The 68,216-nt window shown below is 35.5% G+C and overlaps 3 non-coding genes and 3 pseudogenes across 3 annotated transcripts; all 6 read right to left on the bottom strand.

Moving 5' to 3' along the window:
• Window positions 1-7,632: 7,632 nt before the first annotated feature.
• On the bottom strand, window positions 7,633-14,266 carry LOC117793091 (annotated as a pseudogene).
• Window positions 14,267-14,653: 387 nt separating this feature from the next.
• On the bottom strand, window positions 14,654-14,832 carry LOC117793079. The gene has a single exon (XR_004618221.1). It is a non-coding gene; the product is annotated as a 5.8S ribosomal RNA (ribosomal RNA).
• A 605-nt stretch (window positions 14,833-15,437) lies between these two features.
• On the bottom strand, window positions 15,438-17,403 carry LOC117793090 (annotated as a pseudogene).
• Window positions 17,404-23,848: 6,445 nt separating this feature from the next.
• Window positions 23,849-33,214, bottom strand: LOC117793092 (annotated as a pseudogene).
• A 387-nt stretch (window positions 33,215-33,601) lies between these two features.
• Window positions 33,602-33,780, bottom strand: LOC117793067. Its single transcript, XR_004618210.1, has one exon. It is a non-coding gene; the product is annotated as a 5.8S ribosomal RNA (ribosomal RNA).
• A 27,725-nt stretch (window positions 33,781-61,505) lies between these two features.
• Window positions 61,506-63,483, bottom strand: LOC117793089. Its single transcript, XR_004618231.1, has one exon. It is a non-coding gene; the product is annotated as a small subunit ribosomal RNA (ribosomal RNA).
• Window positions 63,484-68,216: the final 4,733 nt, after the last annotated feature.

The following is a 68,216-nucleotide window of genomic DNA, read 5'->3' as shown; positions in this document are numbered from 1 at the left end:
AAAGCACACGTCCAAAGGTCCGTGTTTTAATTGCATGTATTAGTTTGAATTACTACAGTTGTCCAAGTAACTGTTAACGATCTAAGGAACCATAACTGATATAATGAGCCTTTGCGGTTTCACTTTTATTTCGTGTGTACTTAGACATGCATGGCTTAATCTTTGAGACAAGCAAGAACTACTGGCAGGATCAACCAGAATAATGTGTTATTTCTATGTGTAAATATTTTACACATATAACATTTTTAAATATGTAATAGACATGACAACTCATTAATATTTTTGAATAAATATGACATGCATATAGAGAACGAATATGGCTAAATTTAAATAGCAATCATGTTCGTTAGTTATAAAAAAAACTTACACATTTTTTTTAATATATATATATACAAAATATATACATATTAATTTGTTCAAAATATCTTTATATTTACACTTACTTAATATAAATTCATCACACGTACATTATTTAAATTCAAAAATAAATTGAATAAAAATTTATTTAATTTTGATTACAAATTGATAATTTATCTACATTTTGTATATATGTGTTAATAAATATTATATTAAATAAAAACCTTTATCCACAATATATTTACATTGTGTTAAAGTTTAATTATTTTAATTTCCAATATACTATACATGTACTGCCCTTGCATTGAGAATCGAAAACATATGTAATTCAATTTTCCAACCAGGTAACACTAAAACCACCAACCATATATATATAAAACCTGTTGGTGGTTCTATTTTTAATGAAAGTTTATGCTTAAATTAACGATAATGTGAAACCTATTTAGTATATATTGAAGAACAATATACCTTGGCCAATTCCACTATTATCTAAAACAATTGCATATTATTACCGCAGCCAAGCGTTCAAAGACAACAAATAACGAATAACTTTCATTTTCATTGACAATATTTATTATTATATGCGTCGAACACATATAATAGATGAACACACCCTGCTCACCATGTAAAGGTTTTTGCCACGCAAAAATTCAATTAGTTTTTAAATGCTACCTCTTATTATAATCAAGTGCATGCATCAATATATTTATGCACCATTAAACTTCATTATTTTTGCAATTAATACATTATAAATACCCAATGTCGGCAAGACAACACCCAACACTCCACTTTGTCATATAAAATTTGACTCTTTTCTTTGTATGTCATATGAAATTTATGTAAGTTATATGAGGATGTTGAATTCTTGTCATATGAATTTTACTTGTCATATGAAATTTGTCTCTTTTTTGTTGTAGTCATATGAAAATATTTATGTTTGAATTGTTCAAAATATATGAAATTGTTATGTCTCAGAAATTTGCCTTTTTTTTGTATTTATAAGAAATTTTTATGTTATATGAGATTTATTTAATTTTTTGTCATATTATATGGTTATGACAAATAAATGTTGAATTTTACATGTCATAAGAAATTTAACTTTTTTTTTGTAGTCATATGAAATTTTTTATATTATTTGGGAGTTGACTTTGTTTTGTCATAAAATATATTGTGACTTAAGAAAGTTGAATTTTGTCATATGATATTTTTTATGTCATGAGAATGGACTTTATTTTGTAGTCATATGAAATTTTTATGTTTGAATTTTTTCTTCTAGTCATATGGAATTTTTATGTCATGTGAATTTGCCTTTTTTTGTATTTATATGAAATTTTTATGTTATATGAGATTTGTTTAATCTTTTGTCATAATATATGGTTATGATAAATAAATGTTGAATTCTACATGTCCTAAGAAATTTAACTTTTTTTTTGTATCATATGAAATTTTTTTTGTTTGAATTTTTGCGTGTCATATGAAATCTTTTATGTCATGTGAAAATTGATTTTTTTTTTGTTTTTTAATTTGAATTTTTATTTAAATGAGATGTGTTTAATTATTGTCATATAATATGGTTATGACAAATAATAGTTAAATTTTACTTGTCATATAAAATTTGATTCCTTTTCTTTGTAGTCATATGAAATTTATGTGTTATATGAGAGTTGAATTTTTTCTTGTCATATGAATTTTAATTTGTCATATGAAATTTGTCTCTTTGTTGTAGTCATATGAAATATTTATATGTTTGAATTGTTCGTGTCATATGAAATTTTATGTCTTGTGAATTTTACTTTTTTTTGTATTTATAAGAAATTTTTATGTTATATGAGATTTGTTTAATCTCTTGTCATATTATATGGTTATGACAAATAAATGTTGAATTTTACATGTCATAAGAAATTTAACTTTTTTTGTAGTCATATGAAATTTTATATTATTTGGGAGTTGACTTTGTTTTGTCATAAACATGCTGTGATTTTAAGAAAGTTGAATTTTTCTTGTCATATGATATTTTTTATGTCATGAGAAATTTGACTTTATTTTGTAGTCATATGAAATTTTATGTTTGAATTTTCTAGTCATATGAAATTTTTATGTCATGTGAAATTGCCTTTTTTTTTGTATTTATATGAAATTTTTTATGTTATATGAGATTTGTTTAATTCTTGTCATATTATATGGTTATGACAATAAATGTTGAATTTTACATGTCCTAAGAAATTTAACTTTTTTTTTGTAGTCATATGAAATTTTTGTTTGAATTTTGCGTCATATGAAATTTTTATGTCATGTGAAAATTGATTTTTTTTTTGTATTTTTAATTTGAATTTTATTTAAATGAGATGTGTTTAATTATTGTCATATAATATGGTTATGACAAATAATAGTTAAATATTTGTCATATAAAATTTGACTCTTTTCTTTGTAGTCATATGAAATTTATGTGTTATATGAGAGTTGAATTTTTCTTGTCATATGAAATTTTATGTCATATGAAATTTGATCTTTTGTAGTCATATGAAATTTTTATGTTTGAATTTTCGTGTCATATGAAATTCTTATGTCTTGTGAAATTTCTTTTTTTTTGTATTTTATAAGAAATTTTTATGTTATATGAGATTTGTTTAATTTTGTCATATTATATGGTTATGACAAATAAATGTTGAATTTTACATGTCATAAGAAATTTAACTTTTTTGTGTAGTCATATGAAATTTTATATTATTTGGGAGTTGACTTTGTTTTGTCATAAAATATGGCTGTGATTAAGAAAGTTGAATTTTTCTTGTCATATGATATTTTTATGTCATGAGAAATTTGATTTTATTTTGTAGTCATATGAAATTTTTTATGTTTGAATTTTTTCTAGTCATATGAAATTTTATGTCATGTGAAATTCCTTTTTTGTATTTATATGAAATTTTTATGTTATATGAGATTTGTTTAATTCTTGTCATATTATATGGTTATGACAAATAAATGTTGAATTTTACATGTCCTAAGAAATTTAACTTTTGTGTAGTCATATGAAATTTTTTTGTTTGAATTTTTTGCGTCATATGAAATTTTTATGTCATGTGAAAATTGATTTTTTTTTTGTATTTTAATTTGAATTTTTATTTAAATGATGTGTTTAATTATTGTCATATATTATGGTTATGATAAAATAATATTAAATATTACTTGTCATATAAAATTTGACTTTTCTTTGTAGTCATATGAAATTTATGTGTTATATGATAGTTGAATTTTTCTTGTCATATGAAATTTTTTATGTCATATGAAATTTGACTTTTTGTAGTCATATGAAATTTTTATGTTTGAATTTTCTTTTCTCATATGAAATTTTTTTATGTCTTGTGAAATTTGCCTTTTTTTTTTGTATTTATAAGAAATTTTTATGTTATATGAGATTTGTTTAATTCTTGTCATATTATATGGTTATGACAAATAAATGTTGAATTTACATGTCATAAGAAATTTAACTTTTTTTGTAGTCATATGAAATTTTTATATTATTTGGGAGTTGACTTTGTTTTATTTAAAATATGGCTGTGACTTAAGAGTTGATTTTTTCTTGTTATATTTTTTATTTTAAATGTCATATGAAAATATGAATTTTTAATTTATATTTGATTTATTTTTGTATATATGAAATTTTTATTTATGAGTTGATTTTTAATTATATATAATATGGTTATGACAAATGAAAGTTGAATTTTCTTGTCATATGAAATTTTATGTCATTGAAATTGACTTTTCTTGTAGTCATATGAAATTTTTATGTGTTATTGAGAATTGATATTTCTTTTGTCATATAATTGGTTATAAATAATGAAGTTGAATTTTTACTTGTCATATGAAATTTGTCTCTTTTGTTGTAGTCATATGAAATATTTATGTTTGAATTGTTCAGTCATATGAAATTTTTATGTCTTGTGAATTTTTTTTTTTGTATTTATAAGAAATTTGTATGTTATATGAGATTTGTTTAATCTTTGTCATATTATATGGTTATGACAAATAAATGTTGAATTTTACATGTCATAAGAAATTTAACTTTATTTTGTAGTCATATGAAATTTTTATATTATTTGGGAGTTGACTTTGTTTTGTCATAAAATATGGCTGTGACTTAAGAAAGTTGAATTTTTCTTGTCATATGATATTTTATGTCATGAGAAATTTGACTTTTATTTTGTAGTCATATGAAATTTTATGTTTGAATTTTCTAGTCATATGAAATTTTATGTCATGTGAAATTTGCCTTTTTTTTGTATTTATATGAAATTTTTATGTTATATGAGATTTGTTTAATTCTTGTCATATTATATGGTTATGACAAATAAATGTTGAATTTTACATGTCCTAAGAAATTTAACTTTTTTTTGTAGTCATATGAAATTTTTTTTGTTTGAATTTTTTTGCGTCATATGAAATTTTTATGTCATGAAAATTGATTTTTTTTTTTTGTATTTTAATTTGAATTTTATTTAAATGAGATGTGTTTAATTATTGTCATATAATATGGTTATGACAAATAATAGTTAAATATTACTTGTCATATAAAATTTGACTCTTTTCTTTGTAGTCATATGAAATTTATGTGTTATATGAGTTGAGTCATATGAATTTTTATGTCATATGAAATTTGACTTTTTTTTTGTAGTCATATGAAATTTTATATGTTTGAATTTTCGTGTCATATGAAATTCTTATGTCTTGTGAAATTTGCCTTTTTGTATTTATAAGAAATTTTTATGTTATATGAGATTTGTTTAATTCTTGTCATATTATATGGTTATGACAAATAAATGTTGAATTTTACATGTCATAAGAAATTTAACTTTTTTTGTAGTCATATGAAATTTTATATTATTTGGGAGTTGACTTTGTTTTGTCATAAAATATGGCTGTGACTTAAGAAAGTTGAATTTTCTTGTCATATGATATTTTTATGTCATGAGAAATTTGACTTTTATTTTGTAGTCATATGAAATTTTATGTTTGAATTTTCTAGTCATATGAAATTTCTTATGTCATGTGAAATTTGCCTTTTTTTTGTATTTATATGAAATTTTTATGTTATATGAGATTTGTTTAATTCTTGTCATATTATATGGTTATGACAAATAAATGTTGAATTTTACATGTCCTAAGAAATTGAACTTTTTTTGTAGTCATATGAAATTTTTTTGTTTGAATTTTGCGTCATATGAAATTTTTATGTCATGTGAAAATTGATTTTTTTTCTTTGTATTTTAATTTGAATTTTTATTTAAATGAGATGTGTTTAATTATTGTCATATAATATGGTTATGACAAATAATAGTTAAATATTACTTGTCATATAAAATTTGACTCTTTTCTTTGTAGTCATATGAAATTTATGTGTTATATGAGAGTTGAATTTTTCTTGTCATATGAAATTTTTATGTCATATGAAATTTGACTTTTTTTTGTAGTCATATGAAATTTATATGTTTGAATTTTTCGTGTCATATGAAATTCTTATGTCATGTGAATATGAAATTTTTATGTCATGTGAAATTTGACTTTATTTTGTAGTCATATGAAATTGTTGTGTTATATGAGATTTGTTTAATTTTTGTCGTATAATATGGCTATGACAAATAATAGTTAAATTTTACTAGTCATATGAAATTTATGTGTTATATGAGAGTTGACTTTTTATTTGTCATATAATATGGTTTTGACTAAATAAAAGTTGAATTTTTCTTGTCATGAGAAATTTGACTTTTTTTTTGTAGTCATATGAAATTTTATATGTTTGAATTTTTCGTGTCATATAAAATTCTTATGTCATGTGAATATGAAATTTTTATGTCATGTGAAATTTGACTTTATTTTGTAGTCATATGAAATTGTTGTGTTAATATGGTTGTGACATAATAAAGTTAAATTTTACTTGTCGTATGAAATTTATGTGTTATATGAGAGTTGACTTTTTTTTTTTTGTCATATAGTATGGTTATGACATAGGAAAGTTGAATTTTTCTAGTCACTTTTACTTTTTTTTTTAAGTGAAAGTTAAATTTATTTTGAAATTCCTTTGTCATACTTTAAATACCGACGTTTATCAAAATATGTTCATATTTTCATGAACAAATTATAATCACAAGCTATAATATTATAATATAATAGAGAGGCTTACGGGGCACAGTAAGAGAATCTCGTTAAATCTTTTCAAATGCGTCACTATTTTGATGACAAGACAGTTGGCTACCAATATAAACATATTTTAATATACATCAGAAAATAATATATTATCTTATTGTTTCAATCACACCAAAATTATTTCTTCAACATATTTTCATGCACAAATTTATAATCACAAGCTATAATATTATGTAGAAACTTAGGGACACAGTAAGAATCTCAATAAATCTTTTCAAATGCGTCACTATTATGATGACGAGACAATTGGCTACCGATATATACATATTTTGAATATACCCGTTTATCAAAATTTCTTTAATATACTCCAGAAATGAATTTCTTTTTTTTTTATTAAGTGTTAAGACAAAATTATTTCTCCAACACATTTCCATTCACAAATTTTTTAACACAAGCTATAAGTTATAATATTACATCGAAACAACTTACGGACACAGTAAGAACCTCATTAAATCTTATCAAATGCGTCACTAGTATGATGACGAGACAATTGGCTACCGATATAATCATATTTAGAGTATCGCCGTTAATCAAAATTTCTTTAATATACTTCACAGATTAATGCATTTTTAATTAAGTTTTGTTAATACAAAATTGTTTCTCCAACACATTTTCATTCACAAATTTACAATCACAAGCTATAAGTTGTAATATTATATTGAAGCTTACGGACACAGTAAGAATCTCATTAAATCTTTTCATATACGTCACTAATATGATGACGAGACAATTGGCTACCATTTTTATTTTATTTAAACTTTATATAAATCAATGAAATTATATATAATATATTTCTATTATATATATTTCATATATACATACATTTAAGTCTTTTTAAATACGTCACTAATATGATGACGAGACATTTGGCTACCATTTCAAATGAAATTTTTCATAAATCATATATGTATAAAAATACAGATATCATATGTTATACATTATATATAATATTTTATGCCCATAGACATATATATTATACATAGCATATACATACCATCCCTGTAAATATATATATATATTTATATATCTTTACATATTAATATGTGTGTGTTTATTGATCGATTTTTTTAATTGTCGAATCATCAAGCAAAGGATAAGCTTCAGTGGATCGCAGTATGGCAGCTGCTCAACCACTTACAACACCTTGCCTGTTATAAAAGTCGTTTACAATTGATTCTAGGCTTTGTCATTGTATTAAATAATGTTTTAATATATAACTAGCGCGGCATCAGGTGATCGAAGATCCTCCCAATTTACTATGTTATACGTAACATTGGCATCACATCCATTGTCGTCTATTAAATGAATAACAAACTTTTAATGGTTTAGAAGCCATACAATGCAAATTGCCCCTTATTTATCATTGCAGTCCAGCACGGATACGACCTTAGAGGCGTTCAGGCATAATCCAACGGACGTAGCGTCATACCACTGTTCGCTCGAACAAGTATTGTGCCATTGGTCCGTACCTGCGGTTCCTCTCGTACTACGCAGGAATGCTGTCGCAACAACGTTTTGTCATTAGTAGGGTAAAACTAACCTGTCTCACGACGGTCTAAACCCAGCTCACGTTCCCTTGCATGGGTGAACAATCCAACGCTTGGTGAATTTTGCTTCACAATGATAGGAAGAGCCGACATCGAAGGATCAAAAAGCGACGTCGCTATGAACGCTTGGCCGCCACAAGCCAGTTATCCCTATGGTAACTTTTCTGACACCTCTTGTTAAAAACTCTTTAAACCAAAAGGATCGATAGGCCGAGCTTTTGCTGTCCCTGTGTTTACTGAACACCGAGATCAAGTCAGCATTTGCCCTTTTGCTCTATGTGTGGTTTCTGTCCGCACTGAGCTGGCCTTGGGACACCTCCGTTATTATTTGAGAGATGTACCGCCCCAGTCAAACTCCCTACCTGGCAATGTCCTTGAATTGGATCATACCTGAGTAATTGGAGTTATACCAAATTATTAAATCAAAAGTACATAAATGCACTCTCTCATTAAAGAATTTGTTTGCGATTATATAACAAACTCGTGATACTTTGATCAAGAAGCTTGCATCAAAACCCAATACCATAAGATATAATAAATATATCCGTATAATGGCTAGGAAATGATACACGTTCCATTTAATCAAGTAAGTAAGGAAACAATAAGAGTAGTGGTATTTCATTGTCGATACTAAACCGAAATCTAATATCTCCCACTTATTCTACACCTCTTATGTCTCCTTACACTGCCAGATTAGAGTCAAGCTCAAAAGGGTCTTCTTTCCCCGCTAATTATTCCAAGCCCGTTCCCTTGGCTGTGGTTTCGCTAGATAGTAGATAGGGACAGTAGGAATCTCGTTAATCCATTCATGCGCGTCACTAATTAGATGACGAGGCATTTGGCTATTTTTTTTTTTTTTTTGTAGCACATTAGTTCACCACATAACGAAATGATTTCGATTGTAGCGCCACTGAATGCGTTATTTTATACCTTTTTAGATGTTGTGCCAAAGGTAGCTGGCTTTATAGGAAAAGGAAATGCAATATTGATAGCCAATACATTCAGCCATGAAACCCTGTGTGAAACATGAAAGCTCTGAATCCAGAGACCCCGCCTGACACCACCCTGGCACTAATGACAGTACTGTCACTAGCACTTAGAACATCAAGAGCCCTCAGTCTTGTTACGGACTGAAAACTCCAGATGCCCCGCCAGTTTAGTGTAGCGGATACAACCTCTATGTTCTCATGTGCCTGAAAATCCCTTCGCAATACCGTTCGTATGTCCTGTCGGTCGTAGATATGGACTTTGCTCTGGTGAGCTCTATCCAGATCATGTCCGTCTGTCACCACCTGTGCATCAAGCACGATGGTTCGGTCGTGTCGGAACGCAACCAGATCCGGCTTAAACATCCTGTTCTCTCCCTGCAGACTCGGTTCAGCAATGACGGAATAGCCTCTAGACTCAAGCCCCTTCTTGAGAAAATCAGCTACTCCGTTGTGTCTAGCCACCCGCCTCCCATGCGTACGATGACACTTCTGCAAGATGTGGTTTAGTGTTTCGGGAGCATCACATCCTGCACGACACTGCCTCCCCAATTCGTGCCTTCCCCTCGTAGTCCGTGACCGCGTGGGTAGGGCATTTATCCGCAGTTTGATCCCGTTCAGGTAAGCCTTCCCTGTTAGCAAACGCGTGGGCTGAACCACCCACCCGTGTTGCGGAGCGAAACGCCCCGCTTCACGTAGACCGCTGCCATCAACAGACATGTGCAATCTATTCGCCAAGTACGAATCTATCTTTGAACGTGATAACAGCTCATTAACTCCTGCTTGGCATCTATCTCGGGCCTTTCGCTGCTCGGTTTCTAGAAAGGTGATGGCCACCTCGGATTGCTCGAGGTGGGGCCATTTTATGCCACACAATCTTTTGACTCGCAACATTGGCGCCGTCCAGCGAATTGAAGGAACACCGAGACCCCCATCCGAATGGGGAGCATGGAAGAATGCGGCTGACACGTCCAACGGAAGATCTAACCATTTCCGAACGATAGACCGTACCAGTCTGTCACACTTTCTCAGAACGCCTAACGACACACTACCAAGAGTTAGTTGGTGAAAGAGCTGTGGAATTAGGACAGTTCTGAGGGCGAATAACTTCTGTTGAGGCTTCAGGGGGGACTGCGTTAATCTCTCCAACTTTGGACCAATGTCCTCGGAAGGAGAGTAACGAGCCCTCCCTTCCGCAGTAAACTTGATGCCGAGATACTTCCATTCCTGGGAGCGCTTCAGAGCTGGACACGTGCGCGAACCTATACAGAAGCTCCGTGGTTCGACCACAGTACACTTCTGTTTTGGTTGCCCTTTTATGCTGACCGTGAAACATTTTTCAGCATTTAAGGTAAGCCCAACGGAAGACAGAAAGCCAACCGTGGTATCCAATAGTGCCTGAAGGCCCTTCGGCGTGGAAGCAAACAACATCAAGTCATCTGCGAACGCTGCTGCGTTTGTTTTTGCGTTCCCGACACTGACACCTATCTCGACGGGGAACGACCTGAGCAATCGATCGATGATCAAATTGAACAAGACGGGGGACAGAGGATCACCCTGCTTGACTCCTCTAGCAGGGATGAATTCCTCTGACCTCCAGCCCCACTAAGATAGGTGCCGCCTCCCGGTACATGTTCCGGACATAATCGACAAAGCCCGGAGGGGCACCATAGGCGGTCAGCGTATCGAACACTGCCTTGTGAGAGACAGAGTCGAATGCCTTGCTTACATCGAGAGTCGCGATGTAGCAAGACGCGCTCCGTCTATGGTGGTCCCTCAGGACTAAGTCGACTATGGTCGCGTTATCGGCGCAACCGTCCGTGGGCAGAAACCCCCGTTGACGCGGGTCCCAATTGACTGATGAAGTCAACCGGGCAGCCAATATGGCATTAAGTTGTCTGACCACGATCGATGGCACCGATATCGGACGAAAGTCTTGCGGTCGGGATGCCTTCACCGACTTCGGGATGAAGACGGTTCGGGCCATTCGGAAGAGTCCGGGCAAATCTCCGCACCAGAGAATCAGGTTCATTATGCGAAGCATAATCCCTCTGGGAATACCCGCTGCATGTTTGGCGGATATCCCATCGGGCCCCGGAGAGGAAGTCAATGACACTTTATGTGCCTTTAGATCACTCGACAAAATTGGTGACCATACCCCCTCTAGCGTGTGCCCCATGTGAGGCACGGTGGTATTGCAAGAGGATGGGCTAGGCGCTGTCATAACTTCCTTCCAATAGGGTTCCATGATTCCCTGGTTTGGCATTGTCGACTGTCGGGTCCATCAAGCAAGGATTTAATGCAACGACCTTTATGTTTGTCCCAGTTACGCTGAACCCTAGCGTACTCTTGACGTCTTCGTTGCCTCCATTGCGGGGTGCAGGGCGGCACTCTCGCCGGAACAGGGCGGTTGTTCCGAGTCGGAAATAATTCCAGGAGGTAGACGGACAAACGTTGGAGAGTCACCTCTTTCCCGAATCTTGCGCCTCATTTACAATGGATTGCAAGACTTCGGCTCAAGATCGATTGCATGAGGAAGCATCCGCATGAGGATATCAGATATTACTCCGCCGTTGACCCGCGCTTGAATTTCTTCACTTTGACATTCAGAGCACTGGGCAGAAATCACATTGTGTCAACACCCGCTAGGGCCATCACAATGCTTTGTTTTAATTAGACAGTCGGATTCCCCAAGTCCGTGCCAGTTCTGAATTGATTGTTAATTGATAATCGTTATAATTTAAAAGAACTAATTGGTTACCCAATTAGTATTCTTAAAAATTTTAGCAAGAAAGTTCCACAATTGGCTACGTAACTAAACTATCCGGGGAACAAGAAACTACCATAAATGATAGAAACTCTATTTACCCAGAACGAGCACATAAACCATGTTATTGTTTCCCAATCAAGCCCGACTATCTCAATCTTCAGAGCCAATCCTTATCCCGAAGTTACGGATCTAATTTGCCGACTTCCCTTACCTACATTATTCTATCGACTAGAGACTCTTCACCTTGGAGACCAGCTGCGGATATTGGTACGGCCTGTTGAGAAGTTTGCGTGTCCCCACCATAAATTTTCAAGGTCCGAGGAGAAAATATCGACACAACAGTATATGTCATGCTCTTCTAGCCCATCTACCATATCTCTCTGCGAAAGACTTCCATGGTAGTACGGCTATAAAACAGAAAAGAAAACTCTTCCGATACCTCTCGACGGCTTCTTTATGGTCGTTCCTGTTGCCAGGATGAGCACGAGGCCCATATTTAATAACAAACGGATACTCAACAGGTTACGGAATTGGAACCGTATTCCCTTTCGTTCAAAATTATTCAAGTGTATTAATTTTCCAAAATTTTAAATATTGACAACTTTTTACTTGAAAATTTTCGGCTTTCGCCTTGAACTTAGGACCGACTAACTCGTGATCAACCACTGTTCACACGAAACCCTTCTCCACTTCAGTCCTCCAAGGTCTCATTCGATTATTTGCTACTACCACCAAGATCTGTACCAATGACGGCTCCATGCAGGCTTACGCCAAACACTTCTATGCACACCATTGTACCTTCCTACTCACTAAAGTTTCAAAATTTATATTACAAGTAATATAAATCATCTACTTTAGCGGTAATGTATAGGTATACAACTTAAGCGCCATCCATTTTAAGGGCTAGTTGCTTCGGCAGGTGAGTTGTTACACACTCCTTAGCGGATTTCGACTTCCATGATCACCGTCCTGCTGTTTTAAGCAACCAACGCCTTTCATGGTTTCTGAATGAGTTGTTAATTTGGGCACCGTAACATTACGTTTGGTTCATCCCACAGCGCCAGTTCTGCTTACCAAAAGTGGCCCACTGGGCACATTATATCATAACCTTAAACTTCATATCAAGAAAGTTAAGGTTCTTACCCATTTAAAGTTTGAGAATAGGTTAAGATCGTTTCGACCCTAAGGCCTCTAATCATTCGCTTTACCAGATAAGATTATTTTATACAACAGTTAAATGCACCAGCTATCCTGAGGGAAACTTCGGAAGGAACCAGCTACTAGATGGTTCGATTGGTCTTTCGCCCCTATACTCAATTCTGACAATCGATTTGCACGTCAGAACTGTTTCGGTCTTCCATCAGGGTTTCCCTGACTTCAACCTGATCAAGTATAGTTCACCATCTTTCGGGTCACAGCATATATGCTCAAGGTACGTTCCAGTTAGAGGCATAAATAATATAAATATTATCATACATAACTATATAGAACGCCCCGGGATTGTGTTAATTAACTATAAATAGTTAAAAAACTAATCCCATTAATAGTCAAGTTAATTACGCTATTAGGTTTTTATCCCAATAACTTGCACATATGTTAGACTCCTTGGTCCGTGTTTCAAGACGGGTCCCGAAGGTATCCTGAATCTTTCGCATTGTTAATCATACAAGTGCATATAATAAACACAAAAATCAATGATAATCATGCCATTATATAATTCCGAAAAATTAACGCACTGTATTCATATAAATCTATCAGCACTTTATCAAATTTATGACATTTATTTTATGTTAAAATGCAAGCATTTTAATTTAAATAAGCAATTGACTAAAATTTTTTGATAAATTAATTGATACTAATAGATTACAATGTCCTTATATGGAAAAAATGCACACTATTATTATAATATTGTTTAAATATTACAATTTTAATGATGAATTTTCCATAATGGATATTCAGGTTCATCGGGCTTAACCTCTAAGCAGTTTCACGTACTATTTAACTCTCTATTCAGAGTTCTTTTCAACTTTCCCTCACGGTACTTGTTTACTATCGGTCTCATGGTTATATTTAGTTTTAGATGGAGTTTACCACCCACTTAGTGCTGCACTATCAAGCAACACGACTCTTTGGAAACACCATCTAATAATCATTAACGTTATACGGGCCTGGCACCCTCTATGGGTAAATGGCCTCATTTAAGAAGGACTTAAATCGTTAATTTCTCATACTAGAATATTGATGTTCCATACACTGCATCTCACATTTGCCATATAGACAAAGTGACTTAGTGCTGAACTGATTTCTTTTCGCTCGCCGCTACTAAGAAAATCCTTGTTAGTTTCTTTTCCTCCCCTAATTAATATGCTTAAATTCAGGGGGTAGTCCCATATGAGTTGAGGTTGTATAATTATACTTATATATTAGTTATTATAAAACATGATGATTATAATAACAATTTGAAATATACTATAATTTTGAAGTTCCATAATATTGACAAATGTTTTATTCTTTATCTCATCATAAATAAGAGGCAATTCTAGTTAAAAAAAAAATTCTTTATGCTAGACATTCCTCAGTATTATTTGAATAAAATAAAGAATATATAATTCTTCAAATTTTCTCATACAAATATATACAACAAGAGAAGTATAGATATTTCGTTATTTATTTTAATATTATGAATATATTATGAGTAAATGTTTTGCAACATTACAATATATATTATCCAATAATATACCATATGCTTAAAATTTCGAAAAATTTTAAACAACTTATTTAGCATAGTCTTACAACCCTCAACCATATGTAGTCCAAGCAGCACTCTAAAATTAATTAAAGTACATAACAGCATGGACTGCGATATGCGTTCAAAATGTCGATGTTCATGTGTCCTGCAGTTCACACGATGACGCACAGTTTGCTGCGTTCTTCATCGACCCATGAGCCGAGTGATCCACCGCTTAGAGTAATACAAATTTTTGGTTTATTTCATTACGTCATATATTCTTTTATTGAAAGAAATTAAAAATACACCATTTTACTGGCATATATCAATTCCTTCAATAAATTTTTTTATACCTAAAAAAATGTTGCGAAATGTCTTAGTTTTACATAATCAATGAAAATACGGTATATGACAACTATATAAAATATATTTAATTGTATTATAATCGATATATGTAAAGCATTAACCTGAACAAACAGGTACAACATTATATTTTAGGTTGTTGCGTTTATACAATGTATGCGCATGTTAATAATGAACAATACATTTGTGCAACGCATGTATATTATGGCACATATACACGCAGTTAATAATTTGTCTTGCCCAAAACACATAAAAATGTGTAATATACATTTATACAATATGAATATGACAAATAAAATTTATAACAAAGTAATTTTATTGTATAAATTATACATTACAACACAATTTCAAATGTTTGAGCAAAGTAAATTATTTATTTTATTATTGACAATTAAAAATTTTTCTTTTATTTTCGTTAAAATATATTTCTATATATTAATGAAAAAAAAATTTTTATTTTATTAACGGTTAGATGCATTATACAATAATGATCCTTCCGCAGGTTCACCTACGGAAACCTTGTTACGACTTTTACTTCCTCTAAATAATCAAGTTCGGTCAACTTTTGCGAAACAACCGTAACACACAAGGCGTCACAGTGATCACGTCCGGAGACCTCACTAAATAATTCAATCGGTAGTAGCGACGGGCGGTGTGTACAAAGGGCAGGGACGTAATCAATGCGAGTTAATGACTCACACTTACTGGGAATTCCAAGTTCATGTGAACAGTTTCAGTTCACAATCCCAAGCATGAAAGTGGTTCAGCGGTTTACCCGGACCTCTCGGTCTAGGAAATACACGTTGATACTTTCATTGTAGCGCGCGTGCAGCCCAGGACATCTAAGGGCATCACAGACCTGTTATTGCTCAATCTCATTATTGCTAGACGCAATTTGTCCATTTAAGAAGCTAGTGTCCTTATAATGGGACAAACCAACAGGTACGGCTCCACTTATATAAACACATTCAAACACAATAAACATTTTACTGCCACCATGAATGAAGGCTATATAAGCTTCAACACCATAATCCTGAAGATATCTATTTAATATATTTGAGTCTCGTTCGTTATCGGAATTAACCAGACAAATCACTCCACGAACTAAGAACGGCCATGCACCACCACCCATAGATTCGAGAAAGAGCTATCAATCTGTCTTACATCTGTTGAGTCAAATTAAGCCGCAGGCTCCACTCCTGGTGGTGCCCTTCCGTCAATTCCTTTAAGTTTCAGCTTTGCAACCATACTTCCCCCGGAGCCCAAAAGCTTTGGTTTCCCGGGAAGCGACTGAGAGAGCCATAAAAGTAGCTACACCCAATTGCTAGCTGGCATCGTTTATGGTTAGAACTAGGGCGGTATCTGATCGCCTTCGAACCTCTAACTTTCGTTCTTGATTAATGAAAACATCTTTGGCAAATGCTTTCGCTTAAGTTAGTCTTACGACGGTCCAAGAATTTCACCTCTCGCGTCGTAATACTAATGCCCCCAAACTGCTTCTATTAATCATTACCTCTTGATCTGAAAACCAATGAAAGCAGAACAGAGGTCTTATTTCATTATCCCATGCACAGAATATTCAGGCATTTGAAGCCTGCTTTAAGCACTCTAATTTGTTCAAAGTAATTGTACCGGCCCACAATAACACTCGATGAAGAGCACTAATGCAGGTTTTTAAATAGGAGGAACATATAAAAAAATACAAGTATTTAATTACATATAAGAACTCCACCGGTAATACGCTTACATACATAAAGGTATAGTACTAACTACAATTGTAAGTTGCACTACCCGTATGAAGCACAAGTTCAACTACGAACGTTTTAACCGCAACAACTTTAATATACGCTATTGGAGCTGGAATTACCGCGGCTGCTGGCACCAGACTTGCCCTCCAATAGGTCCTTGTTAAAGGATTTAAAGTGTACTCATTCCAATTACAGGGCCTCGGATATGAGTCCTGTATTGTTATTTTTCGTCACTACCTCCCCGAGCTGGGAGTGGGTAATTTACGCGCCTGCTGCCTTCCTTAGATGTGGTAGCCGTTTCTCAGGCTCCCTCTCCGGAATCGAACCCTGATTCCCCGTTACCCGTTGCAACCATGGTAGTCCTAGATACTACCATCAAAAGTTGATAGGGCAGACATTTGAAAGATCTGTCGTCGGTACAAGACCATACGATCTGCATGTTATCTAGAGTTCAACCAGTGTAACGATCTTGCGATCGCTTGGTTTTAGCCTAATAAAAGCACACGTTCCAAAAGGTCCGTGTTTTAATTGCATGTATTAGCTCTAGAATTACCACAGTTATCCAAGTAACTGTTAACGATCTAAGGAACCATAACTGATATAATGAGCCTTTTGCGGTTTCACTTTTATTTCGTGTGTACTTAGACATGCATGGCTTAATCTTTGAGACAAGCATATAACTACTGGCAGGATCAACCAGAATAATGTGTTATTTCTATGTGTAAATATTTTTACACATATAAATATTTTTAAATATGTAATAGACATGACAACTCATTAATATTTTTGAATAAATATGACATGCATATAGAGAACGAATATGGCTAAATTTAAATAGCAATCATGTTCGTTAGTTATAAAAAAAACTTACACATTTTTTTTATAAATATATATATATACAAAATATATACATATTAATTTGTTCAAAAATATCTTTATATTTACACTTACTTAATATAAATTCATCACACGTACATTATTTAAATTCAAAATAAATTGAATAAAAATTTATTTAATTTTGATTACAAATTGATAATTTATCTACATTTTGTATATATGTGTTAATAAATATTATATTAAATAAAACCTTTATCCACAATATATTTACATTGTGTTAAAGTTTAATTATTTTAATTTCCAATATACTATACATGTGCACACTGCCCTTGCATTGGAGAATCGAAAAACATATGTAATTCAATTTTCCAACCAGGTAACACTAAACCACCAACCAATTATATATAAACCTGTTGGTGGTTCTATTTTTAATGAAAGTTTATGCTTGCTAAATTAACGATAATGTGAAACCTATTTAGTATATATTGAAGAACAATATACCTTGGCCAATTCCACTATTATCTAACAATTGCATATTATTACCGCAGCCAAGCGTTCAAAGACAACAAATAACGAATAACTTTCATTTTCATTGACAACATTTATTATTATATGCGTCGAACACATATAATAGATGAACACACCCTGCTCACCATGTAAAGGTTTTTTGCCACGCTTTCTAAAATTCAATTAGTTTTTCAAATGCTACCTCTTAATTTAATCAAGTGCATGCATCAATATATTTATGCACTATTAAACTTCATTATTTTTGCACCACACATTATAAATACCCAATGTCGGCAAGACAACACTCCACCGTCATATAATTTCGGTATGTTAAATTTTTTCATATGACTTGCCTTGCGCGACACCACTCCACCTATATAGGTTTTTTGCCACGCTTTCTAAAATTCAATTAGTTTTTCAAATGCTACCTCTTAATTTAATCAAGTGCATGCATCAATATATTTATGCACTATTAAACTTCATTATTTTTGCACCACACATTATAAATACCCAATGCCGGCAAGACAACACTCCACCGTCATATAATTTCGGTATGTTAAATTTTTTCATATGACTTGCCTTGCGCGACACCACTCCACCTATATAGGTTTTTTGCCACGCTTTCTAAAATTTACCATTTTTTCAAATGACAATTTTTATTTCTCATACCTATGCATATATTTATATAATAATGCACTGTAAAACTTCATTATTTTTGCACCACATATTATAAATATCCAATGCCGGCAAGACAACACTCCACCGTCATATAATTTCGGTATGTTAAATTTTTTCATATGACTTGCCTTGCGCGACACCACTCCACCTATATAGGTTTTTTGCCACGCTTTCTAAAATTCAATTTTTTTCAAATGACAATTTAATCATGCATGCATATATATTTATGCACTATTAAACTTCATTATTTTTGCACCACATATTATAAATATCCAATGCCGGCAAGACAACACTCCACCGTCATATAATTTCGGTATGTTAAATTTTTTCATATGACTTGCCTTGCGCGACACCACTCCACCTATATAGGTTTTTTGCCACGCTTTCTAAAATTTACCATTTTTTCAAAGGACGATCTGTTTTTCATACATAAATGTACTGTTATAAAATGTCTATGTCATATGAAAGTACTCTATTATATTGTTTATTTAAATGTCTGTCATATGAAAATATAATTTTACTTATATCAAATATGATTTATTTTTGTGGTCATATGAAATTTTTTTATTTTATGGGAGTTGATTTTATTTGTCATATAATATGGTTATGACATAAGAAAGTTGAATTTTTCTTGTCATATGAAATTTTTATGTCATATGAAATTTGACTTTTTCTTGTAGTCATATGAAATTTTTATTGTTATTTGAGAATTGTTATATTTTTGTCATATAATATGGTTATAAAAAATGAAAGTTGAATTTTACTTGTCATATGAAATTTGTCTCTTTTTGTTGTAGTCATATGAAATATTTATGTTTGAATTGTTCGTGTCATATGAAATTTTTATGTCTTGTGAAATTTGCCTTTTTTTTTGTATTTATAAGAAATTTGTATGTTATATGAGATTTGTTTAATTCTTGTCATATTATATGGTTATGACAAATAAATGTTGAATTTTACATGTCATAAGAAATTTAACTTTTTTTTGTAGTCATATGAAATTTTTATATTATTTGGGAGTTGACTTTGTTTTGTCATAAAATATGGCTGTGACTTAAGAAAGTTGAATTTTCTTGTCATATGATATTTTTATGTCATGAGAAATTTGACTTTTATTTTGTAGTCATATGAAATTTTTATGTTTGAATTTTTCTAGTCATATGAAATTTTATGTCATGTGAAATTTTTTTTTTTGTATTTATATGAAATTTTATGTTATATGAGATTTGTTTAATTATTGTCATATTATATGGTTATGACAAATAAATGTTGAATTTTACATGTCCTAAGAAATTTAACTTTTTTTTGTAGTCATATGAAATTTTTTTGTTTGAATTTTTTGCGTCATATGAAATTTTTATGTCATGTGAAAATTGATTTTTTTTTTTGTATTTTAATTTGAATTTTTATTTAAATGAGATGTGTTTAATTATTGTCATATAATATGGTTATGACAAATAATAGTTAAATTTTACTTGTCATATAAAATTTGACTCTTTTCTTTGTAGTCATATGAAATTTATGTGTTATATGAGAGTTGAATTTTTCTTGTCATATGAAATTTGTCTCTTTTTGTTGTAGTCATATGAAATATTTATGTTTGAATTGTTCGTGTCATATGAAATTTTTATGTCTTGTGAAATTTGCCTTTTTTTTGTATTTATAAGAAATTTGTATGTTATATGAGATTTGTTTAATTCTTGTCATATTATATGGTTATGACAAATAAATGTTGAATTTTACATGTCATAAGAAATTTAACTTTTTTTTGTAGTCATATGAAATTTTTATATTATTTGGGAGTTGACTTTGTTTTGTCATAAAATATGGCTGTGACTTAAGAAAGTTGAATTTTTCTTGTCATATGATATTTTTATGTCATGAGAAATTTGACTTTTATTTTGTAGTCATATGAAATTTTTATGTTTGAATTTTTCTAGTCATATGAAATTTTTATGTCATGTGAAATTTGCCTTTTTTTGTATTTATATGAAATTTTTATGTTATATGAGATTTGTTTAATTCTTGTCATATTATATGGTTATGACAAATAAATGTTGAATTTTACATGTCCTAAGAAATTTAACTTTTTTTTGTAGTCATATGAAATTTTTTTGTTTGAATTTTTTTGCGTCATATGAAATTTTTATGTCATGTGAAAATTGATTTTTTTTTTTTGTATTTTAATTTGAATTTTTATTTAAATGAGATGTGTTTAATTATTGTCATATAATATGGTTATGACAAATAATAGTTAAATATTACTTGTCATATAAAATTTGACTCTTTTCTTTGTAGTCATATGAAATTTATGTGTTATATGAGAGTTGAATTTTTCTTGTCATATGAATTTTTTTGTCATATGAAATTTGTCTTTTTTGTAGTCATATGAAATTTTATGTTTGAATTTTTCGTGTCATATGAAATTTTTATGTCTTGTGAAATTGCCTTTTTTGTATTTATAAGAAATTTTATGTTATATGAGATTTGTTTAATTCTTGTCATATTATATGGTTATGACAAATAAATGTTGAATTTTACATGTCATAAGAAATTTAACTTTTTTTGTAGTCATATGAAATTTTATATTATATGAGAGTTGACTTTTTATTTGTCATATAATATGGTGACTTAAGAAAGTTGAATTTTTCTTGTCATATGATATTTTTATGTCATGAGAAATTTGACTTTTATTTTGTAGTCATATGAAATTTTTATGTTTGAATTTTTCTAGTCATATGAAATTTTATGTCATGTGAAATTTTTTTGTATTTATATGAAATTTTTATGTTATATGAGATTTGTTTAATTTTGTCATATTATATGGTTATGACAAATAAATGTTGAATTTTACATGTCCTAAGAAATTTAACTTTTTTTGTAGTCATATGAAATTGTTTGAATTTTTGCGTCATATGAAATTTTTTATGTCATGTGAAAATTGATTTTTTTTTTTGTATTTTAATTTGAATTTTATTTAAATGAGATGTGTTTAATTATTGTCATATAATATGGTTATGACAAATAATAGTTAAATTTACTTGTCATATAAAATTTGACTCTTTTCTTTGTAGTCATATGAAATTTATGTGTTATATGAGAGTTGAATTTTTCTTGTCATATGAAATTTTTTATGTCATATGAAATTTGATTTTTTTGTAGTCATATGAAATTTTATATGTTTGAATTTTTCGTGTCATATGAAATTTTATGTCTTGTGAAATTTACTTTTTTTGTATTTATAAGAAATTTTATGTTATATGATTTGTTTAATTCTTGTCATATTATATGGTTATGACAAATAAATGTTGAATTTTACATGTCAAGAAATTTAACTTTTTTTGTAGTCATATGAAATTGAATTTTGTGTTATGTCATGAAAATTGATTTGTTTAATTTTAATTTTATTAAATATGTTTTAATTTTGTCGTATAATATGGTTATGACAAATAATAGTTAAATTTTACTTGTCATATAAAATTTGACTCTTTTTTTTTGTAGTCATATGAAATTTATGTGTTATATGAGAGTTGACTTTTTATTTGTCATATAATATGGTTTTGACTAAATAAAAGTTGAATTTTTCTTGTCATGAGAAATTTGACTTTTTTTTTTGTAGTCATATGAAATTTTATATGTTTGAATTTTTCGTGTCATATAAAATTCTTATGTCATGTGAATATGAAATTTTTATGTCATGTGAAATTTGACTTTATTTTGTAGTCATATGAAATTGTTGTGTTAATATGGTTGTGACATAATAAAGTTAAATTTTACTTGTCGTATGAAATTTATGTGTTATATGAGAGTTGACTTTTTTTTTTTTGTCATATAGTATGGTTATGACATAGGAAAGTTGAATTTTTCTAGTCACTTTTACTTTTTTTTTTTAAGTGAAAGTTAAATTTATTTTGAAATTCCTTTGTCATACTTTAAATACCGACGTTTATCAAAATATGTTCATATTTTCATGAACAAATTATAATCACAAGCTATAATATTATAATATAATAGAGAGGCTTACGGGGCACAGTAAGAGAATCTCGTTAAATCTTTTCAAATGCGTCACTATTTTGATGACAAGACAGTTGGCTACCAATATAAACATATTTTAATATACATCAGAAAATAATATATTATCTTATTGTTTCAATCACACCAAAATTATTTCTTCAACATATTTTCATGCACAAATTTATAATCACAAGCTATAATATTATGTAGAAACTTAGGGACACAGTAAGAATCTCAATAAATCTTTTCAAATGCGTCACTATTATGATGACGAGACAATTGGCTACCGATATATACATATTTTGAATATACCCGTTTATCAAAATTTCTTTAATATACTCCAGAAATGAATTTCTTTTTTTTTATTAAGTGTTAAGACAAAATTATTTCTCCAACACATTTCCATTCACAAATTTTTTAACACAAGCTATAAGTTATAATATTACATCGAAACAACTTACGGACACAGTAAGAACCTCATTAAATCTTATCAAATGCGTCACTAGTATGATGACGAGACAATTGGCTACCGATATAATCATATTTAGAGTATCGCCGTTAATCAAAATTTCTTTAATATACTTCACAGATTAATGCATTTTTAATTAAGTTTTGTTAATACAAAATTGTTTCTCCAACACATTTTCATTCACAAATTTACAATCACAAGCTATAAGTTGTAATATTATATTGAAGCTTACGGACACAGTAAGAATCTCATTAAATCTTTTCATATACGTCACTAATATGATGACGAGACAATTGGCTACCATTTTTATTTTATTTAAACTTTATATAAATCAATGAAATTATATATAATATATTTCTATTATATATATTTCATATATACATACATTTAAGTCTTTTTAAATACGTCACTAATATGATGACGAGACATTTGGCTACCATTTCAAATGAAATTTTTCATAAATCATATATGTATAAAAATACAGATATCATATGTTATACATTATATATAATATTTTATGCCCATAGACATATATATTATACATAGCATATACATACCATCTCTGTAAATATATATATATATATATATTTATATATCTTTACATATTAATATGTGTGTGTTTATTGATCGATTTTTTTAATTGTCGAATCATCAAGCAAAGGATAAGCTTCAGTGGATCGCAGTATGGCAGCTGCTCAACCACTTACAACACCTTGCCTGTTATAAAAGTCGTTTACAATTGATTCTAGGCTTTGTCATTGTATTAAATAATGTTTTAATATATAACTAGCGCGGCATCAGGTGATCGAAGATCCTCCCAATTTACTATGTTATACGTAACATTGGCATCACATCCATTGTCGTCTATTAAATGAATAACAAACTTTTAATGGTTTAGAAGCCATACAATGCAAATTGCCCCTTATTTATCATTGCAGTCCAGCACGGATACGACCTTAGAGGCGTTCAGGCATAATCCAACGGACGTAGCGTCATACCACTGTTCGCTCGAACAAGTATTGTGCCATTGGTCCGTACCTGCGGTTCCTCTCGTACTACGCAGGAATGCTGTCGCAACAACGTTTTGTCATTAGTAGGGTAAAACTAACCTGTCTCACGACGGTCTAAACCCAGCTCACGTTCCCTTGCATGGGTGAACAATCCAACGCTTGGTGAATTTTGCTTCACAATGATAGGAAGAGCCGACATCGAAGGATCAAAAAGCGACGTCGCTATGAACGCTTGGCCGCCACAAGCCAGTTATCCCTATGGTAACTTTTCTGACACCTCTTGTTAAAAACTCTTTAAACCAAAAGGATCGATAGGCCGAGCTTTTGCTGTCCCTGTGTTTACTGAACACCGAGATCAAGTCAGCATTTGCCCTTTTGCTCTATGTGTGGTTTCTGTCCGCACTGAGCTGGCCTTGGGACACCTCCGTTATTATTTGAGAGATGTACCGCCCCAGTCAAACTCCCTACCTGGCAATGTCCTTGAATTGGATCATACCTGAGTAATTGGAGTTATACCAAATTATTAAATCAAAAGTACATAAATGCACTCTCTCATTAAAGAATTTGTTTGCGATTATATAACAAACTCGTGATACTTTGATCAAGAAGCTTGCATCAAAACCCAATACCATAAGATATAATAAATATATCCGTATAATGGCTAGGAAATGATACACGTTCCATTTAATCAAGTAAGTAAGGAAACAATAAGAGTAGTGGTATTTCATTGTCGATACTAAACCGAAATCTAATATCTCCCACTTATTCTACACCTCTTATGTCTCCTTACACTGCCAGATTAGAGTCAAGCTCAAAAGGGTCTTCTTTCCCCGCTAATTATTCCAAGCCCGTTCCCTTGGCTGTGGTTTCGCTAGATAGTAGATAGGGACAGAATCAAAGGATCTCTCCGATTTATTTAACGTGGCGTGTTCCAGTTAAGGATTACGACCACGGTATTCGAATATGCAAGCATATAATACAGCGAGTTTGGTACAATGCGCCAAACTGACGCCCCTAAGAGATGTTAGCAGTGGCTTCCATCTCCTCGGATCCAAATAAGTGTACACCATCGGTTGCACACTCCCCCTTGGTATGAGGCGAAGCATCTAGCAACTTCTCTCCTGCGTTGAAACGCAACGCTACGCAACCACAGCCACCACGAACTCCCACTAGGGGGCCGACCTCAATGAGAAGTCTTGGAGAAACTCTCTCAACCCGTGGTACCGAATTTTCAAAGGGATCGGTATCCCCTCCCCATTTAGCTCCGACAAGCCTGGACGCTGGGTGATCCATGGTGCACCTTTAGTCGTCTCGTACGACAAGCGGTTACATACTGTGGTGATATTCTAAGACCCGCCAACCACACGGGTGAGGCCAGTTTTAGCTTATTCAGCTCGGGACTGACAGCCCTGGTACCTCATTTAGTCGTCTCATACGACAAGTAGAGGTGCACTGTGGTAGTATTCTAAGACCCGCCAACCACACAGGTGAGGCCAGTTTTAGCTTATTCAGCTCGGGACTGGCAACCCGCCAACGCCTTCCTCCTCCAGCATTTGCCGACGCCTTGTAAACACGGCATGGGCAAATGTGTCTAGCAGCTGCATCCTCTCCTGGGTCTCCGTCACTCCAGACACTCTCCAAACGCCGCGTTCATTGTGCACTCCGAGTCCATCGAGGAACCGCAGATCTGCATAGAGTGGGCATACACATAGCACGTGTAGCCAGTCCTCACGATCAGCACCACAAGCACATGCAGTCGTCTCGCTCAGAGTTCTTCCATGCAGAAATGCATTTAGTGATCCATGGCCAGTCAGCAAGAATCCAGCGTGCATCGTAAAGCGAAAGTCTCGCCTTAGATAGACGAAGCCTGCGCTCGGGAAAAACTCGTGTGTTACCCGTCCGGTATCACCGTCATCCCATCTGCGCTGCCACTCGCTCAGCAAGCATTCGTCAAGCAACGCCATCTTTTGCTTCCAATCAAGTCCTGCCAAGTCTCGATCGTACAGCCAATCACTTTCCTCCAACGGGTAGTCACGCTTGAGTTTGAACTTGATTGCCAATTTCTTGGCCTCCAAGTCAAACGGGGGAGCACCAGCAAGCACCTGCAGTGCCGCTGTGGACACTGTTCGGCATACCGGGAGGCATCCTAGAAGGATAAGCCTCTGGCAGGCAATTAGTGTCCTCCTGGCCACAATCTGACGGTCCGTCGTGCCATGCCATACCGAGGCACCAAATAGTGCACAAGGCACCATGAGTCCGGCATAGATGGTCCGCTTGTCGCGGGGACTGACACCCCAGTCGACCCGCAGTACGCGTGCCAATGCCGCAACGACTCCAGTAAGCCGGGATTTAAGCGAGTTTATGTGCCGTACATAACTCATCCTCTTGCCAACTGTGATGCCAAGATACCGATATTCATCAACATACTTCAAGTTTCCTCCACCAAATCGAACCCAGGGGGGTCTATTGGCGGAAAGAGAACCTTTAAGAAGCATGCATGCCGTCTTGCTGGTTGATACAGCCACTCCGACTTCTGCTCCCCAAGCGCCTACGATGGACATCAGCTGCTCGCCTTTTGACTCTAGTTCCAGGCGGGAACGTCCCTCGACGAAAATCAGCAAGTCATCCGCATACGCGCTAAAAACACAGTGTGCTTCCAGACGCTGAAGAAGTGTTTCCATCAAGAAGTTCCATATGAATGGACCACTGATGGATCCCTGTGGGCAACCTCGTGTCACCGGAACAGACGCTTCTCCATACCTGCTGACGATACTTGCGTTTCTGCCTGAGAAGAAGCTTCTCCACAAGCTGGCTTCACGGCATCCTGAGTCAATTAGGCGGCGCAGCGCAGCACTCCACTCCACGTGGTCGAAGGCTCCTTTGAAGTCCACGAAGATACCGAGCACGAGTTTGGCCGGGCTGGCCGCAACACTGCTCACGACGTGTCTCCAAGCATCCTCCACGCAGCGTTCGGGTTGGAATCCAAACTGCCATCTGCATCCTGCCGGTAGGACTTCACGTAAGCGGGTCACCATGATTCCCTCAAGCACTTTGCCAAACACTGGCAGCAGACAGATACCACGATAAGAGCCAGGATCGCTCCTGTCCTTATCGGGACCCTTGAGTAGTGGGACTACTCGCGGGCGCTTCCACTCGCCGGGAAAGTATCCTTGCCTAATGCATCGCGCATACAAGGCAGTCAAATGCTGAGGGATGGCACGCCATACCTCCTTGACGATCTTGCCAGTGATACCGTCCATACCAGGGGAGCGCCTGCTCCTCAACCTGGCAACGGCAGCATCAACCTCGAATGACTCGAGGCCTGGAGGTACTTCACTCGGGATGATAACGAGCGCATCAGACTCCGCAACTGGGAAAAAGTTACGGAGGAGCACTTCGGCGCAGTCGTGCCAGGTTACGACAAGCCTATCACCCGAGCGAAGACATCCAAAACTGGCATCCTTTCTCCGTCCTCGGCAGATCTTATAAACAGTGCCCCAGGGATCGTTGGTGCTGTTTTCTCCCACGAATTTGCGCCAGTCTTCCTCCTTCACCGCTAGGATACGCTTCTTGTAATCCGCTGAGGAGGTCCTCAGTGAAATCGCAAGAAGCGCGGCATCATCATCGTGTCCACGACGACGAGCATCCTGTAGCCTGCGCCTCAGTCTCCTGACCTCTCGGCGCTTAGCGGATAGTTCGGCATTCCACCAAACTACACGTCGCTTGGCTCGCGGTCGTCTGCGGCCCAACACAAGATCGCACACATCATGTACAATCAAGCGCAGTGCAGAAACTTGGTCGTCCAGCGGCGTCTCCATGTGATCCTCGGGCAGCTCCCTGATCCTCCTAGCCACTTCATCACCGAACAATCGCCAACGTGCATTGTGGAGATTCCAGGATGGCACAGGAGCTATGCTCTCAACTGTGCTTTCCGGGTGGAGCGTTGTCACAACCGTGATGAGGTTGTGATCGCTCAACTCCCACTCATCCACTCTCCAATCATATGTGGCCAACATAGATGCTGCGTTGTTGACGATTGTTATGTCGATATCGCTCCGTCCGTTGCGAGTCTCGAACGTATAGACCTCACTTCGTACATTCAGCACTTCGACAGGGGTATTTGCCATCCACTCAGACAGCTGCTCACCCCGTATGTAGTTCTGCAATCTCTCGCCACGGCGAGGGATCTTACTGAACCACATGGGGGATGCTGCGTTCGCGTCGGTGCCTAGAATAACTGGTGAACTGCTGGCCAGCAGCAGTACCTCATTCATGTACGAAATGTATGGCTCTAAACTCTCCTGGTGTTGGCAATATACGGAGCTCAGGAAGATTGTGCCAAATCTCCCAGTGACACTCACGCATACTCCAAAGTCGGTGATGAGCGGCTCTACGGGCATGCAGATGGCATCGGGGTCATCTATGACGATAGCAGCTTTAGCTTGACGGTCAGCAAAAACTCGCATCCCGGCTGGGAATCCCGAGATTCGGTGACAACAAGCGTGAGGCTCCTGAACCAGTGCGAACAGATGTCCAGACTCTCTCATCCGTACTCCGAGCTCGATGTTGGCAGCTCGTCCTCGACCACAGTTTGCTTGGATGAAGCTAAACATTTTAATGTCTAGCTTGCACCCTCGCTAGCACCGCACCGTAAATCGGGCATGCTTCCGAGAGCATATGATGCCCCGAAGGCAATGCCTTGAAACGGCAGTTCCGGCAGTCCACCGGACTGGTGCACTTCGCTGCAATGTGGCCGGTCTGTCCGCACTGTCGGCAAACTGCATCCTTGAGCCGGCATTGTGAGACCTTATGGTCGAACCCAACACACCTATGGCAAGCATAGGTGCGGACGAGCGACCGGCAGCGGTATGAGAACCACTTGATGTAGACCCGTCCGATCTCATCAAGTATGGCCAGCGCTTTTTCGTCAACCTCCAGGTTTAGGTTGACCGCCTCGGTCATGTGCTCCCTGAAGTTATTCGCGAAGAGCTCCAGCATAAACTCTTCGGCATTGATCGCGGTGTCAACGTCGAACACTGTAATCTTCGGCTTGAAGCTACGATTCTGTTTAACCACCAATCCGACCTCAGCAAACTTCTTGTTGGCCACCACTTTCCTCATCTCGCCAACTGACGGTGTGCGAATGATCGCACCGCCACGCTTCAGCTCTCGTACTTCGTGGACACGAACATCGAGAACGGGTGCAACCTCATTGCGCACTTTCTCCACAACCTGCTTCGACGTCATGGCTGGGTCTGAGCATGAGACCACAGCAGACCACGTCTCTACCGGCTTCCTGGCGCGGTAGCTTGCTACGGGTGTAGCAGCAGCGTTGGGGGCAGCAATATGGGCAACAACAGAGGCAGCGGTGGGGGCAACAGAGGGAGCAGAGGCTTGCAGGGCTGCTAGTCTGGTCACCAGCGCCAAAGTGAGATCGTCGTACTGACCAAGCGTCAAAATAGCACACGCGGCGTTCTGCACTGATCCCATCCTTGACGGTCTCCTTGACAAGCTTCTGCACCTTCGATACCTCAGCCAGGATTGTCTCCATTCCGCTGTTCACTATTGTGAATGCTGGGCAGCCGACAGCACCATCAAAAAAAAAACAGCAGAAGAGTCGGCAGTAGCAGCAGCAGAGCTAACCGCGCTGGAGGCAGCGGCATGGGAGCCAGCTGCGCTGGGCAACGGCAGCAGAACCAGCTTCACGACGGAGGCAGCGGCAGCAGGCTAGCAGCAGTAGAGACAGCGGCAGCAAACCAGCTGCGACGAGCAGCTGACAGCGGAATAGCAGCAGTGGGGGCAGCGAAGCAGCAGAGCTAGCTGCGACGGAGGCAGCGGCAGCGGGCCTAGCAGCAGTGGGGGCAGCGGCAATCAAAACCAGCTGCGACGGAGGCAACGGCGACAGTGGGCGCTTCAGAGACGACAGGGGTCCCATCTCCGAGGCTAACCGCTTGGCGTTGATTTCCTCAACGGTTGGCTTCGCTTCCGGCTGCCTGAGCGGCCTCGCCTTTCATCATACATGCTGGTTGAACCATATGTACCGAAATGCACTCAAACAATAAACAAAAGTTAAGCTCGAAACCGCATAGCACACAGATTTGCGCTATATCATTCGGTTACCGTTGGTTAGCGTCTGCGTACAAAGAACCCGCAATTCCGCTTTGTTGTTCACTTCGAAGTTCTTATCCCGCGTTTACCGTTAAACCTTAACGAAAACACTGCGATACGCGCACTCAAAATAATAAACGTCTGATGCGCGACGAACGTCAGAAATAAACTGAGAGTGGAAGATAGGGACGAGTAGAGTCGTTGAAAATCATCCATTCATGCCATCACTAATTAGATGACGGGCATTTGGCAATTTTTTTTTTTTTTTTTTTTAAGAGAGTCATAGTTACTCCCGCCGTTGACCCTTGCCAGATTTCTTCACTTTGACATTCAGGCACTGGGCAGAAATCACATTGTGTAACACCCGCTAGGGCCATCACAATGCTTTGTTTTAATTAGACAGTCGGATTCCCCAAGTCCGTGCCAGTTCTGAATTGATTGTTAATTGATAATCGTTATAATTTAAAAGAACTAATGGTTACCCAATTAGTATTCTTAAAAAATTTTAAAGAAAGTTCCACAATTGGCTACGTAACTAAACTATGGGAACAAGAAACTACCATAAATGATAGAAACTCTATTTACCCAGAACGAGCACATAAACCATGTTATTGTTTCCCAATCAAGCCCGACTATCTCAATCTTCAGAGCCAATCCTTATCCCGAAGTTACGGATCTAATTTGCCGACTTCCCTTACCTACATTATTCTATCGACTAGAGACTCTTCACCTTGGAGACCAGCTGCGGATATTGGTACGGCCTGTTGAGAAGTTTGCGTGTCCCCACCATAAATTTTCAAGGTCCGAGGAGAAAATATCGACACAACAGTATATGTCATGCTCTTCTAGCCCATCTACCATATCTCTCTGCGAAAGACTTCCATGGTAGTACGGCTATAAAACAGAAAAGAAAACTCTTCCGATACCTCTCGACGGCTTCTTTATGGTCGTTCCTGTTGCCAGGATGAGCACGAGGCCCATATTTAATAACAAACGGATACTCAACAGGTTACGGAATTGGAACCGTATTCCCTTTCGTTCAAAATTATTCAAGTGTATTAATTTTCCAAAATTTTAAATATTGACAACTTTTTACTTGAAAATTTTCGGCTTTCGCCTTGAACTTAGGACCGACTAACTCGTGATCAACCACTGTTCACACGAAACCCTTCTCCACTTCAGTCCTCCAAGGTCTCATTCGATTATTTGCTACTACCACCAAGATCTGTACCAATGACGGCTCCATGCAGGCTTACGCCAAACACTTCTATGCACACCATTGTACCTTCCTACTCACTAAAGTTTCAAAATTTATATTACAAGTAATATAAATCATCTACTTTAGCGGTAATGTATAGGTATACAACTTAAGCGCCATCCATTTTAAGGGCTAGTTGCTTCGGCAGGTGAGTTGTTACACACTCCTTAGCGGATTTCGACTTCCATGATCACCGTCCTGCTGTTTTAAGCAACCAACGCCTTTCATGGTTTCTGAATGAGTTGTTAATTTGGGCACCGTAACATTACGTTTGGTTCATCCCACAGCGCCAGTTCTGCTTACCAAAAGTGGCCCACTGGGCACATTATATCATAACCTTAAACTTCATATCAAGAAAGTTAAGGTTCTTACCCATTTAAAGTTTGAGAATAGGTTAAGATCGTTTCGACCCTAAGGCCTCTAATCATTCGCTTTACCAGATAAGATTATTTTATACAACAGTTAAATGCACCAGCTATCCTGAGGGAAACTTCGGAAGGAACCAGCTACTAGATGGTTCGATTGGTCTTTCGCCCCTATACTCAATTCTGACAATCGATTTGCACGTCAGAACTGTTTCGGTCTTCCATCAGGGTTTCCCCTGACTTCAACCTGATCAAGTATAGTTCACCATCTTTCGGGTCACAGCATATATGCTCAAGGTACGTTCCAGTTAGAGGCATAAATAATATAAATATTATCATACATAACTATATAGAACGCCCCGGGATTGTGTTAATTAACTATAAATAGTTAAAAAACTAATCCCATTAATAGTCAAGTTAATTACGCTATTAGGTTTTTATCCCAATAACTTGCACATATGTTAGACTCCTTGGTCCGTGTTTCAAGACGGGTCCCGAAGGTATCCTGAATCTTTCGCATTGTTAATCATACAAGTGCATATAATAAACACAAAAATCAATGATAATCATGCCATTATATAATTCCGAAAAATTAACGCACTGTATTCATATAAATCTATCAGCACTTTATCAAATTTATGACATTTATTTTATGTTAAAATGCAAGCATTTTAATTTAAATAAGCAATTGACTAAAATTTTTTGATAAATTAATTGATACTAATAGATTACAATGTCCTTATATGGAAAAAATGCACACTATTATTATAATATTGTTTAAATATTACAATTTTAATGATGAATTTTCCATAATGGATATTCAGGTTCATCGGGCTTAACCTCTAAGCAGTTTCACGTACTATTTAACTCTCTATTCAGAGTTCTTTTCAACTTTCCCTCACGGTACTTGTTTACTATCGGTCTCATGGTTATATTTAGTTTTAGATGGAGTTTACCACCCACTTAGTGCTGCACTATCAAGCAACACGACTCTTTGGAAACACCATCTAATAATCATTAACGTTATACGGGCCTGGCACCCTCTATGGGTAAATGGCCTCATTTAAGAAGGACTTAAATCGTTAATTTCTCATACTAGAATATTGATGTTCCATACACTGCATCTCACATTTGCCATATAGACAAAGTGACTTAGTGCTGAACTGATTTCTTTTCGCTCGCCGCTACTAAGAAAATCCTTGTTAGTTTCTTTTCTCCCTAATTAATATGCTTAAATTCAGGGGGTAGTCCCATATGAGTTGAGGTTGTATAATTATACTTATATATTAGTTATTATAAAACATGATGATTATAATAACAATTTGAAATATACTATAATTTTGAAGTTCCATAATATTGACAAATGTTTTATTCTTTATCTCATCATAAATAAGAGGCAATTCTAGTTAAAAAAAAAATTCTTTATGCTAGACATTCCTCAGTATTATTTGAATAAAATAAAGAATATATAATTCTTCAAATTTTCTCATACAAATATATACAACAAGAGAAGTATAGATATTTCGTTATTTATTTTAATATTATGAATATATTATGAGTAAATGTTTTGCAACATTACAATATATATTATCCAATAATATACCATATGCTTAAAATTTCGAAAAATTTTAAACAACTTATTTAGCATAGTCTTACAACCCTCAACCATATGTAGTCCAAGCAGCACTCTAAAATTAATTAAAGTACATAACAGCATGGACTGCGATATGCGTTCAAAATGTCGATGTTCATGTGTCCTGCAGTTCACACGATGACGCACAGTTTGCTGCGTTCTTCATCGACCCATGAGCCGAGTGATCCACCGCTTAGAGTAATACAAATTTTTGGTTTATTTCATTACGTCATATATTCTTTTATTGAAAGAAATTAAAATACACCATTTTACTGGCATATATCAATTCCTTCAATAAATTTTTTATACCTAAAAAAATGTTGCGAATATCTTAGTTTTACATAATCAATGAAAATATATGACAACTATATAAAATATATTTAATTGTATTATAATCGATATATGTAAAGCATTAACCTGAACAAACAGGTACAACATTATATTTTAGGTTGTTGCGTTTATACAATGTATGCGCATGTTAATAATGAACAATACATTTGTGCAACGCATGTATATTATGGCACATATACACGCAGTTAATAATTTGTCTTGCCCAAAACACATAAAATGTGTAAATACATTTATACAATATGAATATGACAAATAAAATTTATAACAAAGTAATTTTATTGTATAAATTATACATTACAAACACAATTTCAAATGTTTGAGCAAAGTAAATTATTTATTTTATTATTGACAATTAAAAATTTTTCTTTTATTTTCTTTAAAATATATTTCTATATATTAATGAAAAAAAAAATTTTTATTTTATTAACGGTTAGATGCATTATACAATAATGATCCTTCCGCAGGTTCACCTACGGAAACCTTGTTACGACTTTTACTTCCTCTAAATAATCAAGTTCGGTCAACTTTTGCGAAACAACCGTAACACACAAGGCGTCACAGTGATCACGTCCGGAGACCTCACTAAATAATTCAATCGGTAGTAGCGACGGGCGGTGTGTACAAAGGGCAGGGACGTAATCAATGCGAGTTAATGACTCACACTTACTGGGAATTCCAAGTTCATGTGAACAGTTTCAGTTCACAATCCCAAGCATGAAAGTGGTTCAGCGGTTTACCCGGACCTCTCGGTCTAGGAAATACACGTTGATACTTTCATTGTAGCGCGCGTGCAGCCCAGGACATCTAAGGGCATCACAGACCTGTTATTGCTCAATCTCATTATTGCTAGACGCAATTTGTCCATTTAAGAAGCTAGTGTCCTTATAATGGGACAAACCAACAGGTACGGCTCCACTTATATAAACACATTCAAACACAATAAACATTTTACTGCCACCATGAATGAAGGCTATATAAGCTTCAACACCATAATCCTGAAGATATCTATTTAATATATTTGAGTCTCGTTCGTTATCGGAATTAACCAGACAAATCACTCCACGAACTAAGAACGGCCATGCACCACCACCCATAGATTCGAGAAAGAGCTATCAATCTGTCTTACACACTTATGTTCGGACCTGGTAAGTTTTCCCGTGTTGAGTCAAATTAAGCCGCAGGCTCCACTCCTGGTGGTGCCCTTCCGTCAATTCCTTTAAGTTTCAGCTTTGCAACCATACTTCCCCGGCCCAAAGCTTTGGTTTCCCGGGAAGCGACTGAGAGAGCCATAAAGTAGCTACACCCAATTGCTAGCTGGCATCGTTTATGGTTAGAACTAGGGCGGTATCTGATCGCCTTCGACCTCTAACTTTCGTTCTTGATTAATGAAAACATCTTTGGCAAATGCTTTCGCTTAAGTTAGTCTTACGACGGTCCAAGAATTTCACCTCTCGCGTCGTAATACTAATGCCCCAAACTGCTTCTATTAATCATTACCTCTTGATCTGAAAACCAATGAAAGCAGAACAGAGGTCTTATTTCATTATCCATGCACAGAATATTCAGGCATTTGAAGCCTGCTTTAAGCACTCTAATTTGTTCAAAGTAATTGTACCGGCCCACAATAACACTCGATGAAGAGCACTAATGCAGGTTTTAAATGGGAGGAACATATAAAAAAATACAAGTATTTAATTACATATAAGAACTCCACCGGTAATGCTTACATACATAAAGGTATAGTACTAACTACAATTGTAAGTTGCACTACCCGTATGAAGCACAAGTTCAACTACGAACGTTTTAACCGCAACAACTTTAATATACGCTATTGGGCTGGAATTACCGCGGCTGCTGGCACCAGACTTGCCCTCAATAGGTCCTTGTTAAAGGATTTAAAGTGTACTCATTCCAATTACAGGGCCTCGGATATGAGTCCTGTATTGTTATTTTCGTCACTACCTCCCCGAGCTGGGGTGGGTAATTTACGCGCCTGCTGCCTTCCTTAGATGTGGTAGCCGTTTCTCAGGCTCCTCTCCGGAATCGAACCCTGATTCCCCGTTACCGTTGCAACCATGGTAGTCCTAGATACTACCATCAAAAGTTGATAGGGCAGACATTTGAAAGATCTGTCGTCGGTACAAGACCATACGATCTGCATGTTATCTAGAGTTCAACCAGTGTAACGATCTTGCGATCGCTTGGTTTTAGCCTAATAAAGCACACGTTCCAAAGGTCCGTGTTTTAATTGCATGTATTAGCTCTAAATTACCACAGTTATCCAAGTAACTGTTAACGATCTAAGGAACCATAACTGATATAATGAGCCTTTGCGGTTTCACTTTTTATTTCGTGTGTACTTAGACATGCATGGCTTAATCTTTGAGACAAGCATATAACTACTGGCAGGATCAACCAGAATAATGTGTTATTTCTATGTGTAAACATTTTTACACATATAAATATTTTTAAATATGTAATAGACATGACAACTCAATAACATTTTTGAATAAATATGACATGCATATAGAGAACGAATATGGCTACATTTAAATAGCTATCATGTTCGTTAGTTATAAAAAAAACTTACACATTTTTTTTATAAATATATATATATACAAAATATATACATATTAATTTGTTCAAAAATATCTTTATATTTACACTTACTTAATATAAATTCATCACACCACAGATAAGACGTGCAACAAAAACAAAACCGATGCAAATCAAAACACATAACAGTAAAACAGCGACAAATGAAACATCAAACACAAAAGAAACAAAAACAAAACAAACACACTTCAGTAACCGCTACACCGGGCTTGAGCCAACAACAACAACATGCACGAACCGCCTGATATAGGCAAACACACCAAACACAGCTAGGCGAACCCAAATACATTGTCCTAAAGAGAAATGACAACAACTCATTTGATAATGTTTCACCATTCATCATTAAAAAAACCATAGACCATGCTTGCGGAGGAGAAGTCGAATCATGCAAAAAAACAAGAGACGGATCCCTTTTGATTAAAACAAAAAACCAACTGCAAGCATTTAAACTGCTAAAACTAACCAAAATGACAAACATGGAATTAACTGCAACAGAACAAAAACACTAAACATGACCAAAGGTGTTATCTGTTGCAACGAACTTCGCAACATAAGTGAAACTGAAATTCTGCAAGAACTGAGAACACAAAAGTAACCGAAGTAAGGAAAATACTAAAAAAAGCAACAAAACAACACAAATCGTGAAGACAATACACCAATACACTAATAGAAACTGGACTTATTACAATAACATTCTGCACACACAAACTACCGAAAAATTAAAAAATTGGCTACGAAACTGTACAGTGCGACCTTACATCCCACTACCACTCAATGTAAAAATGCCTGCGCTTTGGACACCCCACCCCAATCTGCAAAAAAGCCTGAAACATGCAAGAACTGCTCTGAAGCAAAACACACATACGAAGGGGAACCCTGCAAAAACACTCAAACATGTCTAAACTGTAAAAACAACCCGGAAATCGACCACCAACATAGCCCATTGATCGCAAATGTCCAACATTCCTCAAGCAACAAGAACTGACAGCAATTAAAACTATAGAAAAAGTGACTATAAAACAGCACTAAGTATGTACCATAATAGACACAGTCAACAATTGAGAAACACGTACGCCAAAACAACTTGCAAATTCAGCACCTCACACAACAACCACACACCCATCCAAAACGCAACACACACACACAAAACACCACACCACATCAACACCACTCATCTGGACCAAGCTCATCTAAATCATCCTCAACCACATCACGATCAGCCGAAACAACACCTGCATCGCAGCTATAAAATCATAAACATCAAAAAAACACTCTCGAACACATGGATACTGACGTTAACACAGAATACATTTTACTCATCCACCCAAGTGATGATCTAAAATAAGAATTTTTCAAAGATAAATCAGGCCCTCTCTACTAACTTCAAGCCCTCCAAAACAAACCAAAACCAAACTCAAGCAACAGCAAGCACAAAGAACAACAGCGACATGAATCTTTTAAGAAAACAGTAACTTAAATTAAAACTTAAACTTAAGCCCTAAACTATACTTCTCTTAACTTTACTTAAGCACAACCTAAACCAAACACATACAAAATTAATGTCATAAAAGTAATTCAATGGAATATCAAAGGATACACAAACAACTACAACCAACTTTATCCTTATTAAAAAGCACTCCCCAATCATCTCCTCCAAGAAACTCACATACAATATACCAATAACATACCAATACCAGTCAACTACAATATGTTCACAAACCATGCCACTAACAGATTTGGAGGCGTAGCATTGCTCGTTCACAAATCAATACAACACACAGAATTTAAAACACACAATGACTTAGAAGTAATAGCAATCAACATTCGATCCAAACAAAACTTAAACATATTCTCCACATACATTTCCCCAAGCAAGAAAATCACAGTAAACAACCTCAAAATTCAACCAACACCCAACAAACACCCTCAATAATCACTGGTGACTTCAATGGTGGCACCCATCTTGGGGTTCACCAACAACAAACACACGAGGAAAACAATCCAAAATTTATTGAAAACACACAACTAATACTATTGAACGACAAATCACCCACCCATTTCTCAACACACAACACTTTCACACACATAGACCTCACACTCTGCTCCCCTACACTAGCCCCATACAAAATGGAAAATACTCGACAACCTCCATGGTGGCGACCACTTCCCAATAATTATTTCCTTTTCCCAACACCTCAAAGACCAGTATCAACAGACCACACTTTAAACTAAAAGATGCAGGCTAGCAACAATATGAAACTCTCACACATCATGCAAACACAAATACCCTACCTCCGACAATTTAAATAAAGAATCAGCCCAAATCAATAGAATAATCCTGACAAGTTACAAACCTAATTATCCCAAACCTCACCATACAGACAACCCATAAAGTCCCTGGTGGAACAAAATTTAGCCTTTTTTTACAACTAAACAGATTTGCCTGGAAAGAACGCTTAGCAAGAAATCCTGGAAAACATCATTAACTATGGACGCACAAATGCCAAACTTAAATTCGAAAATTAAAAGTAAAACAGAGCTAACTCATTTTACCTCAACAATTCTGACCTGCAACCCCTCATCACAAATATGGACCAACATAAGACGCTTTGGACTCAACCCGATCAGACAAATACATTTAACTGATCCATATACTGGACAAAACAGCCACAAACCAAACTGAAGCAGCAACATTCTCAGCAACACTGGTCAGATTGTAAAGACTCCAACTTCACACAAAATTCCATGACTTACAAATACAAAGCAAAACAATCTAAACTACCCACCCTCCCAACTGCTGAAATAGAAAGAACATAACAAATCTCGAACTATCTTCTGCACTACAAACACTGAAAGGATCCACCCCAGGCTAAACAGGATATCTTATCAAATGATAAAAAATAGCTCTCTAACAACAAAAAATTGATCAAACCTATTCAACCATCCTCAACAACTATATACTGAATCCTACAAAAACAGCCTAATTAGCAATACCTAAACCGAACACCACCAAAACAGAACCCACCTCATACAGACCGATTTCCTTAAACTGCTGCCTCATAAAACCTAGACAAAATAATAGCCAAAGACTATGGTGGTTTGTCACCTACAACAATCTATTAAGTCCGAATCAATTTGGTCTTTAAAAGGCAAATGACTTTAGACAGTCTACTCTATGTAGACTGCCTCATAAATAAATCACGCAAAACACCTCACTCATCAGTCTTGATTTCTCAAGGCATTGACCGAGTAGTGTACATACAATATCGACCAACTCCAGAATGGAAATTGGCCCTAAAATAATAAACTACATCAAAACTTCATGCTCAATAGGAAAATAATTGTCCGAGTCGGGTCACAAACTTCAAATATGCTCCTCTATCAACGGTATCCCCCAAAAGATTTACATATCCGTAATTCTATTCCTCATTGCCTTTAACAAACTATCAAACATCATCACTCTGCATAAAAAACATAAACTTTATGTGCATACGCTGATGACTTCTTCCTAATAATAAATGCAACAAAACCACAATTATTTATGACAACCTACTCAGCGAATAAAACAATTAGAATCCTACTCAGGAGCTTCTTGTCCTATCAAAATGCAACACCTACACATCTGTCGAAACACAATTGCACGTATAAAATAAACTGCAACACCATCCAAATTCCTAACGTAGACTCCCTAAAGATACTAGGCATAACTTCGTTGATACAAAAAAAATACAAATGGAACACCCATATAAAATCAATTTTGCCATCCCTCTACTCTAAACAACATCATCAAATGCCTAGCCTGCCTGAGTTAAGTCAACACGCGCACACTCCTTAACATCGCAAAAGCAACCGTCATCGCCAAAATAGAATACGGGTTATTTCTATATGGACAGTCACCGAAAGCTGATTATACAAACTAAAACCCCTACAACGCTGCAATTAGGACTGCCTTGGGAACTTTCGATCCACCCCATACATAACCTGCTCCACGAGCCAATATCCTTCAATGAGACTAAAGAGCGACCTGCAAACAATGAGCTCATCGAAAACCTAATAAACTCAAAATACCTTCACAAATTCGTCAAAGTCCCAAAGCAAAGAAAAAACATACCCATAATTGACCACACAATAGGTAAAGTATGAGACGCCGCCTACAAACCCCATAAGTAACTTCAAATGCAAATCTACTCGACCTCATGATCTTGTTGACACCACACTCGAGATGCATAAAAAACCCTACCCCCCAGAACATCAAAACTTTATAAACACATTAAAGACAACCTGAAAATCGCATGTTTATATGCACAGACGGCTCAAAATTAAAACGACACAATAACCTGCATGTCACAACCAGAACCACCGTACTAACATACGGCATCCTACAAACTCCTCAGTACTTACCGCTGAAACAATAGCAATATTAAAGCCATAGAACACTGCAAGAATATGAGAGGCAGATTCATTATCTTAACTCGACTCCTTATCAACAATAGATGATAAAAACACAAACAACAAGAAACTTTTTTACTGCGATAAAATCAGATCTAAATCATACACCTATCTTTAAGATAAAACTAATGTGGATAGGCCATACAGGCATAAAAGGGAATGAGCTTGCAGACCAAACAGCGAAATCAACACACAAAATGCCACTAACGCTCACCCCAATGCAAGACCCAACAGACATAAACAGCTACCTAAACACATAAAACATTCACAACCAGACAAAACAAACCTCTCACACTGCAGTAATGGTACAAGGAACATAAACTCAAGCAACATACACATAGGAACTAAGCTGAGTACACCACATAAAATCTCAATAGACCTGACCAAATTAAAATTATTTCTGTTATTAGACATCAGCCTAATCTTAGCCAACATATAACTATGCACATCAACATATGGATTTTCTATGTAACTATTTTTACGACACAACAAAATTTTAATAGAGACACCTCATAAATTTGAATAAATAGACATGCAAGAGAAACATATCTAATTCTAAATAAATCTTCGTTGTTATAAAGAAAAACTTACAAACATTTTTTTTAATAAACATACTACATATATCAAAAAATATATACATTAATTGTTCAAAAATATTAATAATTTACACTACTAATATAAATTCATCACACGTACATTATTTAAATTCAAAATAAATTGAATAAAAATTTATTTAATTTGATTACAAATTGATAATTTATCTACATTTTGTATATATGTGTTAATAACATTATATTAAATAAAACCTATCCACAATATATTTTACATTGTGTTAAAAGTTTAATTATTTTAATTTCAATATACTATACATGTGCACACTGCCCTTGCATTGAGAATCGAAAACATATGTAATTCAATTTTCCAACCAGGTAATATTAAACCACCAACCAATTATATATAAACCCGTTGGTGGTTCTATTTTTAATGAAAGTTTATGCTTAGCAAATCAACGATAATGTGAACCTAATTTAGTATATATTGAAGAACAATATACCTTGGCCAATTCCACTATTATCAATAATTGCATATTATTACTGCACAAGGTTCAAAGACAACACAATAACGAATAACTTTCATTGATCACATTACATATATTATGACTTACATACACAGTATAATAGATGAACACACCCTGTCACCATGTAAAGGTTTTTGCCACGCTTTCTAAAATTCAATTAGTTTTTAAATGCTACTCTTAATATATAATCAAGTGCATGCATCAATATATGCAGCACTATTAAACTTCATTATTTTGCACCATACATTATAAATACCCAATGTCTGCAAGACAACACTCCACCGTCATATAATTTCGGTATACAATTTTTCATATGATTGCCTTGCCTGTGAATTCACCTCCACCTATAGGTATAGGTTTTGCCACGCTTTCTAAAATTCAATTAGTTTTTCAAATGCTACCTCTTAATTTAATCTGCATGCATCAATATATTTATGTACCTAAACTTCATTATTTTTTCACCATTACATTATAAAATAATGCCGGCAAGACAACACTCCACCGTCATATACTTTCGGTATGTTAAATTTTTTCATATGACTTGGCCTTGCGCGACTTTTCACGTCACCTATATAGGTTTTTTTTTTGCCACGCTTTCTGCAAAATTTACCATTTTTTCAAATGACAATTTTTATTTCTCATACCTATGTATATATTTATATAATAATGCACTGTAAAACTTCATTATTTTTGCACCACATATTATAAATATCCAATGCCATAAGTGACAACACTCCACCTTCATATGTTATAATTCAAGCAAATTTTTTCATATGATTTTGCCTCTGCGCGAGACACCACTCCACCCATAAAGCGCTTTTTTTTTTTTTGCCAAACGCTTTCTAAAATTCAATTAGTTTTCAAATGCTACCTCTAATTTAATCAAGTGCATGCATCAATAGAGATTTATGCACTATTAAACTTCATTATTTTTTGCACACACATTATAAATACCCAATGCCGGCAAGACAACATCCACCGTCATATAATTTCGGTATGTTAAATTTTTTCATATGATTCTTGCCTTGCTGACACCCACTCAATCTTATATAGGTTTTTTTGCCACGCTTTCTAAAATTTACCATTTTTTCAAATGACAATTTTATTTCTCATACCTATGCATATATTTATATAATAATGCACTGTAAAACTTCATTATTTTTGCACCACATATTATAAATATCCAATGGCAAGACAACACTCCACCGTCATATAATTTCGGTATGTTAAATTTTTCATATGATCAGCCTTGCGCGACACCACTCCACCTATATAGGTTTTTTGCCACGCTTCTAAAATTTTTACTTTTTCAAAGGACGATGTTTTTTCATACATAAATGTACTGTTATAAATGTCTATGTCATATGAAAGTACTCATTATATTGTTTTATTTAAATGTCTGTCATATGAAAATATAATTTTACTTTATATCAAATATGATTTATTTTGTATCATATGAAATTTTTTTCATTTTATGGGAGTTGATTTTATTTGTCATATAATATGGTTATGACATAAGAAAGTTGAATTTTTCTTGTCATATGAAATTTTATGTCATATGAAATTTGATCTTTTTCTTGAAGATCATATGAAATTTTTATTGTTATTTGAGAATTGTTATATTTTGTCATATAATATGGTTATAAAAAATGAAAGCGAATTTTACTTGTCATATGAAATTTGTCTCTTTTGTTGTAGTCATATGAAATATTTATGTTTGAATTGTTCGTGTCATATGAAATTTTATGTCTTGTGAAATCATTTTTTTTTGTATTTATAAGAAATTTGTATGTTATATGAGATTTGTTTAATTTATTTATATTATATGGTTATGACAAATAAATGTTGAATTTTACATGTCATAAGAAATTTAACTTTATTTTGTAGTCATATGAAATTTTTATATTATTTGGGAGTTGACTTTTTTGTTATAAAATATGCTGTGACTTAAGAAAGTTGAATTTTTTCTTGTCATATGATATTTTTATGTCATGATGAAATTTGACTTTATTTTGTAGTCATATGAAATTTTTATGTTTGAATTTTTTCTAGTCATATGAAATTTTTTTATGTCATGTGAAATCTTTTTTTTTGTATTTATATGAAATTTTATGTTATATGAGATTTGTTTAATTCTTGTCATATTATATGGTTATGACAAATAAATGTTGAATTTTACATGTCCTAAGAAATTTAATTTTTTTTTGTAGTCATATGAAAATTTTTGTTTGAATTTTTATGCCATATGAAATTTTATGTCATGTGAAAATTGATTTTTTTTTTTTTGTATTTTAATTTGAATTTTATTTAAATGAGATGTGTTTAATTATTGTCATATAATATGGTTATGACAAATAAAGTTAAATATTACTTGTCATATAAAATTTGACTCCTTTTCTAGGTCATATGAAATTTATGTGTTATATGATAGTTGAATTTTTTCTTGTCATATGAAATTTTATGTCATATGAAATTTGACTTTTTTGTAGTCATATGAAATTATATGTTTGAATTTTTCGTGTCATATGAAATTCTATGTCTTGTGAATTTGCCTTTTTTTTGTATTTATAAGAAATTTTTATGTTATATGAGATTTGTTTAATTCTTGTCATTTATTATATTATGACAAAAAATGTTGAATTTTACATGTCATAAGAAATTTAACTCTTTTTTTGTAGTCATATGAAATTTTATATTATTTGGGAGTTGACTTTGTTTTGTCATAAAAATATGAATGTGACTTTAAGTTGAATTTTTTCTTGTCATATGATATTTTTATGTCATGAGAAATTTGACTTTATTTTGTAGTCATATGAAGTTGTTTAATTCTTGTCATATTATATGGTTATGATAAATAAATGTTAATTTTACATCATGAAATTTAACTTTTTTGTAGTCATATGAAATTTTATATTATTTGGGGTTGACTTTGTTTTGTCATAAATATGTATAAGCAAGAAAGTTGTTTTTCTTTATCATATGATATTTTATGTCATAAATTTGACTTTTATTTTGTAGTCATATGAAATTTTTTATGTTTGAATTTTTCTAGTCATATGAAATTTTTTATGTCATGTGAAATTGCCTTTTTTTTTGTATTTATATGAAATTTTTATGTTATATGAGTTTGTTTAATTCTTGTCATATTATATGGTTATGACAAATAAATGTTGAATTTTACATGTCCTAAAATTTAACTTTTTTTGTAGTCATATGAAATTTTTTTTTTTGAATTTTTTGCGTCATATGAAATTTTTATGTCATGTGAAATTGATTTTTTTTGTATTTTAATTTGAATTTTTATTTAAATGAGATGTGTTTAATTATTGTCATATAATATGGTTATGACAAATAATAGTTAAATATTACTTGTCATATAAAATTTGACTCTTTTCTTTGTAGTCATATGAAATTTATGTGTTATATGAGTTGGTTGAATTTTTCTTGTCATATGAAATTTTATGTCATAGAAATTTGACTTTTTGTAGTCATATGAAATTTTATGTTTGAATTTTTCGTGTCATATGAAATTTTATGTCTTCATGTGAAATTTGCCTTTTTTTGTATTTATAAGAAATTTTATGTTATATGAGTTTGTTTAATTTTGTCATATTATATGGTTATGACAAATAAATGTTGAATTTTACATGTCATAAAATTTAACTTTTTTTGTAGTCATATGAAATTTTTATATTATTTGGGAGTTGACTTTGTTTTGTCATAAAATATGGCTGTGACTTAAGAAAAGTTGAATTTTTCTTGTCATATGATATTTTTATGTCATGAAATTTGACTTTTATTTTGTAGTCATATGAAATTTTATGTTTGAATTTTTCTAGTCATATGAAATTTTTTATGTCATGTGAAATTTGCCTTTTTTTGTATTTATATGAAATTTTTATGTTATATGAGATTTGTTTAATTCTTGTCATATTATATGGTTATGACAAATAAATGTTGAATTTTTTGCGTCATATGAAATTTTTATGTCATGTGAAAATTGATTTTTTTTTTTTGTATTTTAATTTGAATTTTTATTTAAATGAGATGTGTTTAATTATTGTCATATAATATGGTTATGACAAATAATAGTTAAATATTACTTGTCATATAAAATTTGACTCTTTTCTTTGTAGTCATATGAAATTTATGTGTTATATGAGAGTTGAATTTTTCTTGTCATATGAGATTTTATGTCATATGAAATTTGACTTTTTTTGTAGTCATATGAAATTTTTATGTTTGAATTTTTCGTGTCATATGAAATTCTTATGTCTTGTGAAATTTGCCTTTTTTTGTATTTATAGAAATTTTATGTTATATGAGATTTGTTTAATTCTTGTCATATTATATGGTTATGACAAAAAAATGTTGAATTTTACATGTCATAAGAAATTTAACTTTTTTTGTAGTCATATGAAATTTTATATTATTTGGGAGTTGACTTTGTTTTGTCATAAAATATGGCTGTGACTTAAGAAAGTTGAATTTTTCTTGTCATATGATATTTTTATGTCATGAGAAATTTGACTTTTATTTTGTAGTCATATGAAATTTTATGTTTGAATTTTTTCTAGTCATATGAAATTTTATGTCATATGAAATTTGCCTTTTTTTGTATTTATATGAAATTTTATATGTTTGAATTTTTCGTGTCATATGAAATTTTATGTCATATGAAATTTGTTTTTTTTTTGTATTTATATGAAATTTTATGTTATATGAATTTGTTTAATTCTTGTCATATATATGGTTATGACAAATAAATGTTGAATTTTATGTCATATGAAATTTGACTTTTTTTGTAGTCATATGAAATTTTTTTTTGTTTGAATTTTTGCGTCATATGAAATTTATGTCATGTGAAAATGATTTTTTTTTTTTATTTTAATTTGAATTTATTTATATGAGATGTGTTTTATTTGTCATATAATATGGTTTTGACTAAATAATAGTTGAATTTTTCTTGTCATGAGAAATTTGACTTTTTTTTGTAGTCATATGAAATTTTTATGTTTGAATTTTCGTGTCATATGAATTTTTTTGTCATATGAAATTTTTTATGTCATGTGAAATTTGACTTTATTTTGTAGTCATATGAAATTGTTGTGTTAATATGGTTGTGACATAATAAAGTTAAATTTTACTTGTCGTATGAAATTTATGTGTTATATGAGAGTTGACTTTTGTTTTTTTTGTCATATAGTATGGTTATGACATAGGAAAGTTGAATTTTTCTAGTCACTTTTACTTTTTTTTTTAAGTGAAAGTTAAATTTATTTTGAAATTCCTTTGTCATACTTTAAATACCGACGTTTATCAAAATATGTTCATATTTTCATGAACAAATTATAATCACAAGCTATAATATTATAATATAATAGAGAGGCTTACGGGGCACAGTAAGAGAATCTCGTTAAATCTTTTCAAATGCGTCACTATTTTGATGACAAGACAGTTGGCTACCAATATAAACATATTTTAATATACATCAGAAAATAATATATTATCTTATTGTTTCAATCACACCAAAATTATTTCTTCAACATATTTTCATGCACAAATTTATAATCACAAGCTATAATATTATGTAGAAACTTAGGGACACAGTAAGAATCTCAATAAATCTTTTCAAATGCGTCACTATTATGATGACGAGACAATTGGCTACCGATATATACATATTTTGAATATACCCGTTTATCAAAATTTCTTTAATATACTCCAGAAATGAATTTCTTTTTTTTTTATTAAGTGTTAAGACAAAATTATTTCTCCAACACATTTCCATTCACAAATTTTTTAACACAAGCTATAAGTTATAATATTACATCGAAACAACTTACGGACACAGTAAGAACCTCATTAAATCTTATCAAATGCGTCACTAGTATGATGACGAGACAATTGGCTACCGATATAATCATATTTAGAGTATCGCCGTTAATCAAAATTTCTTTAATATACTTCACAGATTAATGCATTTTTAATTAAGTTTTGTTAATACAAAATTGTTTCTCCAACACATTTTCATTCACAAATTTACAATCACAAGCTATAAGTTGTAATATTATATTGAAGCTTACGGACACAGTAAGAATCTCATTAAATCTTTTCATATACGTCACTAATATGATGACGAGACAATTGGCTACCATTTTTATTTTATTTAAACTTTATATAAATCAATGAAATTATATATAATATATTTCTAATATATATTTCATATATACATACATTTAAGTCTTTTAAATACGTCACTAATATGATGACGAGACATTTGGCTACCATTTCAAATGAAATTTTTCATAAATCATATATGTATAAAAATACAGATATCATATGTTATACATTATATATAATATTTTATGCCCATAGACATATATATTATACATAGCATATACATACCATCCCTGTAAATATATATATATATATTTATATATCTTTACATATTAATATGTGTGTGTTTATTGATCGATTTTTTTAATTGTCGAATCATCAAGCAAAGGATAAGCTTCAGTGGATCGCAGTATGGCAGCTGCTCAACCACTTACAACACCTTGCCTGTTATAAAAGTCGTTTACAATTGATTCTAGGCTTTGTCATTGTATTAAATAATGTTTTAATATATAACTAGCGCGGCATCAGGTGATCGAAGATCCTCCCAATTTACTATGTTATACGTAACATTGGCATCACATCCATTGTCGTCTATTAAATGAATAACAAACTTTTAATGGTTTAGAAGCCATACAATGCAAATTGCCCCTTATTTATCATTGCAGTCCAGCACGGATACGACCTTAGAGGCGTTCAGGCATAATCCAACGGACGTAGCGTCATACCACTGTTCGCTCGAACAAGTATTGTGCCATTGGTCCGTACCTGCGGTTCCTCTCGTACTACGCAGGAATGCTGTCGCAACAACGTTTTGTCATTAGTAGGGTAAAACTAACCTGTCTCACGACGGTCTAAACCCAGCTCACGTTCCCTTGCATGGGTGAACAATCCAACGCTTGGTGAATTTTGCTTCACAATGATAGGAAGAGCCGACATCGAAGGATCAAAAAGCGACGTCGCTATGAACGCTTGGCCGCCACAAGCCAGTTATCCCTATGGTAACTTTTCTGACACCTCTTGTTAAAAACTCTTTAAACCAAAAGGATCGATAGGCCGAGCTTTTGCTGTCCCTGTGTTTACTGAACACCGAGATCAAGTCAGCATTTGCCCTTTTGCTCTATGTGTGGTTTCTGTCCGCACTGAGCTGGCCTTGGGACACCTCCGTTATTATTTGAGAGATGTACCGCCCCAGTCAAACTCCCTACCTGGCAATGTCCTTGAATTGGATCATACCTGAGTAATTGGAGTTATACCAAATTATTAAATCAAAAGTACATAAATGCACTCTCTCATTAAAGAATTTGTTTGCGATTATATAACAAACTCGTGATACTTTGATCAAGAAGCTTGCATCAAAACCCAATACCATAAGATATAATAAATATATCCGTATAATGGCTAGGAAATGATACACGTTCCATTTAATCAAGTAAGTAAGGAAACAATAAGAGTAGTGGTATTTCATTGTCGATACTAAACCGAAATCTAATATCTCCCACTTATTCTACACCTCTTATGTCTCCTTACACTGCCAGATTAGAGTCAAGCTCAAAGGGTCTTTTCCCCGCTAATTATTCCAAGCCCGTTCCCTTGGCTGTGGTTTCGCTAGATAGTAGATAGGGACAGTAGAATCTCGTTAATCCATTCATGCGCGTCACTAATCCGACATCCTAGCGAACTCTCGCCAGTAAACATGTGCCGAGCGGAACTTTTCATAAAGCCGTTATTTACTTTTCGACAGCCGCCTTCTGATTGGTCGAGCCAGCCACGCGTTGGACTTCGACACTAATACACTCACACACACGCGCTGACTCGCGTGTACGTGTGCCTGCACGTGTTCATTTACCGTTGCTTTTACCAATTGCAAAGAAACAATTAACTGCACTTTCTGCCGCAGTCGCTGCCCTCGGCAGCCTCATCAGGCATCATGGCTACCTCAGCCTCACTTCCATCTGGTGCTCTAGCAGATCCCGCAGCCTCTGCAGCTCTCGCAGCCACCACCAAGCCCAAATGGCAGCTCACGCCTGGAGGAGCTCCCAAGGCCAAGCTCGGCCCATCAGCGCCCAAGACGCTAAAGGCGTCATCAGCACGCGACAGTGGAAGCGACGGAGAGACCAGCTCGTCCAGCTTGGAGCCGGGCGAGATCAGACGCAAGGCCCCGACAAGAAATCCCCGCCAGCTGACGCCCACCCCTCTGACCCACATGACATCCAATAGATATGCCGCTCTCATCGACACCATGGACGCCGATGAAGCAGAGGAGGAGACCCTCGACGATCCCGACCCCGTCCCCAATGCCCCCGTGAAGACCATAAAGCCACCGCCGATCTTCGTCCCTGATGTCTCGAACATCAAGGGATTTATCACCGACGTTGCTCTGGCCATCGGAAATCTCCGGTTTGACTACAAGTCTGGCAGGGACGGTCGTGTCCGAGTCAATCTGGAGGACAAGGACAGCTTCACCAAGCTCAAGGCTTACCTCAACGAGAACGAGATACGCTACCAGACGTTCCAGGCGAAGGATGAGCGTGCCTACAGAATAGTCGTCAAGGGACTCCACTACTCCACAGAGATCGACGAGATCAAGGAGGCACTCGCCGTACATGGACACGTGGTACGAGGCCGCGAGATAAAGAACGCCATCAGCCGCACCATCAAGAAGCCGATGTCGCTGTTCTTTGTGAATCTGGAGCCCGCCAGCAGCAACAAAGACGTCTTTGCCATCAAGCGTCTATGCCAGTGCGTCGTCACCATCGAGCCCCCGCACAAGAGCAAGGACGTACTCCAGTGCTACCGCTGCCAGGGATTTGGTCACTCCCAGAAGTACTGCCGGCTCCCACCCAAGTGCGTGAAGTGCGGAGATGACCACCATTCCAACGTGTGCACCAAGTCCAAGGAGCTACCTGCTTGCTGTGCCCTGTGCAATGGAATCCATCCCGCCTCATACAAAGGCTGCAAGGTTTACCAAAAGGCCAAGGAGCAGCACACTCCCAAGCCAAGGCCAATGGTACCGCCGACCAACCGAGCTGCACCAGCTCCAGCAACTATTCCAGGGCTCAGCTACGCCAGCGCACTACGAGGTGCCCATCAACCACAGCAGCAGTTTGATACAGCTCCCACTGTCCCGAGCCAAACCAACTCCAGACTGGACAGACTGGAGGTAATGATGGAGAAAATGCTTGACCAATTTGCAGCCATGACGCAGTTGCTCACGTCAATAATGGCGAAACAATGCAAATAAGTCTCCATATAGTGTTATGGAACGCTAATGGTCTGTGCAGAAGCAGGCCCGAGGTCGAACACTACTTAAAGACCAACTATGTCGACATCCTCCTCGTGTCCGAAACCCACTTTTCCCAAAGGTCCTATTTCACCATCGCTGGCTACGACGTCATCTCAGTTAACCACCCCAATGGCACCGCTCGTGGCGGAGCGGCAGTCATTATCAAGAGCGGCCTCAAGTATATTGAGCTGCCAGCTCATCAGGAGGATTGGGTCCAGTGTGCCAAGGTGAGAGTCCTCAGTCCCACCGGAGATACCACCATCGCAGCCGTCTACTGCCCCCCACGCCACATAATCAGAGACGACCAGTTCCAAGACCTGCTGGACAGCCTTGGCCCAAGGTTCATTGCTGGTGGCGACTTCAACGCGAAGCACACCTGGTGGGGATCTCGCCTCAACAACCCCAAGGGCTCAACGCTGTATCGGACCATCACCAGGAATCGTGTCGACTGCCACACCACTGGTGAACCTACCTTTTGGCCCACTAACCCTAACAGGGTACCCGACGTTTTGGACATTGCCCTCTCCAAAGGGATCGATCGACACAGGATCTCAACCAGCAACGTACTCGAGCTGTGCTCCGACCACTGCGCTGTCAGGCTCCTGGTCAACATTCCAGCCATTACCAACTCTGCTAGGGGCAGACTGTTCAGGAGGAACACAAATGTTGAGCGGTACCAGCAATGGCTGCAGAGCAACCTGGACCCGACTGTGGAGATCGAGACAGGTGACGACCTGGATAACGTTGTGGAGCACCTCAACATACAAATCCACAATGCCGTCTCGCACGCCACTCCACCAAGCCGACCCTCCAACAGGATTCAGCATAGAGACGTCCACCTTTGGTCCCCAGAGGTTGCTGCTCTGGTTGCTGAGAAAAGGCGACTACGCCGAGTATGGCACAACTCTCGCAACCCCAGGGATAAGACTGAGTTCAATAGAGCTGCCAAAGGACTCAAGGAGCTCTTGTTCAACCTCCGAAAACTATCCCTGGAGCAGCACCTCGCTCAAGTAGAGCCTGACGACCCTCAACACAGCCTGTGGCGGATCACCAAGTCGATTAAGAGGCCATCGAAAAGGAAGGAACCTGTGCGTGATGCCAACGGTGCCTGGTGCCGTTCTGACAGCCAAAGAGCAAAAGCTTTCGCGGACCATCTGCACGAGGCCTTCACTCCTTTCACAAGGTGCACGCAGCAAGAAGCCGCCGAGACTTTTGAGTTCCTGGACGCACCTTGTCAGATGGCGCTTCCAATCGCCGATGTTGAGCCGGAAGAGCTTATTGAAGAAATAGGCAAACTCAAAGCGTCCAAGTCCCCTGGCTATGACGGCATCGATGTCCCAGCTATCAAAGCTCTCCCGCCGAATGGAGTCAAGCTTCTGCTCAACATAACCAACAAATGCTTTCAACTAGGACACTTCCCCACCCAGTGGAAGTGCGCCGAGATCATCCTCATACAGAAACCTGGGAAACCTGCAGCTAATCTCGCCTCATACAGGCCGATCAGCTTATTGGCGGTACTCTCCAAAGTAGTTGAAAGACTACTTTTGCGTAGAGTCCGTCCAATACTGGACGAGGCTGGTTTGATCCCCGATCACCAGTTTGGCTTCAGGGAATGCCATGGCACACCAGAGCAATGTCATCGCATTGTGGGAATGATCTTGGAAGCATTCGAGGAGAAGAAGTACTGCTCAGCAGTCTTTTTAGACGTAAAGCAGGCCTTTGACAGGGTATGGCACGCCGGACTGCTACTTAAGATCAAAACCTCCCTGCCCGCCCCTTACTTTCTGCTGCTCAGATCTTACCTTGAGCGCAGAAGCTTTTATGTGAAGTGTGGCGACGAGAGGTCAGAAATCATGGACGTCAGAGCCGGAGTCCCTCAGGGAAGCGTACTGGGCCCAGTGCTATACACAATCTTCACCGCTGACATGCCTATTTCCCCAGATGCCAGGCTGCTAGCAGCCACCTATGCGGACGACACGGCCTTTCTTGCCAGCGACGCCTCCCCTCAAACTGCCTCGGACATCCTCCAAGTCCAGCTCAATACCACAAACATATGGTTAAAGCGCTGGAATATAGTGGTCAACGCTGAGAAGTCCACCCATTCGACCTTCACACTCAGAAGAGGAGTATGTCCACCAATACATCTAGACGGCACTAACATTCCCACCAGCATCACGGCCAAGTACCTAGGCATAACTCTAGACAGAAGGCTTACATGGAAGGCACACCTAAGCAACAAAAGGACTCAACTAGATGAGAGGCTGAAGAAGCATCTCTGGCTCATAGGGAGAAGATCGCCACTCAGAACAAGGGTGAAACTGCTCGTCTACAAAACCATCATGAAGCCCATGTGGACTTACGGGATCCCCATCTGGGGCACTGCCAGACGCTCAAATCTCAGCAAGATTCAAAAATTTCAAAACAAAGCTCTGAGAATCATTTCTAACGCCAACTTGCTCACTCCAGATGCAGAAATCCACAATGAGCTTGGCATCCCATGGGTCTTCGACGAGATTACCAGGCTGAGCAAATCCCACACGGACCGCCTGGACAGGCACATCAATACCCTAGCTATCAACCTGCTAGACAATAGCACAATCACCAGGCGCCTGAAGAGAGTCCACCCGCTGGATTTACCCCATCGTTGATGCCTTCACAACACCACTGATGTTGAACACATCACCTCCCAATACCATACCATAGCTGATGCCGAGCACATGACACAGTGTTGATGTACTTAATTGTCAATGTTACTTCCCGCAATTTATTGATTGTCCACTAAGGACAGATTATAAATAAAGACTTTCTGATTAAAAAAAAAAAAAAAAACTAATTAGATGACGAGGCATTTGGCTATTTTTTTTTTTTTTTTTTGTAGCACATTAGTTCACCACATAACGAAATGATTTCGATTGTAGCGCCACTGAATGCGTTATTTTATACCTTTTTAGATGTTGTGCCAAAGGTAGCTGGCTTTATAGGAAAAGGAAATGCAATATTGATAGCCAATACATTCAGCCATGAAACCCTGTGTGAAACATGAAAGCTCTGAATCCAGAGACCCCGCCTGACACCACCCTGGCACTAATGACAGTACTGTCACTAGCACTTAGAACATCAAGAGCCCTCAGTCTTGTTACGGACTGAAAACTCCAGATGCCCCGCCAGTTTAGTGTAGCGGATACAACCTCTATGTTCTCATGTGCCTGAAAATCCCTTCGCAATACCGTTCGTATGTCCTGTCGGTCGTAGATATGGACTTTGCTCTGGTGAGCTCTATCCAGATCATGTCCGTCTGTCACCACCTGTGCATCAAGCACGATGGTTCGGTCGTGTCGGAACGCAACCAGATCCGGCTTAAACATCCTGTTCTCTCCCTGCAGACTCGGTTCAGCAATGACGGAATAGCCTCTAGACTCAAGCCCCTTCTTGAGAAAATCAGCTACTCCGTTGTGTCTAGCCACCCGCCTCCCATGCGTACGATGACACTTCTGCAAGATGTGGTTTAGTGTTTCGGGAGCATCACATCCTGCACGACACTGCCTCCCCAATTCGTGCCTTCCCCTCGTAGTCCGTGACCGCGTGGGTAGGGCATTTATCCGCAGTTTGATCCCGTTCAGGTAAGCCTTCCCTGTTAGCAAACGCGTGGGCTGAACCACCCACCCGTGTTGCGGAGCGAAACGCCCCGCTTCACGTAGACCGCTGCCATCAACAGACATGTGCAATCTATTCGCCAAGTACGAATCTATCTTTGAACGTGATAACAGCTCATTAACTCCTGCTTGGCATCTATCTCGGGCCTTTCGCTGCTCGGTTTCTAGAAAGGTGATGGCCACCTCGGATTGCTCGAGGTGGGGCCATTTTATGCCACACAATCTTTTGACTCGCAACATTGGCGCCGTCCAGCGAATTGAAGGAACACCGAGACCCCCATCCGAATGGGGAGCATGGAAGAATGCGGCTGACACGTCCAACGGAAGATCTAACCATTTCCGAACGATAGACCGTACCAGTCTGTCACACTTTCTCAGAACGCCTAACGACACACTACCAAGAGTTAGTTGGTGAAAGAGCTGTGGAATTAGGACAGTTCTGAGGGCGAATAACTTCTGTTGAGGCTTCAGGGGGGACTGCGTTAATCTCTCCAACTTTGGACCAATGTCCTCGGAAGGAGAGTAACGAGCCCTCCCTTCCGCAGTAAACTTGATGCCGAGATACTTCCATTCCTGGGAGCGCTTCAGAGCTGGACACGTGCGCGAACCTATACAGAAGCTCCGTGGTTCGACCACAGTACACTTCTGTTTTGGTTGCCCTTTTATGCTGACCGTGAAACATTTTTCAGCATTTAAGGTAAGCCCAACGGAAGACAGAAAGCCAACCGTGGTATCCAATAGTGCCTGAAGGCCCTTCGGCGTGGAAGCAAACAACATCAAGTCATCTGCGAACGCTGCTGCGTTTGTTTTTGCGTTCCCGACACTGACACCTATCTCGACGGGGAACGACCTGAGCAATCGATCGATGATCAAATTGAACAAGACGGGGGACAGAGGATCACCCTGCTTGACTCCTCTAGCAGGGATGAATTCCTCTGACCTCCAGCCGTTCCCACTAAGATAGGTGCCGCCTCCCCGGTACATGTTCCGGACATAATCGACAAAGCCCGGAGGGGCACCATAGGCGGTCAGCGTATCGAACACTGCCTTGTGAGAGACAGAGTCGAATGCCTTGCTTACATCGAGAGTCGCGATGTAGCAAGACGCGCTCCGTCTATGGTGGTCCCTCAGGACTAAGTCGACTATGGTCGCGTTATCGGCGCAACCGTCCGTGGGCAGAAACCCCCGTTGACGCGGGTCCCAATTGACTGATGAAGTCAACCGGGCAGCCAATATGGCATTAAGTTGTCTGACCACGATCGATGGCACCGATATCGGACGAAAGTCTTGCGGTCGGGATGCCTTCACCGACTTCGGGATGAAGACGGTTCGGGCCATTCGGAAGAGTCCGGGCAAATCTCCGCACCAGAGAATCAGGTTCATTATGCGAAGCATAATCCCTCTGGGAATACCCGCTGCATGTTTGGCGGATATCCCATCGGGCCCCGGAGAGGAAGTCAATGACACTTTATGTGCCTTTAGATCACTCGACAAAATTGGTGACCATACCCCCTCTAGCGTGTGCCCCATGTGAGGCACGGTGGTATTGCAAGAGGATGGGCTAGGCGCTGTCATAACTTCCTTCCAATAGGGTTCCATGATTCCCTGGTTTGGCATTGTCGACTCGTCGGGTCCATCAAGCAAGGATTTAATGCAACGACCTTTATGTTTGTCCCAGTTACGCTGAACCCTAGCGTACTCTTGACGTCTTCGTTGCCTCCTATTGCGGGGTGCAGGGCGGTGCACTCTCGCCGGAACAGGGCGGTTGTTCCGAGTCGGAAATAATTCCAGGAGGTAGACGGACAAACGTTGGAGAGTCACCTCTTTTCCCGAATCTTGCGCCTCATTTACAATGGATTGCAAGACTTCGGCTCTCCAAGATCGATTGCATGCGACGGGCTGTAACCCCCGAAGCATCCGCATGAGGATATCGTCCGAATGTCTCGATGGAGCGAGTGGAGGAGCCTGTGATATTGAGGAAGAGGAACCGGGCTCACTTAAACTAGGGCGGCGCTGTATGGTCGGAGATTCATTCGCTGCTGGGATAGGAACTGCTTGCCCCTTTAGCTGTTCGATTTTCGCTTTATAACTATCCCTCTGTCGACATTTCTTGATTGCGTCGACGCTGCGGTTGGCAAAGACTTCCGCTAGCTTTTTATTAATGAATCTCTCACCATTTGCTGTGAGCTCGATTTCCTTCCTCGCCATCATAGACAACTCTTCGTCGTTCCACCTGGCTTTCACGTCAACACGCCGACGACACTCATCCAGTGCGTCTTTGTGCTGGCGCGACATGTGAACACCGAGACCGGTCTTCGTGGAGAAAGACCGATCACATTCACAACAAGGAAACATGGCCTGTGTATTGACCACTGCATTCCTTTCCTGATGGGTCCCACGGCGAGTGGCCGTAGGAGAATTTCGTGAACTTTGTTCATATATCCGAGGCTCGTTTCGATTCATTGCACCATCAGTTTGTCGGTCCATTGGGTAGGTAACCCTTTGGACCCATTCGTCGCTCGAATTAGCTGCTAATCAGAACTACACTGAATTTAGCACCCGGAGGATACCACGAGGAGGCCACAATTGAATTGTGGGACACAGAGTGTCTACGAGTCGACTTGACTTTGATGTCTTCTGAATGACCCGCGCTTACTTGAATTTCTTCACTTTGACATTCAGAGCACTGGGCAGAAATCACATTGTGTCAACACCCGCTAGGGCCATCACAATGCTTTGTTTTAATTAGACAGTCGGATTCCCCAAGTCCGTGCCAGTTCTGAATTGATTGTTAATTGATAATCGTTATAATTTAAAAGAACTAATTGGTTACCCAATTAGTATTCTTAAAAATTTTAGCAAGAAAGTTCCACAATTGGCTACGTAACTAAACTATCCGGGGAACAAGAAACTACCATAAATGATAGAAACTCTATTTACCCAGAACGAGCACATAAACCATGTTATTGTTTCCCAATCAAGCCCGACTATCTCAATCTTCAGAGCCAATCCTTATCCCGAAGTTACGGATCTAATTTGCCGACTTCCCTTACCTACATTATTCTATCGACTAGAGACTCTTCACCTTGGAGACCAGCTGCGGATATTGGTACGGCCTGTTGAGAAGTTTGCGTGTCCCCACCATAAATTTTCAAGGTCCGAGGAGAAAATATCGACACAACAGTATATGTCATGCTCTTCTAGCCCATCTACCATATCTCTCTGCGAAAGACTTCCATGGTAGTACGGCTATAAAACAGAAAAGAAAACTCTTCCGATACCTCTCGACGGCTTCTTTATGGTCGTTCCTGTTGCCAGGATGAGCACGAGGCCCATATTTAATAACAAACGGATACTCAACAGGTTACGGAATTGGAACCGTATTCCCTTTCGTTCAAAATTATTCAAGTGTATTAATTTTCCAAAATTTTAAATATTGACAACTTTTTACTTGAAAATTTTCGGCTTTCGCCTTGAACTTAGGACCGACTAACTCGTGATCAACCACTGTTCACACGAAACCCTTCTCCACTTCAGTCCTCCAAGGTCTCATTCGATTATTTGCTACTACCACCAAGATCTGTACCAATGACGGCTCCATGCAGGCTTACGCCAAACACTTCTATGCACACCATTGTACCTTCCTACTCACTAAAGTTTCAAAATTTATATTACAAGTAATATAAATCATCTACTTTAGCGGTAATGTATAGGTATACAACTTAAGCGCCATCCATTTTAAGGGCTAGTTGCTTCGGCAGGTGAGTTGTTACACACTCCTTAGCGGATTTCGACTTCCATGATCACCGTCCTGCTGTTTTAAGCAACCAACGCCTTTCATGGTTTCTGAATGAGTTGTTAATTTGGGCACCGTAACATTACGTTTGGTTCATCCCACAGCGCCAGTTCTGCTTACCAAAAGTGGCCCACTGGGCACATTATATCATAACCTTAAACTTCATATCAAGAAAGTTAAGGTTCTTACCCATTTAAAGTTTGAGAATAGGTTAAGATCGTTTCGACCCTAAGGCCTCTAATCATTCGCTTTACCAGATAAGATTATTTTATACAACAGTTAAATGCACCAGCTATCCTGAGGGAAACTTCGGAAGGAACCAGCTACTAGATGGTTCGATTGGTCTTTCGCCCCTATACTCAATTCTGACAATCGATTTGCACGTCAGAACTGTTTCGGTCTTCCATCAGGGTTTCCCCTGACTTCAACCTGATCAAGTATAGTTCACCATCTTTCGGGTCACAGCATATATGCTCAAGGTACGTTCCAGTTAGAGGCATAAATAATATAAATATTATCATACATAACTATATAGAACGCCCCGGGATTGTGTTAATTAACTATAAATAGTTAAAAAACTAATCCCATTAATAGTCAAGTTAATTACGCTATTAGGTTTTTATCCCAATAACTTGCACATATGTTAGACTCCTTGGTCCGTGTTTCAAGACGGGTCCCGAAGGTATCCTGAATCTTTCGCATTGTTAATCATACAAGTGCATATAATAAACACAAAAATCAATGATAATCATGCCATTATATAATTCCGAAAAATTAACGCACTGTATTCATATAAATCTATCAGCACTTTATCAAATTTATGACATTTATTTTATGTTAAAATGCAAGCATTTTAATTTAAATAAGCAATTGACTAAAATTTTTTGATAAATTAATTGATACTAATAGATTACAATGTCCTTATATGGAAAAAATGCACACTATTATTATAATATTGTTTAAATATTACAATTTTAATGATGAATTTTCCATAATGGATATTCAGGTTCATCGGGCTTAACCTCTAAGCAGTTTCACGTACTATTTAACTCTCTATTCAGAGTTCTTTTCAACTTTCCCTCACGGTACTTGTTTACTATCGGTCTCATGGTTATATTTAGTTTTAGATGGAGTTTACCACCCACTTAGTGCTGCACTATCAAGCAACACGACTCTTTGGAAACACCATCTAATAATCATTAACGTTATACGGGCCTGGCACCCTCTATGGGTAAATGGCCTCATTTAAGAAGGACTTAAATCGTTAATTTCTCATACTAGAATATTGATGTTCCATACACTGCATCTCACATTTGCCATATAGACAAAGTGACTTAGTGCTGAACTGATTTCTTTTCGCTCGCCGCTACTAAGAAAATCCTTGTTAGTTTCTTTTCCTCCCCTAATTAATATGCTTAAATTCAGGGGGTAGTCCCATATGAGTTGAGGTTGTATAATTATACTTATATATTAGTTATTATAAAACATGATGATTATAATAACAATTTGAAATATACTATAATTTTGAAGTTCCATAATATTGACAAATGTTTTATTCTTTATCTCATCATAAATAAGAGGCAATTCTAGTTAAAAAAAAAATTCTTTATGCTAGACATTCCTCAGTATTATTTGAATAAAATAAAGAATATATAATTCTTCAAATTTTCTCATACAAATATATACAACAAGAGAAGTATAGATATTTCGTTATTTATTTTAATATTATGAATATATTATGAGTAAATGTTTTGCAACATTACAATATATATTATCCAATAATATACCATATGCTTAAAATTTCGAAAAATTTTAAACAACTTATTTAGCATAGTCTTACAACCCTCAACCATATGTAGTCCAAGCAGCACTCTAAAATTAATTAAAGTACATAACAGCATGGACTGCGATATGCGTTCAAAATGTCGATGTTCATGTGTCCTGCAGTTCACACGATGACGCACAGTTTGCTGCGTTCTTCATCGACCCATGAGCGTCATTCATTACGTCATATATTCTTTTATTGAAAGAAATTAAAAATACACCATTTTACTGGCATATATCAATTCCTTCAATAAATTTTTTTATACCTAAAAAAATGTTGCGAAATGTCTTAGTTTTACATAATCAATGAAAATACGGTATATGACAACTATATAAAATATATTTAATTGTATTATAATCGATATATGTAAAGCATTAACCTGAACAAACAGGTACAACATTATATTTTAGGTTGTTGCGTTTATACAATGTATGCGCATGTTAATAATGAACAATACATTTGTGCAACGCATGTATATTATGGCACATATACACGCAGTTAATAATTTGTCTTGCCCAAAACACATAAAATGTGTAATATACATTTATACAATATGAATATGACAAATAAAATTTATAACAAAGTAATTTTATTGTATAAATTATACATTACACAATTTCAAATGTTTGAGCAAAGTAAATTATTTATTTTATTATTGACAATTAAAAATTTTTCTTTTATTTTCTTTAATATATATTTCTATATATTAATGAAATAAAAATTTTATTTTATTAACGGATAGATGCATTATACAATAATGATCCTTCCGCAGGTTCACCTACGGAAACCTTGTTACGACTTTTACTTCCTCTAAATAATCAAGTTCGGTCAACTTTTGCGAAACAACCGTAACACACAAGGCGTCACAGTGATCACGTCCGGAGACCTCACTAAATAATTCAATCGGTAGTAGCGACGGGCGGTGTGTACAAAGGGCAGGGACGTAATCAATGCGAGTTAATGACTCACACTTACTGGGAATTCCAAGTTCATGTGAACAGTTTCAGTTCACAATCCCAAGCATGAAAGTGGTTCAGCGGTTTACCCGGACCTCTCGGTCTAGGAAATACACGTTGATACTTTCATTGTAGCGCGCGTGCAGCCCAGGACATCTAAGGGCATCACAGACCTGTTATTGCTCAATCTCATTATTGCTAGACGCAATTTGTCCATTTAAGAAGCTAGTGTCCTTATAATGGGACAAACCAACAGGTACGGCTCCACTTATATAAACACATTCAAACACAATAAACATTTTACTGCCACCATGAATGAAGGCTATATAAGCTTCAACACCATAATCCTGAAGATATCTATTTAATATATTTGAGTCTCGTTCGTTATCGGAATTAACCAGACAAATCACTCCACGAACTAAGAACGGCCATGCACCACCACCCATAGATTCGAGAAAGAGCTATCAATCTGTCTTACACACTTATGTTCGACCTGGTAAGTTTTCCCGTGTTGAGTCAAATTAAGCCGCAGGCTCCACTCCTGGTGGTGCCCTTCCGTCAATTCCTTTAAGTTTCAGCTTTGCAACCATACTTCCCCGGAGCCCAAAAGCTTTGGTTTCCGGGAAGCGACTGAGAGAGCCATAAAAGTAGCTACACCCAATTGCTAGCTGGCATCGTTTATGGTTAGAACTAGGGCGGTATCTGATCGCCTTCGAACCTCTAACTTTCGTTCTTGATTAATGAAAACATCTTTGGCAAATGCGTTAGTCTTACGACGGTCCAAGAATTTCACCTCTCGCGTCGTAATACTAATGCCCCAAACTGCTTCTATTAATCATTACCTCTTGATCTGAAAACCAATGAAAGCAGAACAGAGGTCTTATTTCATTATCCCATGCACAGAATATTCAGGCATTTGAAGCCTGCTTTAAGCACTCTAATTTGTTCAAAGTAATTGTACCGGCCCACAATAACACTCGATGAAGAGCACTAATGCAGGTTTTTAAATAGGAGGAACATATAAAAAAATACAAGTATTTAATTACATATAAGAACTCCACCGGTAATACGCTTACATACATAAAGGTATAGTACTAACTACAATTGTAAGTTGCACTACCCGTATGAAGCACAAGTTCAACTACGAACGTTTTAACCGCAACAACTTTAATATACGCTATTGGAGCTGGAATTACCGCGGCTGCTGGCACCAGACTTGCCCTCCAATAGGTCCTTGTTAAAGGATTTAAAGTGTACTCATTCCAATTACAGGGCCTCGGATATGAGTCCTGTATTGTTATTTTCGTCACTACCTCCCGAGCTGGGAGTGGGTAATTTACGCGCCTGCTGCCTTCCTTAGATGTGGTAGCCGTTTCTCAGGCTCCCTCTCCGGAATCGAACCCTGATTCCCGTTACCTGTTGCAACCATGGTAGTCCTAGATACTACCATCAAAAGTTGATAGGGCAGACATTTGAAAGATCTGTCGTCGGTACAAGACCATACGATCTGCATGTTATCTAGAGTTCAACCAGTGTAACGATCTTGCGATCGCTTGGTTTTAGCCTAATAAAAGCACACGTTCCAAAAGGTCCGTGTTTTAATTGCATGTATTAGCTCTAGAATTACCACAGTTATCCAAGTAACTGTTAACGATCTAAGGAACCATAACTGATATAATGAGCCTTTTGCGGTTTCACTTTTATTTCGTGTGTACTTAGACATGCATGGCTTAATCTTTGAGACAAGCATATAACTACTGGCAGGATCAACCAGAATAATGTGTTATTTCTATGTGTAAATATTTTTACACATATAAATATTTTTAAATATGTAATAGACATGACAACTCATTAATATTTTTGAATAAATATGACATGCATATAGAGAACGAATATGGCTAAATTTAAATAGCAATCATGTTCGTTAGTTATAAAAAAAACTTACACATTTTTTTTATAAATATATATATATACAAAATATATACATATTAATTTGTTCAAAAATATCTTTATATTTACACTTACTTAATATAAATTCATCACACGTACATTATTTAAATTCAAAATAAATTGAATAAAAATTTATTTAATTTTGATTACAAATTGATAATTTATCTACATTTTGTATATATGTGTTAATAAATATTATATTAAATAAAACCTTTATCCACAATATATTTACATTGTGTTAAAGTTTAATTATTTTAATTTCCAATATACTATACATGTGCACACTGCCCTTGCATTGGAGAATCGAAAAACATATGTAATTCAATTTTCCAACCAGGTAACACTAAACCACCAACCAATTATATATAAACCTGTTGGTGGTTCTATTTTTAATGAAAGTTTATGCTTGCTAAATTAACGATAATGTGAAACCTATTTAGTATATATTGAAGAACAATATACCTTGGCCAATTCCACTATTATCTAACAATTGCATATTATTACCGCAGCCAAGCGTTCAAAGACAACAAATAACGAATAACTTTCATTTTCATTGACAACATTTATTATTATATGCGTCGAACACATATAATAGATGAACACACCCTGCTCACCATGTAAAGGTTTTTTGCCACGCTTTCTAAAATTCAATTAGTTTTTTAAATGCTACCTCTTAATATAATCAAGTGCATGCATCAATATATTTATGCACTATTAAACTTCATTATTTTTGCACCACACATTATAAATACCCAATGTCGGCAAGACAACACTCCACCGTCATATAATTTCGGTATGTTAAATTTTTTCATATGACTTGCCTTGCGCGACACCACTCCACCTATATAGGTTTTTTGCCACGCTTTCTAAAATTCAATTAGTTTTTCAAATGCTACCTCTTAATTTAATCAAGTGCATGCATCAATATATTTATGCACTATTAAACTTCATTATTTTTGCACCACACATTATAAATACCCAATGCCGGCAAGACAACACTCCACCGTCATATAATTTCGGTATATTAAATTTTTTCATATGACTTGCCTTGCGCGACACCACTCCACCTATATAGGTTTTTTGCCACGCTTTCTAAAATTTACCATTTTTTCAAATGACAATTTTTATTTCTCATACCTATGCATATATTTATATAATAATGCACTGTAAAACTTCATTATTTTTGCACCACATATTATAAATATCCAATGCCGGCAAGACAACACTCCACCGTCATATAATTTCGGTATGTTAAATTTTTTCATATGACTTGCCTTGCGCGACACCACTCCACCTATATAGGTTTTTTGCCACGCTTTCTAAAATTCAATTAGTTTTTCAAATGCTACCTCTTAATTTAATCAAGTGCATGCATCAATATATTTATGCACTATTAAACTTCATTATTTTTGCACCACACATTATAAATACCCAATGCCGGCAAGACAACACTCCACCGTCATATAATTTCGGTATGTTAAATTTTTTCATATGACTTGCCTTGCGCGACACCACTCCACCTATATAGGTTTTTTGCCACGCTTTCTAAAATTTACCATTTTTCAAATGACAATTTTATTTCTCATACCTATGCATATATTTATATAATAATGCACTGTAAAACTTCATTATTTTTGCACCACATATTATAAATATCCAATGCCGGCAAGACAACACTCCACCGTCATATAATTTCGGTATGTTAAATTTTTTCATATGACTTGCCTTGCGCGACACCACTCCACCTATATAGGTTTTTTGCCACGCTTTCTAAAATTTACCATTTTTTCAAAGGACGATCTGTTTTTCATACATAAATGTACTGTTATAAAATGTCTATGTCATATGAAAGTACTCTATTATATTGTTTATTTAAATGTCTGTCATATGAAAATATAATTTTACTTATATCAAATATGATTTATTTTTGTGGTCATATGAAATTTTTTTATTTTATGGGAGTTGATTTTATTTGTCATATAATATGGTTATGACATAAGAAAGTTGAATTTTTCTTGTCATATAAAATTTTTATGTCATATGAAATTTGACTTTTTCTTGTAGTCATATGAAATTTTTATTGTTATTTGAGAATTGTTATATTTTTGTCATATAATATGGTTATAAAAAATGAAAGTTGAATTTTACTTGTCATATGAAATTTGTCTCTTTTTGTTGTAGTCATATGAAATATTTATGTTTGAATTGTTCGTGTCATATGAAATTTTTATGTCTTGTGAAATTTGCCTTTTTTTTGTATTTATAAGAAATTTGTATGTTATATGAGATTTGTTTAATTCTTGTCATATTATATGGTTATGACAAATAAATGTTGAATTTTACATGTCATAAGAAATTTAACTTTATTTTGTAGTCATATGAAATTTTTATATTATTTGGGAGTTGACTTTGTTTTGTCATAAAATATGGCTGTGACTTAAGAAAGTTGAATTTTTCTTGTCATATGATATTTTTATGTCATGAGAAATTTGACTTTTATTTTGTAGTCATATGAAATTTTTATGTTTGAATTTTTCTAGTCATATGATATTTTATGTCATGTGAAATTTGCCTTTTTTTTGTATTTATATGAAATTTTTATGTTATATGAGATTTGTTTAATTCTTGTCATATTATATGGTTATGACAAATAAATGTTGAATTTTACATGTCCTAAGAAATTTAACTTTTTTTTGTAGTCATATGAAATTTTTTTGTTTGAATTTTTTGCGTCATATGAAATTTTTATGTCATGTGAAAATTGATTTTTTTTTTTGTATTTAAATTTGAATTTTATTTAAATGAGATGTGTTTAATTATTGTCATATAATATGGTTATGACAAATAATAGTTAAATTTTACTTGTCATATAAAATTTGACTCTTTTCTTTGTAGTCATATGAAATTTATGTGTTATATGAGTTGAATTTTTCTTGTCATATGAATTTTATGTCATATGAAATTTGTCTTTTTTGTAGTCATATGAAATATTTATGTTTGAATTTTCGTGTCATATGAAATTTTTATGTCTTGTGAAATTTGCCTTTTTTTTGTATTTATAAGAAATTTGTATGTTATATGAGATTTGTTTAATTCTTGTCATATTATATGGTTATGACAAATAAATGTTGAATTTTACATGTCATAAGAAATTTAACTTTTTTGTAGTCATATGAAATTTTATATTATTTGGGAGTTGACTTTGTTTTGTCATAAAATATGGCTGTGACTTAAGAAAGTTGAATTTTTCTTGTCATATGATATTTTTATGTCATGAGAAATTTGACTTTTATTTTGTAGTCATATGAAATTTTATGTTTGAATTTTTCTAGTCATATGAAATTTTATGTCATGTGAAATTTTTTTTTGTATTTATATGAAATTTTATGTTATATGAGATTTGTTTAATTCTTGTCATATTATATGGTTATGACAAATAAATGTTGAATTTTACATGTCCTAAGAAATTTAACTTTTTTTGTAGTCATATGAAATTTTTTGTTTGAATTTTTTGTCATATGAAATTTTTATGTCATGTGAAAATTGATTTTTTTTTTTTGTATTTTAATTTGAATTTTATTTAAATGAGATGTGTTTAATTATTGATGGTTATGACAAATAATAGTTAAATATTACTTGTCATATAAAATTTGACTCTTTTCTTTGTAGTCATATGAAATTTATGTGTTATATGAGAGTTGAATTTTTCTTGTCATATGAAATTTTTTTGTCATATGAAATTTGACTTTTTTGTAGTCATATGAAATATTTATGTTTGAATTTTCGTGTCATATGAAATTTTTATGTCTTGTGAAATTTGCCTTTTTTTGTATTTATAAGAAATTTTTATGTTATATGAGATTTGTTTAATTCTTGTCATATTATATGGTTATGACAAAAAAATGTTGAATTTTACATGTCATAAGAAATTTAACTTTTTTTTGTAGTCATATGAAATTTTTATATTATTTGGGAGTTGACTTTGTTTTGTCATAAAATATGGCTGTGACTTAAGAAAGTTGAATTTTTCTTGTCATATGATATTTTTATGTCATGAGAAATTTGACTTTATTTTGTAGTCATATGAAATTTTTATGTTTGAATTTTTCTAGTCATATGAAATTTTATGTCATGTGAAATTGCCTTTTTTTGTATTTATATGAAATTTTTATGTTATATGAGATTTGTTTAATTCTTGTCATATTATATGGTTATGACAAATAAATGTTGAATTTTACATGTCCTAAGAAATTTAACTTTTTTTGTAGTCATATGAAATTTTTTTTGTTTGAATTTTTGCGTCATATGAAATTTTTTATGTCATGTGAAAATTGATTTTTTTTTTTGTATTTTAATTTGAATTTTATTTAAATGAGATGTGTTTAATTATTGTCATAATATGGTTATGACAAATAATAGTTAAATATTACTTGTCATATAAAATTTGACTCTTTTCTTTGTAGTCATATGAAATTTATGTGTTATATGATAGTTGAATTTTTCTTGTCATATGAAATTTTATGTCATATGAAATTTGACTTTTTGTAGTCATATGAAATT

The sequence above is a fragment of the Drosophila innubila genome (genome assembly GCF_004354385.1).
Source record: "Drosophila innubila isolate TH190305 chromosome 3R unlocalized genomic scaffold, UK_Dinn_1.0 2_E_3R, whole genome shotgun sequence".
Taxonomy (NCBI): domain Eukaryota; kingdom Metazoa; phylum Arthropoda; class Insecta; order Diptera; family Drosophilidae; genus Drosophila; species Drosophila innubila.
This window is presented reverse-complemented; position numbering and strand designations above follow the sequence as displayed.